The following is a 72,089-nucleotide window of genomic DNA, read 5'->3' as shown; positions in this document are numbered from 1 at the left end:
TTCATTTTTCGTTGACTATTAGTGTTTTAACTATACTGCCATATCTCATAATGTTTTACCTTGTTATATATATATATATATACAGTAGGGCCCTGACCTGATCTCGTCACTACTCGACCGAGGTTAGGCTTGACACTTACTGGGTATCGATGTGGTGTACTCATGCCCTTTCCTGCACATGTTTTTTGTGTGCAGATCCAGGTTCTTCTTCTTAGCCATATTTCCAGTTAGGCAAGTCAATCCAGAGACTTCGAGGTATATCTGCCGCGTCCGCAGACCTAGAGTCCCTCTCTATTCTCCCTTTAGTTATAGACTTTTCCTTGTATTTTCTTTGTTATTAGACTTCTGGAGTTAGAAACATTATGTATTTCTTTAGCTTGTGATTCATAAGATTCCAGGTTTTGGGAGTGCTATGTTCAGTTCGAGAGTGTTCTTATTGTATATGTCGAGCGACATTTTAAGCTCTTTATCATCTTTTCTGTTAATTGTGGGTTTTGTATCTTTAATTCATTTTTCGCAAATGGTTAGGCCTACCTAGTCGTAGAGACTAGGTGCCATCACGACAGTTCACGGAGGGAGAACTTGGGTCCTGACAAGTTGGTATCAGAGCTCTAGGTTCATAGGAGTCATGAATCACAAGCCGATTTATTCGAGTCTTGCGGATCAGTACGGAGATGTTTGTACTTATCTTCGAGAGCCTATGTAAATGTTAGGAAAATTTCACTACATTTGATTCCTTGTCGTGCGAGATTATTGATTTCGAAATTCTAAATCTCTATCTTGTATTCTCTCACAGATGGTGAGGACACGTGCTACCGGAGATGACCAGGCACTCGTGCCCCTTGATAGAGCCGGTAGATGCTGGGGTCGGGGTAGAGGCCGAGGATGCGCACATGATATAGCTAGAGCACCAGCGTAAGCTGCTATAGAGGAGCCACCAGCAGCTCCAGCCGGAGCCTAGGCGCCTGATATGCCTACTACTACTGCTACTCCAACTCTCCAAGAGACCCTTGCACAATTCATGAGCATGTACACCACTGTAGCTCAGGCAGGGTTGATTCCCCTTGCTGCAGCCATATCTCAGGCCGGGGGAGGAGCACAGACTCCGCCACCCGTACTCCAAAGCAGCGGGTTCAAGTTGATCAGATCCAAGAGGTTATACCAGTACCGCCTCTAGCCCCAGATCAGCTTGATGATAGGACAACAACTTTAGAGGAGGAGCAGCGAAAGCTTGAGAGGTTCAAGAAGTACAAGACTCCTACATTTAGTGGTCTAGCATCAGAGAATGATCAGGGATATCTGGAGGAGTGCCACCATATTCTCCGGACCATGGGTGAAGCAGAGTCGAGTGGGGTTTCTTTCACTAACTTCCAGCTTCGAGGGGCAGCCTACCAGTGGTGGCATACTTTTGAGTTGTCCAGTCCGGCTGAGGCAGCTTCCCTAACATGGACCCAGTTTTTTGATGAAGTATGTCCCTCAGAGCCTCAGGGACGCATGACGCGCAGAGTTTGAGCATTTGCGCTAGCGTACTATGACTGTTTCAAAGTATGTTGTCTGTTTTAGTAACTTGGCTAAGCATACACCGACCTTAGTTTCTCCAATTTATGAGAGAGTTTGCCATTTTATTGAGGGGCTCATTCCCAGCATCAGGTCTAGCATGGCCCGGAAGTATGAGATGGATATTGATTATTAGCAGGTGGTCAGCATTGCTAGGAGAGTAGAGGGCATGCTTGCTCGGTATAGAGAGGAGAGAGAGACCAAAAGGTCTCAATAGTCAGGCCATTATTATGGTGCCCATGCCCCGGCTGCAGTTCGTCATGGTAGGGGTTATGTAAGTCGTCCCGTTCATTTAGCTCTTCCAGCAGCTAGTTGTATTCCAGCTCCTCCTAGACCTCAGGAGCCTTATTATGCACCTCCAGGATCTAGTGTGCCTCCTGCACGGGGTGCTTTCAGTGGTCAGTCCAGCAGACCTAGCCTAAGCCAGTCACAATAGCCACACCCTCCCAAAGCTTGTTTTGAGTGTGGCAACACACGCTATGTGGTGAGAGATTGACCTAGACTTAGGAGGGGTGCACCTCCACAGACTTCTCAACCACAGCGTGCTCCACAGAGTTCCCAGGCTATGATTACAACACCAATTGCTACCCTACCTGCTAAGCTAGCTAGAGGTGGAGGTCGGGGAGGTAGAGGTCGCCCTAGAGGGGGAGGCCAGGCTAGATATTATGCCCTTCCTGCCTATACTGAGGCTGTTGCCTCTGATTCTATCATCATAGGTATTGTTCCAGTCTATCATAGATATGTATCGGTTCTATTCGATCCAGCCTCTACTTATTCTTATGTGTCCTCTTATTTTGCCTTCATTTGGGCGTATCTCGGAATTTCTTGAGTTCCCTTGTTTATGTTTCTACTCCTGTAGGAGATTCTCTTATTGTGGATCGCGTTTATCGATCGTGTTTGATTGCTCTTATTGGTTTTGAGACCAGAGCTGATTTATTATTGCTCAGCATGGTGGATCTTGTTGTTATCTTGGGAATGGACTGATTGTCACCCCATTATGCTATTCTTGATTGTCACGCCAAGACCATGACGTTGGCTATGCCAGGTGTACCATGATTATAGTAGAGGGGTACCATAGATTACACTCCTAGTAGAGTTATTCATTTTTTAAAGCTCAGCGAATGGTTGAGAAGGGGGTTGATGTGTATTTAGCTATGTGAGAGATGTCAGTATTGATACCCCTACAGTTGATTTAGTCCCAGTAGTACGAGATTTCTCTGATGTGTTTCCAACTGATCTTTCGGGCATGCCGCCCGACAGAGATATTGATTTTGGCACTGATTTGTTGTCTGACACTCAACCCATTTCTATTCCTCCTTATCATATGTCTCCTCTTGAGTTGAAGGATTTGAAGGATCAGTTACAGGAATTGCTTGATAAGGGCTTTATTCGGCCTAGTGTGTCATCTTGGGGTGCTCCTGTCTTGTTTGTGAAGAAAAAGGATGGTTCTATGTGTATGTACATTGATTATCGCCAGTTGAACAAAGTTACAGTGAAGAACTAGTATCTTTTGCCTCATATTAATGACCTTTTTGATCAGTTACAGGGTGCTCGCGTGTTTTCTAAGATTGACTTCCGTTTAGGTTATCATCAGTTGAAGATTCGGGAGCCAGATATCTCGAAGACTGATTTCAAGACTCTGTATGGTCATTACGAGTTTCTTGTTACATCATTTGGGTTGACAAATGCCCCAGCAGCATTTATGCATTTGATGCACAGTGTATTCTGGCTATATCTTGACTCGTTCGTCATCGTCTTTATTGATGACATTTTGGTATACTCTCAGAGTCGGGTGGATCATGAGCAGCACCTGATGACAGTGCTTCAGACTTAGAGAGAAAATAAATTATATGCGAAGTTCTCAAAATGTGAGTTTTGGTTGGATTCCATGGAATTTTTAGGTCATATGGTATCGAGTGAAGGGATCAAGGTGGATCCGAAGAAAGTGGAAGAAGTGCAGAGTTGGCCTAGACCATCCTCGGCTACAGAGATCCGTAGTTTTCTTGGTTTGGAGGGTTATTACCATCGATTTGTTGATGGATTCTCATCTATTGCAGCATCTATGACCAGACTAACCCAGAAGGGTGCTCCATTCAGGTGGACGGAAGAGTGTGAGGAGAGCTTTCAAAAGCTCAAGAGAGCTTTGACTACAACCCCAATATTGATATTGCCTACAATTTCGGGGTCTTATGCTATCTATTGTAATGCCTCGAGGATTGGCCTTGGAGCGGTATTGATGTAGGATGGTAGTGTGATTGCCTACGCGTCTAGACAACTGAAGGTGCATGAGAAGAATTATCATGTCCATGATCTCGAGTTAGCTGCTATTGTTCACGCGTTGAAGATCTGGCATCATTATTTGTACGGTGTTCCTTGTGAGATCTATACTGATCACCAGAGTTTGTAGCATATGTTCAAGCAGAATGACCTTAATTTGCGTCAGAAGGGGTGGTTAGAGCTGCTGAAGGACTATGATATCACTATCTTGTACCACCCGGGGAAGGCCAACGTGGTGGTGGTCGACGCTTTGAGTTGCCGGGCGAAGGGTTTAGGGAGTTTGGCTTATCTACCAGTAGCAGAGAGGCCCATGGCGATGGATGTTCAGGCCTTAGCCAGCCTTAGCAGCCCAGTCGGGTTCTAGCTTGTGTGGTTTCTCGATCTTCCTTGTTTGATCATATTAGAGAGCGTCAGTATGATGACCCTAACCTACTTATCGTCAAGGACAAGGTTCTTCATGATGATGCTAGAGATGTGATCATTGGTGATGACGGAGTATTAAGGATCCAAGGTCGGATATGTGTACCCAATATTGATGGGCTTCAGGAGTTGATTTTGGATGAGACCCACAGTTTGCAGTATTCCATCCATCCGAGTGCCGCGAAGATGTACCAGGATTTGAGGCAGCACTATTTATGGAGGAGGATGAAGAAAGATATAGTTGGGTCTGTAGTATGATGCCTCAATTGTCAGCAGGTGAAATATGAGCATCAGAGACCGAGTGGCTTACTTCAGCAGATAGTGATTCCGGAGTGGAAGTGGGAGCGGATCACCATGGACTTTGTAGTCCCACGGGCTTTGAGGAAGTTCGATGTCATTTGGGTGATTGTGGATCGGCTGACTAAGTCCTCACACTTCATTCATGTGTGTACTACCTATTCTTTGGAGCGGTTGGCTGAGATTTATATCTGGGAGATTGTTCGCATGCATGGTATTCCAGTTTCCATCATTTCAAATAGAGGTACTCAGTTTACATCACCGTTCTGGAGAGCCTTACAGCATGAGTTGGATACTCGAGTGGATTTGAGCATAGTATTTCACCCCTATATGGACGGAAAGTCCGTGCGCACTATTCAAATTCTTTAGGATATGCTTTGTGCGTATGTGATGGAGTTTGGAGGTTATTGGGATCAGTTCTTACCACTTGTGGAGTTTGCCTACAACAACAGTTACCGGTCCAGCATTTAGATAGCACCATATGAAGCTCTGTATGGTAGGCGGTGTAGATCCTCGGTTGGTTGGTTCGAGCCGGGCGAGGCTAGATTATTGGGCACAGACTTGGTTCAGGACGCTTTAGAGAAGGTTAAAGTGATTCAGGATAGACTTCACACAGCCAAGTCCAAACAGAAGAGTTATGCGGACCGAAAGTTTGTGATGTTTCATTTATAGTTGGAGAGCGGGTCTTGCTTTGGGTTTCACCTATGAAGGGAGTTATGATATTTGGGAAGAAGGGCAAATTGAGCCCAAAGTTTATTGGCCCCTTAGAGGTATTGTGATGTGTTAGGGAGGTTGCTTATGAGCTTGATCCCAGCTTGGTAGGAGTTCATCCGGTATTTCATGTTTCGATGCTCCGGAGGTATCACGCTGATCCGTCGAATGTGTTGGATTTCAGTTTCATCCAGTTGGACAAGGATCTATCTTATGTTGAGGAGCCGGTTGCTATATTGGATAGGCATGTTCGAAAGCTGAGGTCAAAGAGCATTGCATCAGTAAAGGTTCAGTGGCGGGGTCAGCCGGTCGAGGAGGCGACTTGGGAGAACGAGCAGGATATGCCCAGCATTTATCCTCATCTTTTCACCACTTCAGGTATGTCTCTATACTCATTTGAGGACGAATGATTGTTTTAAGAGGGGGAGGATGTAACGACCCAGCCGTCATTTTGAGAATTAACGCCCTGATCCCCTATTAACTGATTTCCCCATATCTTTTTCTGCTATTGTGATTTGTCGGGATGGATCATTTTGAGTTTCGGAGCATTTTGGGGACGCTTAGTCCCTAAATGAGAGTTTAAGTTTGAGAATTTGGACCGTAGTCGGAGCAATGTGAAGACGACTCCGGAATGGAATTTCATCAATTTCGTTAGCTCTGTCGGGTGATTACAGGCTTAGGGGCATGTCCGGATTGTGTTTTGGAGGTCCGTAGCTTATTTAGGCTTGAATTGGTAAAAGTTGAATTTTTGGAGTTTCGGGCTGATAGGGAAATTTTGATATCAAGGTCGGCATCCGATTCCGGAAGTTTGAATAGGTCTATAGTGGTGAATGTGACTTGTGTACAAAATTTGGGGTCAATCGGACGTGGTTTGGTTGGTTTCGACATCAGTTGTAGCATTTTGAAATTTCAAGTTCATTAAGTTTGGATTGGAGGGTGATTCGTGATTTTAGCGTTGTTTGATATTATTTGAGGGCTCGACAAAGTTCGTATGGTGTTTTAGGATTGGTTGGTATGTTTGGTTGAGGTCCCGAGGGCCTCGGGTGTTTTGGATGCTCAACGGGTCATTTTTGGACTTAGAGAAGTGGCAAATTTTCTGGTGTTTTGTTGTAGAAAAATCCTTCATCGCGTTCGAGAGAGGGGTCTCGCATTCGCATAGAGCATCTGGGAGAGGCAGTTAAGTTGTACTTCGCATTCGCAATGATGCTCCCGCATTCGCGAAGGTGTGGAACCTTAAGCCTACGCGTTCGCGACATGGTCCTCGCGTTCACAAGGGTCCACTAGTGGAAGCTACGCGTTCGCAAGAGGACCCTCGCGTTCGCGAAGGAGGAATTTGGGTCAGTGGAATTTTGTTCATCGCATTCACGATGGTAGTCTCGTGTTCGCGGGCAGAATTTAAAGTCCAAATTTAAAGAAGTTCTCAAGAGGACCCTCGCGTTCGCGAGGGTTTGAGTTCGTAACTCAAAAATTGGATTGAGAGCTCGGTAGGAGGCAAAATTTGGAGAGATTTTCGGAGGAAGTTTGTGGGTAATGATTCCTAACTCCTTTTTTGTTATATCCCATTTGTCACGACCCCAAACCCGGACCCGGTCGTGATAGAGCCTCTCTTGAAGACAAGTCCAGCCGACACATTTCCAATTTCCATTTTAAGCAATTAAACATTAAGCATTTAGTCTTAAACATGATATAATTCCAAAAGTAAGCAGTGACAATACAAACAATTTGCTAAATACAACCCAACACAGATCGATACCAAGGTGTCACTGGTCATGAGCATCTATCGATATACTACAAGTCTGAAATGTCTACCAAACTATTATAGAATAACCGAGAAAGGGGAAGAAATGAGATAAAGGGGGAGAAGCACGGGACTGCAGACGCCAAGCAGCTACCTCGTGGACTCCAAAATCTGTCGGGAGCTCTCAACCCTCGCTGGTAGGATCAACAATGCCTGAATCTCCACACGGGGTATAGGGAGTAAAGAGAGTACTCAAACTCAGTGAGTGATAAACATAAATAAAGACTAAAAGCAAGAAATCACGTAAGGCACAGTATAGGCTACATGGGAACAATAAAAGCAAGTAAAAATAGTGAAGCAGTGATAATGTGTAAAGTCATTTTTATTCAGTTTAAACTTCATGAAATTCCTTTTTAACAATTAATCAGGTAAATGGCAGACAAATAAGACATATATGCACATAAAGGATTGCCCCTCGGGCACAATGTCAACAATACCAACCCCTCGGTCTATATCTCACAACATAATGGGTACCCGCGCTCACTAGGGGTGTACAGACTCCTTGTTACAACCCATATTCACGTACGTTAGTTCATGCCATAAGGTATTCATCGTAAATCCATGAAGAGATTATCTTTAAGATGATAAGAAGTTAATCCTATTGGTCTTAAATGATACAAAGGTGTATAAGGGTGGTTAACAAGTATTAGAAGTTAAACGAATCAAGGATGGTGTCAGCTGTATTTTTGGGTAAACCTAGAGGTGCTTAATACACTCAAGAGGTCGTGTTTTAAGGTATTTGAATCATATAATATCCGTATCATAGTTCTTGAATTCAAATGAGTTCTGACACAAAGGTCGACAAAAGCTGTCGCAACTTAGGTTCATAATTTTACATAAACATTAGGTCAAAAGTTACTAAGTTTTTCTCATAATATACAAGGAATTACGGGGTGATCTACCCACCATATTAAATATCTATGAGTCTAGTTTCCAATGCATTAAACCATTTGTCGATATGACATTGGAGTAGAGAGATATAGGCCTTTTTTTTGCTAGACGACATAAGTTGCTAGGTGACAAGTAGGTGTGTCACCTACTTGGTTAAATGATAGCCCAAAAATAGGAAATTTCTGGTTGGCCAAAGAGCCCATGTAAAGTTTTATCTCCTGCAATATAACCCTCATTATATATCACAAATAACCAGACCTAAACCCCTGCAAACTTCCTCCCAAAAATTAAACACAAACCTTAATCGATTTTCCCTCTCTTTCAAGTTCCAATTGGGGGTAAAACCTAGAGTTTGAAGAACCAAGGGAAAAGATAAGTTATCCCACAAGTAAGGTAAGTTTACTGCTCTCTTTCATACATTTTTTCTGCTGTTAATTCATGTTAATTCGTTCTATACATGTAAGAACTCACGGGAAGGTGATCGGAAGTCGTGAGTTCGAGTTATTCACTTGTAGCGGACTGTTTTGTGGACTGTTTTGTGTTTTTGTTGGGTTGCGTGTTTTACTACTGTTTTGTGGAGTTTTGGACCAGGAAGGGTGTGGAGTAACACCATATAGATGTAGGGTTGTGGGCTGGTAGTTCTTCGTAATATTTCCGGGTCGTTTGACACGACTACGGTGGCCGTCGTATGTATGAAGTGATTAGGTTGTGGGTGTACTGCTTTGGGAGGCTCAATATGATTATTATTGATGTTTTTTGGGATGTTTGGTTATTGATTGGAATTTTGTGAATTCATATATATGGGAGGTGCTGTCCGTTTCATCGTAAAATAGGTTGTGGTCGATATATAATAGTTATGATGCTTGAATGATAACGATACAATCGTTTCTCTTGTTGTCGACTAAGGAGTCATGACAATTGCATAGCTTGAGATTGGGGCAGTATATACAAGGTATGTGAGGCTATCCCTTTCCTTCTTTTGCACGACTCTGATTGTACATATTGTAATGAACGAGCTTCCAAATATACTCTACTCTTAGAAGCTAGCAGTACTTACATTGTTTCCCCTCTTATGGAACGATTGATGTTAATGTTGCTTCTCGTATTCTTATGTTATCAATGTTGCTGGTACTTCTTGATTCTTATAAGGTTCATAGTGAAGAGTTAGTCCTAATAACGTGTACAGGGATGCCGACCTTACGTCACTCCGAAAGGTTTAGAACGTGATTCCATGAGTCGAGCATGCATTATATATATTTAATCTATTTTACTCTACCGAGCCACGCTATAGTCGATCGGGTACGACATCTATTGTGCAACCACTGATCAGTTGTGTTTTACCGAGCTCCATATGGCCGAATACGCTACTACCGAGCCTTATGATGGTCGGGTACATTTTTACCGAGCCTATTACGGCCGGGTACGATATGATGATGATGATGCCCACAGAGGCATATGTTTTAAAAGTTTATGTATATATACATATGTATCATGCATTTCATGTCAGTAGCCCTCAGAGGTAAACAGATGTTACAAGTTGTATATTCTCTATCCCTGTTTACATTACTGTTAGTACTTATGGTTCCCTGCCTTACATACTCAGTACTTTATTCGTACTGACATCCTTTTATTTGTGGACGTTGCATGTCGTGCTGCAGGTCCTGATAGACAGGCAGGTGCAGCTCCCCCACCGCAGTAGGCTGTCAAGTTCATCTGTGATTAGCGAGATCCCTTCTCCGGACTTGTCGTGGTCTTGGTATGCATTTTTGTTATAGACATTATGGGTATGTCGGGGCCCTGTTCCAGCTATGTTGCAGCACTTATGTTCCTTTAGAGGCTCATAGATAGGTGTCGACTCAGGTATAGTTTGTCATGCCTTGTCGGCTGAATTTTTGTTGTATAGTCTTTCATGGCAGCGTGGTAGCTCGTACCTTATATATAGTTTCTTGATTGTCTAGTCATCCCATATTATGTATGTTCATGCCATCATATATTATTATTGGTTGTCCATGATCCATGTCTACCATTTATATTGATCTCGTCAGCCCTAAAATATAAAAAAGAAGGTTAGATAAAATGTACATTGGTGCTCGGCAAGTATGGCCGGGTGCTAGTCATGGCCCTCCAGTTTGGGTCGTGACACTCCTGTGGGGTCCCTTATGGCTCAAGCGCAATATCAAGCCATCTCGTGGCATCATCACTAGGCTCTCGACCTTATATCAACAAGCCACCTCGTGGCGTACAAATCTCAGGCCCTCGGCCTCATAATCATAATCAGTGTTTCCTCACAACATAGGCCCTCGACCTTACTCAGTTAGAATCTCACAGTCACTTGGGCAACAGTAAAACATAGTGCTCATTTAAAATATCATTTAAGTGTTAAAGCAGAGTAAACATGGCTGAGTCATGAAAAACAGTAGAATATAGCATGACTGAGTTCAAGTATAAAGTCAAAACAGTGAGGAAATATCAATAAAAATCCCCTAAGGGTTCAAATAGTTGGCACAAATCCCAAATATGGCATTCAACCCAAAACATGATGATAGCAAATAGTTTTCAGTCAAATACGCGGTAAAACAGTCATTCGGGATGGACTAAGTCACAATCCCTAATAGTGCACGACCCCACGCTCGTCATCTAGCGTGTGTGTCACCTCAATATAGCACAACGATGTGCAAATCCGGGCTTTCATGCCCTCAAGACATCATTTACAATCATTACTCACCTCAATCCGGTCAAATCTTTAGCCCACGACGTCTTTGCCCCTCGAATCGGCCTCCACTCGCATCGAATCTATCCAAAATCAGAATCACGACGTCAAAAATGCTAAGGGAACGAAGCCCAAACGAAAATAATCAATTTACAACTTAAATCCCGAAATTACCAAACCCCGACCCCTGGGCCCACGTCTCAGAATTCGATAAAATTCACATCAATAGATTTCTCATCTCCCCACGAGTTCATACTTATCAAAAGTACCAAAATCCGACCACAAATGGCCCCTCAAATCCTCAAGTCTAGGTCTCCAATATCAAGCCCTAGTTTCCCCAATTTTAACCCTTAAATTCCATTAATTATAGCGCTAATCCGTGACATAACACCATAGGAACGAGTTTTAGGTCCAAAATCCTTACCTCAATGAAGTCTCTTTGAAATCTCTCTTCAAAATTTCCCAAAGCTCTAGAAATCGCGTTTAAAAATGGTGAAACCCTCTGAAAATCGCGAAGGAAGAAATATATACATTCTGACCCAGGCATTTTTGCACCTGCGGTCAATCCACCACATCTACGGTACCTCTTTTGCGGTCCAAGAGCCGTTTCTACGATTTTTCACTTATTCTCAATTTTCCGCATCTACGATGCTATCTCCGCACATGCGCCATCGCAGGTGCGGTTACCCAACCGCTTTTGCGGTCACATCCTACCTTACCTTCTTCCACTTATGCGGTCTTCTACCTCGCATCTGCGGCATCGCACCTGCAGTCCCCAATCCGCAGTTGGGGAAATACCAGAAGCAGAAAATCTGCAGTTCACCAAAATTCCAAACTTCTCCGTCAACCATTCGAAATCACCCTGAGGCCCCCAGGACATCAACCAAAAGTACAAACATATCCCATAACCTTATTCAAACTTATACCAATCTTCAAAACACCTCAAACAACATCGAATCAACCAAAACACATCGGATTCAAGCCTAAATTTTCCAAATTCTTCCGAATTATGCTTTTGATCAAAAACCCAACCAAATCACGTCCGAATGACCTGAAATTTTTCACACACATCCCAAATGACACAACGGAAATACTGCAACTCTCGGAATTCCATTCCGACCCCTTTATAAAAATCTCACCTATCAACCGGAAATCGCCAAAAATCCAATTTCACCAATTCAAGCCTAAATACTTCGGACCTCCAAAACTCATTCCGATCACGGTCCTAAGTCCCAAATCACCTCCCAAAGCTAACCGAACTATTGGAACTCACATCCGATCTCTCTAACACATAAGTCAACATCCGATTGACTTTTCCAACTTAAGCTTCCTCAAAAGAGACTAAGTGTCTCAAACCTTACCAAAATCCTTTCCAAACCTGAGCCAACCAACCCGATCACACATAGAATCGGTAGAAAAAGCAATAAGAAGCATAAACAGGGGAAACAGAGCGGTAACTCAAGAGACGACTAGCCAAGTCGTCACATCCTCCCCAACTTAAACAAACCTTCGTCCTCGAACGAGTCAGGAAACATACCTGAAACCTCAAACAGGTGAGGATATCTGCTATGCATCTCTCACTCGGTCTCCCAGGTAGCCTCCTCCATGGGCCGACCTCTTCACTGCACTTTCACTGAAGCTATATCCTTTGACCTCAACTTTCAAACCTGACGCCCCAAAATGGCTACTGGCTCCACATCATAGGTCAAATCATCATCCAACTGAACCGTGCTGAAATCCAGAATATGAGACGGATCCCCAAAATACTTTCAGAGCATAGAAACATGAAATACCGAATGCACACTCGATAATCTGGGTGGAAAAACAAGCTCATAAGCCACCTCCCCAATCCTCCGAAGCACCTCAAAAGGTCCAATGAATCGAGGACTCAATTTACCTTTCTTCCCAAATCTCATGACACCCTTCATCGGCGAAACCTTCAATAGAACCTTCTCACCAACCATGTAGGACACATCCCGAACCTTCCTATCAACATACCTCTTCTGCTTCGACTACGCTATACGAAGCCTCTCCTGAATTACCTTCACCTTTTCTAAAGCATCATGCACCAAGTTTGTCCCCAATAACCTAGCCTCACCCGGCTCGAACCAACCAACTGGAGATCTACACCGCCTCTCATACAAAGCCTTTTATGGAGCCATCTGAATACTCGACTGGTAGTTGTTATTATAAGCAAACTCTGCAAGGGGTAGAAACTGATCTCATGACCCTCCGAAATCAATGACACAAGCGTGCAACATGTCCTCCAATATCTGAATAGTGCGCTCGAACTGCATGTCCGTCTGAGGGTGAAAAGTTGTGCTCAATGCAACCTGAGTACCCAACTCTCGCTTCACAGACCTCCAAAACTGTGAAGTAAACTGAGTGCCCCTATCTGAAATGATGGAAACGGGGAAACCATGCAAACGAACAATCTCCTAGATATACATCTCTGCCAACTACTTTGAAGAATAGGTATTACACACAGGAATGAAGTGCGCGGACTTGGTTAGCCGATCCACAATCATCCAAATAGCATTGAACTTCTTCATAGTACGTGGGAGTCCAACTACAAAGTCTATAGTGATCCGCTCCCACTTCCACTCTGGAATATCCATCCACTGAAGCAAGCCACCCGGTCTCTGATGCTCATATTTCACCTGCTTACAATTGAGACATCGAGCCACAAATCCCACAATGTCTTTCTTCATTCTTTTCTACCAATAATGTTGCCTCAAATACTGATACATCTTCCCGGCACCCGAATGAATGGAATACCGCGAGCTATGGGCCTCCTCCAGAATCAACTCCTGAAGCCCATCTACATTGGGCACACATACCCGACCTTGCATCCTCAACACCTCATCATCACCAATAGTCACATCTCTGGCATCATCATGCTGAACTCTGTCCTTACGGACAAGCAAATGCGGATCATCATATTGGCGCTCTCTAATGCGATCATATGAGGAAGACCGAGAAACTACACAAGCAAATACTCGACTGGGCTCCAAAATATCTGTCACGACCCAAACTGGAGGGCCATGACTAGCCCCCGACCATACTTGCCGAGCACCAACGTACATTCATGGACAACCAACAATAAAATATGATGGCATGAACATACAAAATAGGGGATGACCAGAAAATCAAGAAACTACATATAAGGTACGAGCTACCACGCTACCAAGAAAGACTATACAACCAAAAATTAGCCGACAAGGCATACCAAACTATACATGAGTCGACACCTGTCTATGAGCCTCTAAATGAACATAAGTTCTGCAACATAGCCGGAACAGGGCCCCGATATACCCATAATGTCTATAACAAAAATGCATACCAAGACCACGGCAAGTCCGGAGAAGGGATCTCGCCAATCACTGCTGAACTGGACAACCTACTGTGGTGGGGGAGCTGCACCTGCCTGTCTATCAGGGCCTGCAGCATGACATGCAACGTCCACAAACAAAAGGATGTCAGTACGAATAAAGTACTAAGTATGTAAGGCAGGGAACCATAAATACGAACAGTAATGTAAGCAGGGATAGAAAATATACAACCTGGAACATCTGAGTACCTCTGAGGGCTACTGACATAAAATGCATGATACATATGTATGTATACATAAACTTTTAAAATATACGCCTCTGTGGGCATCATCATCATCATATCGTACCCAGCTGTAATAGGCTCGGTAAAAAATGTACCCGGCCATCATAAGGCTCGGTAGAATCGTACCCAGCCACGTGGAGCTCGGTAAAACCCAACTGATCAGTGGTTGCACAATAGGTGTCGTACCCGGTCGACTATAGCGCGGCTCGGTAGAGTAAAATAGATACATATATATACTGCATACTCGACTTATGGAATCAGAACTAAACCTTTCGTAGTGACGTAAGGTCGGTATCCTCTGTACACGTTATTAGGACTAACTCTTCACTATGAACCTTATAAGAATTAGGAAGTACCAACAACAATGATAACATAAGAATAAGAGAAGCCACATCAACGTTAATCGAACCATAAGAGGGAAAGCAATGTAAGTACTGCTAGCTTCTAAGAGTAGAGTATCTTTGGAAGCTCGTTCATTATATTATGTACAATAGGAGTCGTGCAAAAGAAGGAAAGGGATAGTCTCACATACCTTGTATATACTGCCCCAATTGCAAGCTATGCAATTGTCACCACTCCTTAGTCTACAATAAGAGAAACGATATTATCGTTATCATTTAAGCGTCATAACTATTATGTATCGACCACAACCTATTTTACGTTGAAACGGATAACACCTACCCTATATATATGACTTCACACCATTCAAAACAATCATCAAACAGCCCAAACAACATCAATAATAAACATATTGAGCCTCCCAAAACAGTCCACGTACAACCTAATTACATCATACATACGACGGCCACCGTAGTCGTGTCAAACGACCCGGAAATGATATGAATAACTATCAGCCCACAACCCTACATATATATGGTGTTTCTCCACACCCTTCCACCTCAAAAACTCCACAAAACAGTAGTAAAACACGTAACCCAACAGCAACACAAAACAGTCCACAAAACAGTCTGCTACAAGTGAATAACTCGAATTCACAGCAGAGAAAAATGTATGAAAGATGGCAGTAACTTACCTTACTTGTTGGATAACTCAGCCCTTCCCTTGGTTCTTCAAACTCTAGGTTTTACCTTCAAATAGAACTTGAAAGAGAGGGAAAATCGATTAGGGTTTGTGTGGGATTTTTTGGGGAGGAGTTGCAAGGGTTAACTTTGGTTTTGAGGGTCTGAAATATGGATGAAATAACTGAGTTCATAACCCCTTAAAAGTCCTCTATTGGCCGACTTAGGTCTTTTAATTTTGTCCGATCATTTTGGCAAGTAGGTGATGTACCTACTTGTCATCTACCAATCTGCGCAGGCTTGCGAATATATGAATATCTCTATACTCCGAGATCGTATTAACAAACGGTTTAATGCGTTGGAAATCAGACTCATAGATATTTAACTTGGTGGTTAGATCACCCCGTAATTCCTTGTAAATTAGGAGAAAAGCTTAGAAACATTTGACCTAATATTTAAGTAAAATTATGAATCTAAGTTGCGACAACGTTTGTCGACTTTTATCATAACTCGTTTGACTTCAAGACTTATGATACGGATATTATATGATTCAAATACCTTAATACATGACCTCTTGAGTGTATTAAGAACCTCTAGGTTGACCTGAAAATACGAGTTACAACATTCTTTATTTGTTTAACTTCTAATACTTGTTAATCACCCTTATACACCCTTGTATCACTTAAGACCAATAGGATTAACTTCTTATCATCTCAAAGGTAATTACTTCTTGGATTTATGTTAACTAATATATGGCATGAACTAACGCGTGTGGATATGGGTTGTAACACCCTTCCCCCTTAGGAACATTCGTCCTCGAATGTAAGGGGTTCATGGGGAGTTTAAATCATCGTGGATTCCGTCCAAGTTTTTCCCATAAATAGAGGACAAACTTGCAAGTGGTTAAAAATCAACGTATGGCCTTAGAAGAGTATGCAAAGCATTATGGACATGTACATTATCTGCATATTGCCCTTTTGTATTAAGGAAGAGTATTCTCAAGTTATTGCTTACCTCATAGAGCTATTTCACCTTCCAATGTATCATGTGTTCCACCAGCATCCTTGTTATCTTCATTCTGGAATAGGTACGAGTATTTAGACTTCATCTCTTCTTCTACTTCCCATGTCATTTCTTCCATATTCTTGTTCCTCCACAATACTTTGATGGAAGCTACATCTTTTGTTCTCAGCTTGCAGACTTGTCGATCTAATATAGCCACTGGCACTTCTTCATATGATAGGTCCTTTGTAACTTGTACATATTTGATAGGGACGACTCGAGAAGGTTCTCTAATATATTTCCTCAACATAGATACATGGAATACCGGGTGGAAAAATTCCAATTCGGATGGCAATTCTAACTCATAAGCAACCTGTCCAATCCATCGAAGAATTTATACAGCCCGATATACCTTGGACTCAGCTTACCTTTCTTCCCAAAATGCATAATACCCTTCATTGGTGAGATCCTCACAAAAACCCAATCACCAACCTCAAACTCCAGATCACAATGTCGGTCATCGGAATAAGATTTTTGCCTGCTTTGTGTCATCCTCAATCGCTCCTGTATCACTTTCACCTTCTCAATAGCTTGGTGAATCAAATCTGGCCCATATAATTCTGTTTCACCGACTTCGAACCATCCAACTAGTGATCTACATCTCCTCCCGTATAGTGCCTCGTATGGGGCCATTTTAATACTGGAATGATAGCTATTATTGTAGGCGAATTCTATGAGTGGAAGATGGTCATACCAATTTCCCTTAAAATCTAGAACACATGCTCGTAGCATATCTTCCAGTGTCTGAATGGTACGTTCAGCTTGTCCGTCAGTCTGCGGATGAAATGCAGTGCTGAGATTCACTTGTGTGCCTAAACCCTTTTGAAAAGACCTCCAAAAGTTAGTTGTAAATTGAGCTCCTCGGTTTGATATAATAGATACTGGCACACCATGAAGCCTAACAATCTCCTTGATATACAACTTCGCATAATCTTCAGCCGTGTAAGTTGTCTTAACTGGCAGAAAATGGGCACATTTTGTAAGTCGATCAATTATCACCTAGATGGAGTCAAACTTATGATAAGAGCGAGGAAATCCAATAATAAAGTCCATATTAATCACCTCCCATTTCCAGGTCGGAATCTCTATATTTTGAAGCAATCCATCGGGTTTCTGATGTTCTATCTTTACTTGTTGACAATTGGGACACTAGGCTACAAATTCTGCAATAGACTTCTTCATGTTATCCCACCAATACTTCTCCTTGACATCATGATACATCTTTGTTGAGCCGGGATGGATGGAATATCGGGATTGATGAATCTCATTCATAATCTTCTCTCGCAACCCTGCCACATTAGGCACACACAATCGGCTCTGGTATCTCAGTGCCTCATCTCTTCTGATCTCAAAAGCCATACTTTTACACTGCTGCATGCTCTCTCTTAATCGTACTAAGATAGGATCTTCATATTGCCGTGCTTTTACCTCGGCTACCAAAGATGATTCTGATGTATTCTGTACAGTAACACCTCCTTCATCAGAGTCTAACAATCTGATTCTCATATTGGCTAGCTGATGAAGCTTTTTAGTCAACCCTCATCTACCTGCCTCAAAATGTACTAAGCTTCTTATTGATTTACGGCTGAGAGCGTCTGCCACAACATTGGCTTTACCGGGATGATACAATATCTCGACGTCGTAGTCTTTCAGTAATTCAAGCCACCTACGCTGCCTCAATATGTACTAAGCTTCCCATTGATTTACGGCTGAGAGCGTCTGCCACAACATTGGCATTATCGGGATGATACAATATCTCGACGTCGTAGTCTTTCAGTAATTCAAGCCACCTACGCTGCCTCAAATTCAACTCTTTCTGCTTGAAAATGTATTGTAAACTCTTGTGATCTGTGTAGATGTCAACATGGACGCCGTATAAGTAGTGTCGCCATATTTTCAAAGCATATATTACTGCAGCCAATTCCAAATCATGGGTTGGATAATTCTTTTCATACTTCTTCAATTGTCTTGATACATAAGCAATCACCTTCCCATGCTGCATTAATACGCACCCCAAACCTATACCTGAGGCATCACAATATACCACATAACATTCTGTTCCTTCAGGGAGAGTGAGCACTGGTGCGGATGTCAATCGATTCTTTAGCTCCTGAAAACTACGTTCACAAGTGTCAGACTACTGGAACTTGGTAGCTTTTTATGTTAACTTAGTCAATGGTGATGATATAGAGGAAAACCCTTCTACAAACCGCCTATAATATCCTGCTAGCCCAAGGAAGCTGCGGACTTCTGATGGTGTTGTAGGTCTCAGCCAATTCTTTACTGCATCGATCTTCTGAGTGTCCACACTAATACCCTCGTTAGATATCACATGGCCAAGGAACGCTACTAAGTTCAGCCAAAATTCACATTTGGAGAGCTTAGCATATAACTTACGATCCTGAAGTGTCTGCAATACTATCCGCAAGTGGCCCGCATGTTCCGCCTCCGAACGAGAATATACTAGAATGTCATCAATGAATACAATCACGAACACATCAAGATAGGGCCTAAATACAGTATTCATGAGATCCATAAAAGCTGTTGGGGCATTTGTTAGCCCGAACGACATCACTAAGAACTCAAAGTGCCCGTATCTTGTCCGGAAGGCCATCTTTGGAATATCCTTCTCCTTAACCCTCACCTGATGATACCCTGAATGTAAATCAATCTTGGAGAAATACTTGGCACCCTGGAGTTGGTCAAACAGGTCATCAATTCTTGGAAGTGGATACTTGTTCTTTATAGTAAACTTATTCAACTATCGATAGTCGATACACATTCGTAACGACCCGTCTTTCTTCTGCACGAATAGAACTAGTGCACCCCAAGGTGAAGTGCTAGGCCTAATGAAGCCCTTATCCAGCAAGTCATTCAACTGCACCTTCAACTCTCACAACTCTGCCGGGGCCATTCTGTATGGAGCGATAGAGATCGGTTGAGTGTTAGGAAACACATCAATGCTAAACTCAATCTCCCTTTCAGGAGGAAGGCCTGGGAGTTCATCTGGGAAAACATCTGGGAATTCGTTGACCACGGGGAATGATTGTAAAGTAGGCGGTTTCGCCTCCGCATCCCTAACGCGAACGAAATGATAAATGTAACGTTTTGAGATCATTTTCCTTGCCTTAAGATAGGAAATAAACCTACCTTTCGGTGTAGCAATGTTCCCTTTCCATTCAATGATGGGTTCACCAATAAATTGAAACCTAACCATCTTCGTATGACAGTCAACATTTGCATAGCATGAGGCCAACCAGTCCATTCCCATTATCACATCAAAATCATCCATTTCTAACTCAAATAAATTTGCCGAGGTTTGACGACTACAAATCATCACAGTGCAACCTCTATATACCCTTCTAGCAATCACAGAATCTCTTATCGGAGTAGATACCGCAAGGGGTTTACTTATCAATTCAGGTTCAATGCCAAACTTATTAGCCACAAAGGGTGTAACATATGATAATGTAGATCCCGGATCAATCAGCGCATATACATCATAAGAAAACACAGATATAATACCTGTAACAACATCTGGAGACGACTCGAGATCCTGTCGACCTACTAGAGCATAGGTTCGATTTTGAGCACCACTCGAACTCGGCACTGCACCTCTACCCCTACCACGACCTGTCGACTGCTGAAAACCCCGTGCTGGAGGTCGAACTGATGAGGAAGAACCAGACACAGATCCAGTCGGCTGAGCCATACCATCACCTCCTCTATTAGGACAATCCCGCATCATATGGCCAGGCTGCCCGCACGAATAGCATGCATCAGAACCTCGACGACACAGTCCAAAGTGGGCCTTGCCGCACTGATCACAATGTGGTGTTGGGGGTCTCATCTGACTAGTATCCCTGTGATGTTGCGAGCCAGATGCCCGCGAACTCTGACCTGGACCAGAATAGGATCGATCATATCGAGGCCTCTGAAACTGTGGAGGAGCACTAGCTACAGGTGGCGCCGAACTCCTCGAAAACTGTGGCCTGATGCGGCCTCTGAAGTCATCAGAATACCCTGCAAATCTCGCCCTCTTATGCTGGCCCCTATCCTGCTCCCTAACTGCCCTCTGCTGGCGCTTACGATCCTCTAGGGTCTGGGCATAAGCTTGAATACGGGAAATATCCATGCCCTCCACCAAGGAGGCTGTCGTACACTCATTTATCAGATGTGGTCCCAACCCATTCACGAACATATGCACCCTATCACTCATCTCGGCCACCATATGGGGAGCATACCTTGCCAAAGAATCAAACTGCATATTGTACTCTCGCACACTTATATTACCTTGTCTAACGTTCAAGAACTTATCAGCTCTAGCTCGTCGTATCTCAACTGGCAAGTAGTGACAAAGAAAGGCCTCAGAAAATTCCTTCCACATAGCTGGAGGAGAGTTCGGACCCCTGGGTCTCCCAACTATCATACCAGAGAACCGCTAAATCCCGTAGCCGATAAGAAGCCAACTCTACTGCCTCTGTATCACTAACATGCATAACCCGCAGTGTACGATGAACCTGGTCAATAAAAGTCTGCGGGTCCTCCTTGGGGTTTGATCTGGTAAACACTGGAGGGTCTAAATTAATAAAATCACGAACTCTCGTACTAACTGGTTTATCAGCAACACCTGTATTCTGCATGTGAGCCTGAGCAACTACCAAGCTAGTCAATAACTACAAAGCACTCTGCATATCCTGGTCTGTAGTGCCAGACGGAGGAACTGGTGGTGTTGGGTGCCTCCTAATAACCACTAGAGGAGACGGAGTAGATAAGGTATGAGACGGCATCTCACTCTGAGCCTCACTTTGGCCTGCTCTGGCTTGGGGCACCTAACTGGTACCCTCTCCTGCAGTTGTATCAAGTCGTCTACTAATTGTTTGCTTCCTAGTCGAAGGCATCGTTGAAAGAAAACAAGGTGAATATTAGAGACGAACACTTACGTCTCAACTCTAGGCACGATCTAGATTCAGGAAGAAGGTAACAACCCTAGATGTTATATAGCCTCCAGATTATAAATGTGGCGTGCTACACATCCATAATTAAGACTCTACTAGACACGGCTCATAGACAATCCCTAGGATAGACTTGCTCTGATACCAAGTTTTTCACGACCCAAACTGGAGGGCCATGACTAGCACCCGACCATACTTGCCGAGCACCAACGTACATTCATGGACAACCAACAATAAAATATGATGGCATGAACTTACATAACAGGGGATGACCAGACAATCAAGAAACTACATATAAGGTACGAGCTACCACGCTACCATGAAAGACTATACAACCAAAAACCAGCCGACAAGGCATACCAAACTATACATGAGTCGACACCTATCTATGAGCCTCTAAATGAACATAAGTTCTACAACATAGCCGGAACAGGGCCCCCATATACCCATAATATCTATAACAAAAATACATACCAAGACCATGGCAAGTCCGGAGAAGGGATCTCGCCAATCACTGCTAAACTGGACAACCTACTGTGGTGGGGGAGCTGCACCTGCCTGTCTATCAGGGCATGTAGCACGACATGCAGCGTCCACAAACAAAAGGACGTCAGTACGAATAAAGTACAAAGAATGTAAGGCAGGGAACCATAAATACGAACAGTAATGTAAGCAGGGATAGAGAATATACAACCTGGAACATCTGAGTACCTCTGAGGGCTACTGACATGAAATGCATGATACATATGTATGTATACATAAACTTTTAAAACATACGCCTCTGTGGGAATCATCATTATAATATCGTACCCAGCTGTAATAGGCTCGGTAAAAAATGTACCCGGCCATCATAAGGCTCGGTAGAATCGTACCCGGCCACGTGGATCTCGGTAAAACCCAACTGATCAGTGGTTGCACAATAGGTGTCATACCCGAACGACTATAGCGCGACTCGATAGAGTAAAATAGATACATATATATACTACATGCTCGACTCATGGAATCACGTTCTAAACCTTTTGGAGTGACGTAAGGTAGGTATCCTCTGTACACGTTATTAGGACTAACTCTTCACTATGAACCTTATAAGAATTAGGAAGTACCAACAACAATGATAATATAAGAATAAGAGAAGCAACGTCAACGTTAATCGTTCCATAAGAGGGAAAGCAATGTAAGTACTGCTAGCTTCTAAGAGTAGAGTATCTTTGGAAGCTCGTTCATTACATTATGAACAATCAGAGTCGTGCAAAAGAAGGTAAGGGATAGACTCACATACCTTGTATATACTTCCCCAATCACAAGTTATGCAATTGTCACAACTCCTTAGTCTACAATAAGAGAAACGATACTATCGTTATCATTTAAGCGTCATAACTATTATGTATCGACCACAACCTATTTTATGTTGAAACGGACAACACCTTCCCTATATATATGACTTCACACCATTCAAAACAATCACCAAACAGCCCAAACAACATCAATAATAAACATATTGAGCCTCCCAAAATAGTCCACGCACAACCTAATTACATCATACATACAACGACCACTGTAGTCGTGTCAAACGACCCGGAAATGTTATGAATAACTATTAGCCCACAACCCTACATATATATGGTATTTCTCCACACCCTTCCACCTCAAAAACCCCACAAAACAGTAGTAAAACACGCAACCCAACAGCAACACAAAATAGTCCACAAAACAGTCCACTACAAGTGAATAACTCGAACTCACGACTTCCGATTACCCTCCCGTCAGTTATTACATGTATAGAACGAATTACCATGAATTCACAGTAGATAAAAATGTATGAAAGATGGCAGTAACTTACCTTACTTGTTGGATAACTCATCCCTTCCCTTGGTTCTTCAAACTCTAGGTTTTACATTCAAATAGAACTTGAAAGAGAGGGAAAATCGATTAAGGTTTGTGTGGGATTTTTGGGGAGGAGTTGCAGGGGTTAACTTTGGTTTTGAGGGTCTAAAATATGGATGAAATAACTGAGTTCATAACCCCTTAAAAGTCCTCTCTTGGCCGACTTAGGTCTTTTAGTTTTGTCCTATCATTTTGGCAAGTAGGTGATGCACCTACTTGTCATCTACCAATCTGCGTAGGCTTGCGAAAATATGAATATCTCTATACTCCGAGATCGTATTGACAAACAGTTTAATGTGTTGGAAACTAGACTCATAGATATTTAATTTGGTGGATAGATCACCCCCCAATTCCTTTTAAATTAGGAGAAAAGCTTAGAAACATTTGACCTAATGTTTAAGTAAAATTATGAACCTAAGTTGCGACAACGTTTGTCGACTTTTGTTTCATAACTCGTTTGACTTCAAGACTTATGATACAGATATTATATGATTCAAATACCTTAATACATGAGCTCTTGAGTGTATTAAGAACCTCTAGGTTTACTTGAAAATACGAGTTACAACATCCTTGATTCGTTTAACTTCTAATACTTGTTAATCACCCTTATACACCCTTGTATCACTTAAGGCCAATAGGATTAACTTCTTATCATATCAAAGGTAATTCCTTCTTGGATTTATGTTAACTAATATATGGCATGAACTAACACGTGTGGATATGGGTTGTAACAATATCCAACCTCACAAACCGATTGGCCAAGGCCTGAACATCAACTACAAGAGGTCTCTCCCCAACTGGAATATATGCCAAACTCCCCATACTCACCGCCTTTCGGTTCAAAGCATTGGTCACCACATTGGCCTTCCCCGGATGGTACAATATAGTGATATCATAATCCTTTAGCAACTCCAACCACCTCCGCTGCCTCAAATTAAGATCCTTCTACTTGAACAAGTGCTGGAGACTACGATGATCAGTAAATACCTCACAAGACACACCATATAAGTAGTGCCTCCAAATCTTCAACGAGTGAACTATGGCAATCAACTCTAAATAATGAACGGGGTAGTTCTTCTCATGGGGCTTCAACTGACGAGAAGCACAAACGATAACTCTACCTTCCTACATCAATACACAACCAATACCAACTCTCGAAACATCATAATACACGGTAAATGAACCTGAAGTTGATGGCAAAACTAACACTGGAGTCGTGGTCAAGGTTGTCTTGAGCTTCTGAAAGCTCTCCTCACACTCATCCGACCATACAAATGAAGCACCCTTCTGAGTCAACTTGGTCAAGGGCGATGCAATGGATGAAAATCCCTAAACAAACCGGCGATAATAACCCGCAAAACCAAGAAAGCTGTGAATTTATGTGGCTGAGGACGGTCTGGGCCAACTCTGAACCGCATCTATCTTCTTTGGATCCACCTGAATACCCTCGCTGGAAACCACGTGCCCCAAAAAAGCCACTGAACTGAGCCAAAACTCACACTTGGAGAATTTTGCATAAAACTTCTCCACCCTCAATCTCTGCAACACAACTCTCAAATGCTCCGCGTGCTCCTCCTGACTACGTGAATACACCAGAATATCATCAATGAAGACTATGACAAATGAGTCAAGATAAGGATGGAACACGTTATTCATCAAATGCATGAACGTTGTTGGGGCATTGGTCAGCCTAAAAGACATCACCAAGAACTCATAATGGCCATATCAGGTCCTGAAAGTTGTCTTAAGAATATCTGAGTCCCTGATCTTCAACTGGTGATAACCCGAACGGAGATCAATCTTGGAGAACACTCTCGCTCCCTAAAGCTGGTCAAATAAATCATCAATGCGAGGCAAAGGATACTTATTCTTAACTGTCACCTTGTTCAATTGCCTATAATTAATGCACATTCTCATAGTGCCATCCTTCTTCTTCATAAACAGAACCGGCGCACCCCAAGGTGACACACTAGGCCGAATGAACCCCTTATCAAGGAGTTCCTGAAGTTGCTCCTTTAACTCCTTCAACTCCACTGGTGCCATATGATATCGCGGAATAGAAATGGGCTGAGTGCCCGGCACCAGGTCAATACCAAAGTCAATATCCCTGTCTAGCGGTATGCCCGACAGGTTTGCAGGAAACACATCAGGAAAATTCCTCACAATTGGAATAGAATCAATACTGGGAGTCTCAACACCGACATCCCTCACAAAAGCTAGATACGAAAGACAACCCTTCCCAACCATACACTGGGCCTTCAAGAATGAGATCACTCTATTGGGAACATAATCAGTCAAACCTCACCACTCAATTTGTGGCACAACCAATGTGACTATCTTGGCATGACAGTCCAAAATAGAATGACACGGAGATAGCCAATCCATGCCCAAAATGACATTGAAATCCACCATACACAATAATAAAATATCCACTCAGGTCTCCAGATCCCCAATAGTCACCACACACGACCGGTACACACGGTCTACAACAACACTATCGCCCACCAGGTAGATACATGAACAATTGAAGCAAGAAACTCATGGGGCGTACCCAAATAACGAGCAAAGTATGATGACACATAAGAAAAGGTGGAACTGGGATCAAATAATATAGAGGCATCTCTGTGGCAGACTAAAACAATACCTGTGACAACAGCATCGGAAGCAATAGTATCGGGTCTAGCTGGAAGTGCATAGAAATGGGCCTGACCGCCACCTGATCGACCTCCCCTTCTAGGGAGATCCCTAGCTGACTGACCTCTACCCCTAGCTGGCTGGGCGGGTGGTGATGACGTAACTAGCGCTGAAGCTGATGACTGACCCCTCTGCTGAGATGAACCCGCAAGATGGTGAGGACACTGCCTCCATATATGACCCATCTCTCCACACTCATAGCGACTCTCGGGTGCTGGAGAAGGGGACTGAAGGGAACCCCTAGCACCGGAGTAACTAGTAGATGCACCTGGCATAGAAAAGCCCTGAACTGAGGGAGCACGGGATGAACTATGAGCTGGAAGGGCACTAAGTGATGACTGGCCTTGATGAGAACTGTGAGAACCATGACCCGATGACACCCCACAATAACCTGGGCGAGCTGGCTGAACATGCCTGAATGGACAACTTTTGTCGTGCTGAAACTGACCTCTCGAAGAAGCACCACTATAGCTACCAGATCCTAGAGACCTCTTGGCCTCCCTCTCCTCTCGCTCCTGGCAACGAATAGACTCAATCTCACGGGAAATATCCATAACCTCCTCGAAAGTATCACCAGTCACCATCTCCTTGGTCATGAGAATACGAAGCTGATAAGTGAACAAACCTCCTAATCCTTTCTCTATTTGTCGGAACCAATCAAATAACATGACGAGCTAACTCGGAGAACCTCATCTCATACTGCATCACAGTCATCTCTCCCTGACGCAACCACTCAAACTCCCTACGCAGCTCCTCTCTGCAAGACTACGGCACATATTTCTCCAGAAAGAGAACGGAGAACTGCTGCAAGGTAAGGGGTGTTGAACCAACAGGACTAATCCTATCAAAAGTCTCATACCAAGTGAAGACAGCTCCCGAAAACTAATAAGTAGTGAAAGCGACCCCGCTGGTCTCCAGAATACCCGCTGTATGAAGCATCCTCTGACATTTATCTAAGAAACCCTGGGCATCCTCGCCCTCTACACCACTGAAGGTCAGAGGCTGAACTCTACCAAACCTCTCCAACCTACGCTGCTCGTCCTCTAGCATGGCAGGAACTACATAGTCCTAAGCAGCTATAACCGGCTGGGTTGGATGTGCCCCTGGTGTCTGAAGTCCCTGCACAACTTGCTTAGGTGTGCGAGCAGTGGGAGTCTAATTGCCTCCTCCGGCCAGAGAAGTAGTTGCAGTTATAGTGACTGAAACCGCCTGAGCTAGGCCAGTGCAAACTAATAGAATCTGAGCCAAGGCCTCTTATTGACCCGGAATCATAATGGGCACAGTTGGTGCCTGATTGGAGCGTCCACAACTGGGACCTGATCCTAAACTGGGGCAGCTAGTGGGTCTGTAGGCGCTGCCCTAGCTGCTGTGCGGGCCACACCTCTGCCCCTACCGCGACCACGAACATGTCATCGGCCTCTAGTGGCCACAGCTGGTGGTACTGGTGGTCGTCCATCTTGACCGGTAGCGCGTGTCCTCACCATCTGTGAGAGAATAGAATGATAGAAATTTAGTACTCGGATCAACAAATTCGCACGAGAAGAATCTCAAGAATATGAAATTTTCCTAAAGGTTCTGCAGCCTCTCGAGGATAAATACAGACGTCTTCGTACCGATCCGCGAGACTCTACTAAACCTGCTCATGACTCGTGAGACCTATGTAACCTAGGCTTTGATACCAACTTGTCACGACCCAAAACCCGACCCCGGTCGTGATGACACCTCTCGTGAAGACAAGACCAGCTGACACATTTCCAATTTCCATTTTAAGCAATTAAACATTAAGCATTTAGTCTTAAACATGATATAAATCCAAAAGTAAGCAGTGACAATACAAATAATATGCGGAATACAACCTAACACAACCCGATACCGAGGTGTCACTAGTCATGAGCATCTATCGATATACTACAAGTCTGAAATGTCTACCAAGCTATTACAGAATAACCAAGAAAGGGGAAGAAATGAGATAAAGGGGGAGAAGCATGGGACTGCGGACGCCAAGCAGCTACCTCATGGACTCCAAAATCTACCGGGAGCTCTCAACCCTTGCTGGCAGGATCAGCAACGCTTGAATCTGCACATGGGGTGTAGGGAGTAAAGTGAGTACTTTAACTCAGTGAATAATAATCATAAATAAAGACTGAAAACAAGAAATCACGTAAGGCATAGTATAGGCTACCCGGGAACAGTAAAAGCCAGTAAAAACAGTGAAGCAGTGATAATGTGTAAAGTCATTTTTATTCAGTTTAAACTTCATGAAACGCCTTTTTAACAACTAAACAGGTAAATGGAAGACAAATAAGCACATAAAGGATTGACCCTCGGGCACAATGTCAACAATACCAACCCCTCGGGCTATATCTCACAACATAATGGGTACCCACGCTCACTGGGGGTGTAAAGACTCCTGGAGGGGCCCCTTACGGCCCAAGCGCAATATCAAGCCATCTCGTGGCATCATCACTAGGCTCTCGACCTTATATCAACAAGCCACCTCATGGCGTACAAATCTCAAACTCTCGGCCTCATAATCATAATCAGTGTTTCCTCACAACATAGGCCCTCGACCTTACTCAGTCAGAATCTAACAGCCACTCGGGCAACAATAAAACATAGAGCTCAGCCCAAAATATCATTTAAAATATCATTTAAGTGATAAATCAGAGTAAACATGGCTGAGTCATGAAAAACAGTTAATATAGCATGACTGAGTTCAAGTATAAAGTCAAAACAGTGAGAAAATATCAATAAAAATCCCCTAAGGGTTCAAATAGTTGGCACGAAGCCCAAATATGGCATTCAGCCCAAAACATGATGATAGCAAATAGTTTTCAGTCAAATACGCGGTAAAACAATCATTTGGGATGGACTAAGTCACAATCCCCAATAGTGCACGACCCCACGCTCGTCATCTAGTGTGTGCGCCACCTCAATATAGCACAAAGATGTGCAAATCCAGGGTTTCATACTCTCAGTACATCATTTACAATCATTACTCATCTCAATCCGGGCAAATCTCTAGCCCGCGACGCCTTTGCCCCTAGAATCGGCCTCCACTCACATCGAATCTATCCAAAATCAGAATAACGACGTCAAATATGCTAAGGAAATGAAGCCCAAACGAAAACAATCAATTTACAACTTATTCCCGAAATTACCAAAACCCGACCCCGGGCCTACGTCTTGGAATTCGATAAAATTCACAACAATATATTCCTCATCTCCCCACGAGTTCATACATATCAAAAGTACCAAAATCCGACCACAAATGGCCCCTCAAATCCTCAAGTCTAGGTCTCCAATACCATGCCCTAGTTTCCCCAATTCTAACCCTTAAATTCCATTAGTTATAGCTCTAATCCGTGACATAATACCATAGGAACAAGTTTTAGGTCCAAAATCCTTATCTCAATGAAGTCTCCTTGAATTCTCTCTTCAAAATTGCCCAAAGCTCCAGAAATCACGTTTAAAAATGGTTAAACCCTCTTAAAATCGCGAAGGAAGAGATATATACATTCTGACCCAGGCATTTTTGCACCTACGGTCAATCCACCGCATATGCGGTACCGCTTTTGCGGTCCAAGAGCCGCTTCTGCAGTTTTTCACTTATTCTCAACTTTCCACATCTGCGATGATATCTCTGCACCTGCGCCATCGCAGGTGCGGTTACCCAAATGTTTTTGCGGTCACAGCCTACCTCACCTTCTTCCACTTCTGCGGCCTTCTACCTCGCATCTGCGGCATCGCACATGCGGTCCCCAATCCGCAAGTACGGATATACCAGAAGTAGAAAATCTCCAGCTCACCAAAATTCCAAACTTCTCTGTAAACCATCCGAAATCACCCCGAGGCCCCAGGAACCTCAACCAAAAGTACAAACATATCCCATAACCTTATTCAAACTTATACCAATCTTCAAAATACCTCAAACAACATTGAATCAATCAAAACACATCAGATTCAGACCTAAGTTTTCCAAATTCTTCCGAATTACGCTTTTGATCAAAAACCCAACTAAATCACGTCCGAATGACCTGAAATTTCGCACACACATCCCAAATGACACAACAAAAATACTGCAACTCTCGGAATTCTATTCCGACCCCTATATCAAAATCTCACCTATCAACCAGAAATCGCCAAAAATCCAATTTCGCCAATTCAAGCCTAAATCTACTCCATACCTCCAGAACTCATTCCGATCACGCTCCTAAGTCCCAAATCACCTCCCGAAGCTAACCGAACCATCGAAACTCACATCCGATCCCTCTAACACATAAGTCAACATCCGATTGACTATTCCAACTTAAGCTTTCTCAAAAGAGACTAAGTGTCTCAAACCTTACCAAAATCCTTTCCGAACCCGAATCAACCAACCCGATCACACATAGAACCGATAGACAAAGCAATAAGAAGCAGAAATGAGGGAAATAGAGCGATAACTCATGATACGACTAGCCGGGTCATCACACCATTAATCTAAGCTTAATTTCATCATTTAATTTCGGATTTGGGATGAAAATTGGGAAAATTTGAGAAAAGTTCTTAGGCCGAATTTTAGGATTTTGATCGAGATTTTGGTATCGGATTTGAGTAAATTTGGTATGGTTAGACTCTGAGTGAATAGATGTTCATAATCTTTGACTTTTAACCAATTCCGAGACGTTGGCCCGGAGAGAATTTTTGGGCGTTTTTCTATTTTCTTGCCTTAGCATTGAGTTAATTAGTTAAATTAGTTGCTTGTAGTTTTATTTACGTTATGTAATTGAGTTGATTAGATTGGGGCCACTCGGAGTTGGATACTTGTGCCAAGAACATGATATCGGATTGATTTTGACTTGGTTCGAGGTAAATGACTTGTCTAACCTTGTGTTAGGGAACTTCCCTTAGGATTTTGGTACTATTATTATATGAAAGATGTGTACGTGAGGTGACGAGTGCGTACATGAGCTAATTGTTGAAAAACATGTTTTCATTAAGTAAATATCTATATTTCTCTTTTAAATTGAACAATACTAGTATATGTAGCCTCCTATTTAGCGTAGGAAAGCATACTTACGTGCCTTAACTGCCTTATCTGCTTTAACTGCCTAACTAGACTCTATGCAGCATGTTAGGGTAGTAATTACTTGTCTCTTTGATGCGAACTTGAATAGAACTGTATAATTTTTGTTGAGACTGTTGAGTGTACTGATTGGGTTGAGTATTTACTTTGGGACTACGGAACGGTATTTCGAGAGATCCCTCCCCCCTTTGCATGTTTATTTTGGGACTACGGAACAGTATTCCGGGAGATCCCCTTGCACATTTATATTTGGGACTACGAGACGGTATCCTGGGAGATCCCTTGTACTGGATATTTACTTTGGGACTACGAAATGATATTTTGGGAGATCCCCTTGCACATTTACCATTTGGACTACGGGACGGTATCCCGGGGGATCCTCTATACATTTACGTTTGGGACTATGGGATATTATCCAAGGAGATCCCCTGTTGCTATCTTTGTGTACTGAGTTATTTTTTTCTGTAAATTCATTTTTCGTTGGCTGTTAGTATTTTAACTATACTGCCATATCTCATACTATTTTACCTTGTTATATATGTATAACCAGTAGAGCCCTAACCTGATCTCGTCACTACTCGATCGAGGTTAGGCTTGGCACTTATTGGGTATCGATGTGGTGTCCTCATGCGCTTTCCTGCACATGTTTTTCGTGTGCAGATCTAGGTTCTTCTTCTCAGCCATATTTCCAATGAGGCAAGTCGATCCAGACACTTCGAGGTATATCTGCCGCGTCCGCAGACCTAGAAGTCCCTCTCTATTCTCCCTTCAGTTATAGACTTTTCCCGGTATTTTTTTTGTTATTAGACTTCTGGAATTAGAAACATTATGTATTTCGTTAGCTTGTGATTCATGAGATTCCGGATTTTGGGAGTGCTACGTTTAGTTTGAGTGTGTTCTCATTGTATATGTCGAGCGGCATTTTAAACTTTTTATCGTCTTATCTGTTAATTGTTGGTTTTGTATCTTTAATTCATTTTCCGCAAATGGTTAGGCTTACCTAGTCGTAGAGACTAGGTGCCGTCACGACAGTTCATGGAGGGAGAACTTGGGTCGTGATATCATTCTATATACTCGGTTAGAGTTCGTGACTCTGTATTACCAGTCTTGGGAGGTTGTATGATTATTTTTGCTTTTGGTTTCAGTATTTATATTAAACTCTATTTCAAATTATCATTGTAAAAAAAACTAGCTTGAATTGTTATAGTAAACGGCTTACCTAGTCTTAGAAACTAAGTTCCATCACAACGTCTATGGTGGAATTTTGAGTCGTGGCAACAAAATAAAAAAGGTGCCATTACTTTTTGGCTCCTGCATTTTTTACCTTACCAGCAAACTCATGGGTTTAGACAGCATTAAAACTGATCCAGTTTGACTAAGTTATGTGATATGGTGTTTGTTATGCATCTTAGAGCTTTAATTTTTTTTCATGCTTTCCAATCATAGGCATGAAGTATGTTTTTCTTTGAACGCTTAGACAAGAGTAGGTTCTCTATCGTTCCAAGCTCCCTGTTGGATGTGCATCTTTTCTCTTCTTTGTTTTCACAAATGAAGGCTTTAGAATATTTGATCACAGTATGAAATCTTAATTACCTGCTAGGCATATCTCGAAATTTTTCAGATGTTGGACAAGAAGATGGATATTAGTACATATATGATGAATTTTCTGGTGTGGACACATACTCTTGCTTACCTTCAGGAATGTCGTCTGAATTCCCCAGTGCTTGTGAGGAAGTGTTTAGTCCAGGTAACGTTTGGATTGAAAGAAGACAAATATAATATCAATAAGTACGAGATGATTTGGTGTTAAAAGGTTATTTTCCTTCCTTCTGCTTGGGTAAAAATAAATTTATGCTTGGGAAAGTCATATTTTTTGTGATTCATGTTTTCATGCTATACAAATTTGTGATATCATAACTGCTTATGGCAGAACCTATAATTTATATCAACTATCAAAAGCTGGCTAGGAAGGAAGATTGTAGGAAAACATAAGGCCGTCTGAAATATTATACTTGCTCATGACAATTTGGAAGGGAAAGAACAATCGATGTTTTGAAGATATTGCATCTGAAGCGGGGCCATGTAATATATTTCAGCAGTGGTTTCTAATGTTTCATGCAAGAATATGGCATGTGTTTCGCATAAAAATATAAATATTATGTGCTTGAATCTTTTTATTTCAAATAATTCCTTACTATAAATACCATTTGACTCCAATTGTTCCTATCAAAGATTACAAAGCAATTTCTTTATGCTATTCAAAATAAATCTATTCATCCATATTTGCTCCAAAGATAATTGAATTTACGAAATGGCTTTTATTTTATGTGTTTGTAGATAGGAATAGATAATACCAATGCAATCTAGCTCGAATTAATACAGTCCAACTCGAATTGTTGGGCCGGTGCTCCGAACGGCCATCAAACAACTGCAATTTCATCAGTGCGATTCAGCAACTCCATTATAGCCAGATGTAAATTGGTCCGCTCTTTTTCGAGAGCAACCAAAGCAGTAACACTTGCTTTTAGGACTTTAAGACTTGTAAAATTAGGATCACCTAACACATAAAAATATAGAGATAATATAGAATCCAAAAAATTTGTGTAAATTTATCACAAACAAATATACAGAGATATACATGTACTTAAAGAAATCTAAAATCTTTCAATTCTCATATAGGAGAAACTAAGTGGGTTTATCATGAAAATTCATGAAATCAAAATTTTGTTAAATAATTTGTGAAAACCCAGAATTGCAATGTAGAAAAAAAAAGAAATGTATTTCATATGCCAAACAATGTAAGAGATGGACTAACGTTTTTTCTCATCTGTTTTTGGTAATTAAGAACAAAAAAATATATGTGTAATGGAAGGATAACGCTAAAAGAGAAGAGGACAACAACTTTGGCTCTTGATTAGCGAAGAGGAAGGTAAAAAGAATAGTTGCTTCTCCAACTTTAATCATGTTAGCAAGTAAAATAAATATATTATGTACACGTGGCTTCCATCTAATAATTTATAGAGATGTAGGAAATTCAAACAATTGTATATGTAACTAGTTACTCCCTTGGTTTCATAAGGATGGTTACTTTTTGTTACTTCCCACATATGATAAATTATGAAAAGACTTTACATAGAAGCTAAGCACAGTACTACTAGTTCCCAAGAGAAAGAAGCTAGCGAACGAAAAAAGCTATGAACAGACTTTGCATTGAAAGAAATAATACAATTAAAAAAAATATTAAATCTAGCATTAATATTATATTTACTGTGAGTAATAAATAATGAAAAGACAATGGATAAAGGCTAAGTACGGTACTAGTAGAACCCAACAAAGAAGCTATCAAACCAAAAAAATATGAACTAACTTTACATTGAAAGAAACAATACAATAAAAAAATATTAGATCTAGCATTAATATTTTAAGTTAATAAACAATGAAAAGACATGCATAAAGAGAAATAGTGAAAAGACTATACATAAAAAATGAAGCATGATTGTACTAGTACCTAAGAGAAAGAATGTATTGAACGAAAAAAAACTACTGATTCGAAAAGACTTTGCATTGAAAGAAACTATAAAATTAAAAAGAACTACATCTAGCATTAACGTTGTTAGCTACTATAATAAAATGATAATACATTGATCAAGTAATGGTTCCAACTGAAATGGAGCTTAACGCCTCATAAATTGTAAAAAAAACGTTAACGGTCCCGTCTCGAAACACATCTACTAGACATGTTCACTTTGTTGAAAAGACTAAACAAAGATTATCTATTTTCAAGTGGAGAAGACAATGCATATACTATGGAGTATATAAAGCTAAAACCCTGTTGCAAAATCTTCTAATTTGTCTTAATTGACAGGGGGCTACGAGGATATTTGGAAGCTTATAAGCTTATCAAACTGGCTATTAACCATGTCTTCGTTCAATCTACTTACTTCAATTTTGAACCAAAATAAGTTAAAAGGGTTGAATTACGTTGACTGAAAAATGAATCTTGATATTGTCCTAACTGCTGAATGGTGCAAATTCGTAATAACGGAGGAGTGCCTAGAAAAATCTGATAAAGATGCTATAGATGATTAGGTTAAGGCCTATAAAAAATAGGTTAAGGCTGATGAGATGATGCGGTATTACATCCTTGCCTCTATGGCGAATGTTTTGCGACATCTGTATAAGTCTATGGATTCTGCTTATGACATGCTTGAAAGTTTCAAAGAGATGTTCGGAGAGCAAAATCGTGCGGCTAAGCAGACAGCCATCAAAGCCATTTTGAGTACCAAGATGGATGAAGGATCATCAGTTAGGGATCATGTTCTGAACATAATCCCTCTTTTGAATGAACTGGAGGTCCTTGGAGCTGTGATTGATAAGAAATCTCAAATTTACTGCAAACCATGTCTGACAGTTTTTAATAACTTTGCTTGAACTATAATATGAACAAAATAAATTTGTCATTAGCGAAATTGTTGAACAAGCTGCAAGCAGCAAGCAAGCTCCAGTTGTGACACTGAATGTTGAGAAAGCTTCAATTTCTAAGCCGAAAGGCGATAAGAAAAACAAGAAGGCTCATAAGGTTTGGCACCTAGAGGTGCGACTGCTAGTGTGAAAAGGCCTAAAGGAAAGTGCTATCACTGCAACCAACCTAGGCATCACAAAATGCAATGCCCTGCCAATTTGAAAAAGTTGACTAAGAAAGGTAATTCAAATTTTAATGCATTTGAAACTTGTTTAGCGGTTGTCTCTACCATGTTTTGGGGGTATAGATTCAGGAGAAACTAATCATATCTGCACTACTTTGCAGGTGTTTCAGAAAATGTGACGGCTAAGTGAGAATGAAGTTTGCATTTTTCAAGCCAACGACGAGCCAACACCAGCTTTAGGATTAGGAGATATTAGAGTTTCATTTTGTACTGATAGAGTTTTAGTTTTAAAGGATGTTCTCTATGTACCTTCTACTAGAAGGAATTTTATTTCGGTTTTAAAAATAATGGATGTTGGTTATAATTTTTATTTTGCTAATAACTCTGTTGTTATTAAGTTTAATAAATATTTTATCTACACTGTTGCTAGAGTACATGCCCTTTTTATACTTAATATATCTCCTCGTGTGGTACAACCAACAAAAATAATATTAATCTTCCACATAGAAGAAAACATATTTCTAAATTGAGTCAAATTTATTTGTGGTACTTATGTCTAGGTCTTATAAATCTAAATATGATTTCGAGGTTGGTTTCAGATGGACCTTTGAGTTCATTGAAAGTGGATGCACTACCAACATGCAAATCCTGTTTAGAAGGAAAAATGACCAAGAGACATTCTCCTCAAAAGGAAATAGAGCTAGTGATAAGTTGGAATTATTTTATTCTGATTTGCGTGGTCCTATGAATATACAAGCAAAGATGGTTTTGAGTACTTTGTGACTTTAATAAATGATTACTCAAAATATGGATACATTTATCTGTTGCTCCATAAATCTGAATGCGTTGAGAAATTCAAAGAATTTAAGACGGAAACAAGAAACAACATGATAAACATATCAAATCATTACGATCTGATCGCGGTGGTGAATACCTTTCTGCATAATTCATTAAATACTTATCAGATTGTGGAAATATATCTCAATTTTCTACCCCAAGAATACCACAACAAAATGGTATGGCAGTAAAAATAAATGAGACGCTAATGGAAATAGTTAAATTAATGTTAAGTTATTCCGATTTGCCTTTTTTTCTGCAGATATGCTTTAGAAACAACAAATTATATTCTGAATTTTGTTCCTTCCAAGTCGGTACCTTCAACTCCAGTAGAATTGTACACTGGGCGCAAGCCCAATTTGCGGCGCATTCGGGTTTGGAATTGTCCGACAACGTGCTGAAAGGGAAAGCGGATAAATTAGAATCGAGGATAGAAGTGTGCATTTTTATTTGATATCCAAAGAGAATGAAAGGCAATTTATTTAATGTCCCAAAGAAAATGTCATGATCTAAAAGTCATCTAGTCGTGATGGAACCTAATCCAATCTGCTAGGTATGCCAAAATACATAAATTACAACTAAACTAAGAAATCAACATTGTATAAAATATAAACTAAAAGCCAATTCATTACAACTATCCCAAGAATTGGTGGTACAAGTCATGAGCACCATGATTTAGTTTACAAAATCGATAGGAAGAATAAATACAATAACGGATTGAAGTTTACATAGACAGAACTTAAATTCTGAGCTACATTGAACAAGAGGCAGCATAAATCTAGAATGCGGGCACGTATTCAATATACGGCTTTGTCTTCCACAACTACGTAGCTCCAAGATCTGCATACAAAAGGTGCAGAAGTGTAGCATGAGTACAACCTACCCTATTTACTCTGTAAATATCTTAACTAACCTTGATAAAGTAGTGGCGAGATTTTTAGTTAAAAGATACCTACTTATATTTGTACATATGCAGGTAATAAGTAGAAAGAGGAAATATGAGAAAAGATACACACATAATCACGTAATGAATGACACAAGAATACAAATGATAGAGAGCCCAAAAATATCATCACTTCTCAGTCTCACAACACGATAGAATATTCTTCTCTGTTGTGGTGCACAAATATATATATATATATATATATATGCGACCTGCACCTGATCTCATATCTCATATCAATATTATTGCGGCGTGCAACCCGATCCCCCATATATATATATTAATCACTGTTGTTGCGTGCAACCCAATCCACAATATTAATAATATCAGTATATATATTAATCACTGTTGCGACGTGTAACTCGATCTACAATAGCAATAATATTATATGAAACCACAACAATAACCAAACGCGGAAAAAATTCACAATGTAACACTAAGAAAATGAACATGCAATATCCGACTAGGTAATACAACTCAACAGAGTAGAATGAGCAGTCCAATATCAAAAACTAGTCCACCATATATAATGACAAGGCTTCCACAAGGTATATCACACAACCAATCCACAAGTCACCGAATCCGGTTAAGCAAAGGAGAGTAATACATGAAACAAGCAATGATATTTATCAAGAAAGAACATGGATCAAATGAGGGCATTCAATATATGAAATCATATAGCAAGTAGAAGCACGTAGATAGTAAAGGTATTTAATCAATGAAGGCGTATGCTAAGTGGAGACATATAGCAGGTTAAAACATGTAGTGAGTGAAAATATGTAGTGAGTGAAAACATGTAGCAAACTAAGGAATTTAACAAGTAAATTACATGACAATCAGAGGCATGTAACAAGTATGGGCTAATACAAGCAAAGACATGAATTCGAAGAAGACGTGTAATAGAAGTAAATTAAGTGAAAGCGCATGTGTAACAGTAACAGACAAGATAAAAACATAGCTATAACAGTACGATCCAAAGGGAAAACACATAAATAACTATATAAGGAACTCAAACGGAAGGCATCATATGAAACAACAAACACTAATAGAAACCAAAATAAAGGACTTGTAATGCTTAATGAATGAGTAATCATAACAAAAATTCAAATTCCTTTCATTTCTACATAGTAATAATCAACAAAACAATCTCTTTACAAACCGCACGAAAATACTCATCATGCCAACGTCATATCAACCGCATGGGAATACTCATCGTGCCAAATATATCAACCGCCCGAAAATACTCATCGTGTCAAACATTACCCTAAAACTCCAATCATCATCTCTTATTACGAATAAATAAGCTCAAGTAACATGTCAATAACAGGTATAGATGTAGATTCCTGATTCTACGATCAAGTTAAGTATGCAAACGGTTTTAGAGAACGTCGCATTAAATTATTTTTAAGATGTCATATGTTCTAACATGATTTCTAACGCAGATAATTGAGTCTACTAGTCCTAGAGTCAAATGAAGCATAGGTTAACGGATTATCAAGTTCAATAAAAGCACAAAGGAGCATATAATTTTCCCTCCCGAGCATGGAAACCCTTGCACATGCATAACCACTCGTCACCTCGTATATGCACTACCTCCGCATGTAGCAAACAATATCAATAGTAGAAAAAATCTCCCCAGTAAAGTTAGGCAAAACACTTGCCTTAAACAAGCCAAATCGATACACTAGAAGCGCCATCATGCAAAAATCAACCCCCGAACAGCTCGAAACTAGCCAAGCAACTCAAAATCATCAAATAATACCATAGGATGCAAACCCAAACGATAAAGGTAAAATCTTTAATCAAATACTCAAAGTCAACCAAAAAGTTAACCCGGACCCGCATCCCGAAATCCAGCAAAACTCACAAATTCCGATAACCCGTTCAAATACGAGTCCATCCATACTAATTTTATTGTCACGGCCCAAAATCCCTCCTTAGGAGTCTTGATGGCACCTAGTCCCTAGGACTAGGTAAGCCTAGCACATGGTGAGTTATTATCAGATTTAAACCAATTAATCATTTAACATGAAACATTAATTTCCATACATAACTAACAACCATCCGTAGATACGACATCCCAAAATTGTTAGTACGAAGTCATAAGCCTTTCTAAGAGTAACGAAGAATATCAAATACATCACTGTTTGGAATAGAAATCAATAGTAACAAAGAAAAACTTCAGAAGGTGACTCCGAGGTATGCGAACGTCTAGCAGGTATATATTGAAGTCTCCGAAATAGTTAGTCCAAACACCGGTGCCCGTCACGAGCGGAAGTATTGGATATGCACAAAAATATGTAGAAGCGTAGCATGAGTACACCACAACAGTACCCAATAAGTATCAAGGCTAACCTCGGTAGAATAGTGATGAAGCCAGGTCAAAACACCTACTAGACATAGAAATCTGTGCAAGACATATCATAAAGCTAACAATGGAAGGAACATAAATATAAGGCTATCAGTGGAATAATTTGTAATTTACAACCAACAATGAAATGACGGAACAAATATGGCAGCAAGAAGTGAACGAGTAATAAAGCAGCAACATAATCAGAACACAAAAATGTAATATGAATAACTCAAATAAGGAAGACAAATGACAATTTAAATAATCGAATCGTTCCCAACACATGACTTATAACAAGAATTACTCTGAAGTATCACACTTCATAATCACATATGGCAGCAAGAGACGAATTTTGCTAATCGATCACAAAATATATGACAAAATAAAGGTTAAAGTAGTCATAAATCGTGAAGGACTAAAACGGATAAATTCAATCACAAATTTTGTGACAAACTCATTCCGTCACAAATTAGATTTTATATTTAGAAATATATAATAATTAAATAATATTGGCAATGATTTTGATAATATTTAATAATACAATTATTTATAATAATTACATAGGTAATAATTTAATTGGAAAATATTATTGTAAAGGTTGCCCTCTCACTCTTTTATATTAGTCACTTAGGCTACTTAGCCTACATATTTTATTTTCTTCCGATGTTGCACATTTCATTTGGCAAACTTTGATACGGCATAATCCCTCACAGTTCCGCCACGAAATCCAATAATTTTTATGAATAGTTGCCTTGTTAAACATTTTGTGACTGAATTCTTATTTTCGTTACAATTTTGTGAAAGATTCATATGGCCACCACAATTTTTGTGACGGAATCATCCGTCCTAAACTTTATTTTTCATAAAAGAAATTAGCTAGAGAATAGTTTGTGAAGGATTAATACGTTTGTCACAAATTTCTGACGAAATTATGATGGATACCCTAATTTTTGTCATAAATTTGTGACCGAATTTGGACATACTGTTATTTTCTTCAAAAATTTGTAAGAGAATTATAACAGATCATCATCGTCACAAATTTCGTTCACATTAATGAATTTTTGTCATAAAACTGCCACAAATTCATCACAAAAAAGATGTTTCCGCCATAAATATTCTGTCACAAATTTGAATTCTTCTTGTAGTGCATACTTGATGACAAATATTTTTAACTGAGGAAAAATATAATTTTCTTTCCTAATTTCTATTTGACTATAAGCATGCGTGTAAAATGTAGTTAAAGGGTAAAGATTAATTACAAGGAAAAAAGTACCAGAGTGGAGTTAAGGCTTTTGGTCATGTGATGAACGGTGCTTATAAGAAATGGTTCGAAGCAGCCCATAAGAGATGAACGAACTGCCGACAAAACATCTAGATGCTTAACAAAATAGGAAACACTACAATGTTGTCAATAATTACAACATAGTAACTCTGTAATTCTGATGTTTTAAAACGATAGAGTAGTAATTAGGGGAATACAAAGAAAATCGACAAACCGCACCAACTCGATAATTCGAGTCAAATCAAGAAAAAAAAACCCGACTATGGTTTGATTTGATTTGGTTTGGTGTTGGAAAAACCCCCGATCATAATTGATTTGGTTTGGTTTTAACTAAAGAAAGTCAAACCGAAACCAAACCAACCCGACATTACATATATAGAAAATTTAGATATATTTAATATATAAATATACTTATTGTGATGTAATTTATAAATATTTCTTAAAAAATTTCATAATTTTATCTATTAAGGTATTATTTCAAGGTTGGACTTAGACTTTTGAATGTTCCGATAAGTTTTATAGCCATTAATATTAGTGAATTAAATAAGGAATTTTTACCTCTTATAGCAAAGGTTAACACCTTATTTATTTTAAATAAATACCATTTAAAAAAATTATATTTTATAGATACCTTTTAAGGTTTATAGCAAAATATTTAATTTTGGTTTCCTCCTAGCCCTAAGCCACTAAATACGCTAATCAGTTACATTTTTTTCTTTCTCTCTCTACTTTGATACATCCCCATTCTCTTCCCTCATCCCATTAAAATTTCCGATCTCTTCCTCCTTCCACCGATTTTCTTTCTATCCCTTCCCACTTTCCCGTCCCTTTACACCAGCGTGATGATCCTTCTGCCGCCGTTCTTGGTTGGTTTTCCGGTCGCCGAAAAACCTCTTTATAACCCTCTTTAAAGGATTCTACAACTACCCTTTCTTTAACTTCCTCTTCTTCTCATCTTCCGGCGACATCCAATTTTTTTCTTTCTTTTTGCTTTGTCTTCTTCTGGAATTGAACTGCAGTAGAGGAGTTGGAATATGAGGCAACGACGCTAGACACAGAGCTGGAGAGTTGCAACTTTGAATTGCTGGTTGCGGTGGAAACTGGGCTGCCACTCGACGTCAAGTCCAACGAGGAGATGGCGGCGGTCGTGGAAAGAGGATTCGGTTTCGGAGATCCACTGAGTGACGATTTCTTTCTTTCTCGATGAAGAAGAACATTTCTTTTCATATATATATATTTCAATGTAATTTCAACGTATTACGCTGTACTTTCATGATTTTCATTGTATTCATTGTCTTTTTTTTTCATTGTAATTCAATGTATCTCGCTGTATTCTATATATTTTATTGTATTCTCTGTCTTTTTTTTATTGTATTTCAATGTACCCCGTTGTATTCTATGTATTTCTTCGTATTCACTGTCTCGCTATATGCCATGAATGTATTCATAAGTTTTTTTTAATTAATATAATTTATGCATTCAGATGTATTATATAATTTCTCTAAAGATTGATATGTTTTGAGGTATTTTTTTGGTTGAGAATCTTTTTTATAACTGAAAATACAAATTTTGTGCGTTATAATTGAGTTTGTTGAGTTATATTAGGAGTCTATTATGTTAATTGATTCACTTTCCGTTTTAAAAACAGTGTAATCCCCTATTTCACGCCGTGAATACAGTCGAATACAATAATATGTCTAGTTCTAATCCCATGTTTCACTCCATGTATACAGTCGAATACACTCGAATACAACAACTGATCAGCTGGACTTCCCTGATTCACACCTATTTTTGCTACTGTATTCATGAATACAATAGCTTAAATACATCAAATGCATCGTATAACAACATAAAAGGTATCTATAATCCGTAATATAGCAAATGGTATCTATAGATGGCTAATTACTACTAAAAAAATAGTGCTTTATGAAAATTTCTCATTAAATAATGCTAACAAAAGCCCAAACCAAAAGCAAATCAATAGTAATGCTAACAAAAGACATTCAAATCAATACTATGAACGAGAATGTGTTGAATATCTATTTTTTGTTTTGCAATAATTTAGATAAAAATACATAACCTATTTTTATTTTTTCTTTAGCGTTTAGTCATGTAACTAATATTCTCTTTTTAGTCTACTTATTTTAGCATGTCTTAATACTTTTACATTATGTTTATTTTTATTATGGCTTTTAATTAGCAATATTTATATTACATAATTTTATTGTCTTTATTGTTGAATATTTTAGGATAATGCCATGACACATTTCATATTTTGTATTGTTTTCTTGGAAAATACTTTATATAGTTGTATCTTACTAGGATTAAAGAAATATTTTGAGCACAAGTTATATGTTTTGTTCTACGAAGATTTTATCAGGAAAAAAACCGAAAAATCCGAAAACCCGAGAAAAACCGAGATTGAAAAACCCGAATTTTATTGGTTTGATTTGGTCTTTTAATTTAATGACCCGACACAATTGGTTTGGTTTGGTAATTATAAAATCCGAACCAACTCGACTTATGTACACCCCTAGTAGTAATGGTACTTTAAATTCATGCAATACGATGATGTTGAGCTAAAAGGACCAAAGTAATTGCACCGCGTATACTTAGTTCCCCCACACACTACTAAATCCAACTTTTATTAAGTGCAAAGTTGATATTTAGAGCTCATTTTTTGTGTTCAACGCATGCCCAACTACTTCTAAAATATAGTATCAAACAAAGAGTTATACGTATTAACCATATATTGATTACGTATCAGCTATATAATTTCTTCTTTAATCAAGCCAATGAAAGTTGTAATTAACTCCCACAATCATTAATCAAATGGATTTTATTTTAAACTCAAATTTGTTTTACCAAATTATAACCCCTTTCATGATTTGTCTGTTCAATGTTTATTTAAGTTTAGTTTAAAGCTAATGAAGTGACTCCACAAAACTAAGGTTTGCTTCTTTTGCAATAGCTTCATCAAGAATGCCTAAGGATTTGAGTGCAGAATAGAAAGCAGGTTCTTCATTTGTAAGTTCAGTGATTCCCTTTTAATCCTTTCCTTTCTGAAGTCGTCCCTTAATTCCTTGATCTTCCAGATAGCTTAACAAATTAATTAGGGTACACAAGAGCAAAACTGTGCTGTTGCATGCTAATAATGTAGAATTCTCTAGAAAAGTTAGTATTATACTAAGTACTAATTATCATTCGTCTCTCCCCCTACCAAATGCTAACGCCCATTCATCTCCTGCTCGCTGCCGTCCTAATTGCTTGGGAGCAAGAGGGAAATTTGACCAACCACCACTTCAGTCTTGTAATAAAATGTAGTACCTCCCCTAATTCGGCTTTAATATATCTTCTTAATTATTTTTTGGTGCATGCGAGATTCTTGTAAGTTATCATTTACATATCCATTACGGCGAATCATGCATAAGCACGCGATCTGAATAGAGTAGTAACAAAATGATGGTTGACTTTAATTTTATAAAGCGAGATGTCTGATAGCAGAAATATAGTACGTAGTAGATTGTAGCTTTGCAATGTTAAAGAAACATATAATGGTTTGACCTGGTGTTTTAAATTTAATATTCTCCCGTTACCATTTTATATGCATCATTAAGAACATGACTTATTCTTACTAACATGACTAGTTGAGATCCCACTAGCCACTTATCTTTTACTAGGAGATATAAATATGAAATTAATGCACTAATTGGAATTCTTACCACATTTTATTTAATTGTTAATACCTTAGCTTGCATTTAGTAATAAAGAATTAACCCAAATAATTGTCCATCTAATCTCTTAAACTAAAAATATCCGACAGATGTATAATATATATAATTCATATATTATATTTATAATGGTGTATAATCAATATACAATTTATGTATACCGGATAGAAAAAGTAAACATTAAATCTGAGAGGCTATTTGTGTAACATTCCCATTATTAATTCATGCGATAAAACTTCCTTTATTTCATAAATTTTATGTACATTTAATACCAAACGAAAACGAGGCGGAGAGGGTATAATGCATTTCCGTCATACATGAAGATGATGAATGCAAAGCACGTCCGCCTGCTATTCGGTCGTGTCATTTAAAGCACGCTCAGTGTTACGCAACGCCTTCTTGATGTTCTTTGGAAGGGCAACGTAAGGCTAAGCAACCGATGTCAGTGCGGTTGCTGTCCGCCAATGAGGTCCTCGCCGCACGCTAGACTAGATTGTCAGTGCCGTGCGGGAAAACCAATGTCGTGAGCAAATTGCGGAAGCTGAGAGAGAATTGGGTTTTGAATGATGATGATGATTTTATTGATGAATGAAAATGCTGATTACAATGATGCGGTGTCGAGGGGGAGAGACACCAGAAAATGCTTGCTTGAAAATGTTTGATTGTTTGGTCCCCCTTAATAATGCTTAAAAAAAATAAACCAACATTACAAGACTAGTCCTAATAAAGCTGTAGAAGCACACTGAAATGAAAATGATGTAAACTAGCCTATGATTACAATGAAAAGGACTTAGATTATTACAAGGAAAAACTAAGTCCGATGGCAGCATCTTTGTCTTGCGGGTCAGGGTCTGCGCGCGCGTTGCTGTGGGCGCGCGCGGCACTTGATGTGCTGGCCTAAGGCTGGGCACTGGTGCTTGGCATCAGGGTCTGTGCGCGAGGCGCTGCTGGAATGGGCCTGCAGCTGGGCGCTGGCGAGGCATCAGGATCTGCGCGCGCGGCATTGTCAGGGCGCGCGGCGCTGTTGTCATTGGCCAGCCCTTGGGCGCTGGCGAGAGGCATCGGTGGGGCGACAGAGGCACATGCGCGCTTGTCACTTGGCGCAGCCAAGACCACGGGGCCGACCATGGCGCTAGGCATTGTGAGGCTTGCTAGGCCGCCATGGGGCGCGGCCAAGGGGTCATGGGGCATGTCTGGAAAGCAGCCCATGACATTCTCCCCCACCTGAGTTGGCGCCGTCCTCGGAGCCTTATGATGATGATGATGATGATGATGATTCTGATGGTTGTTGGATGGGAGGTCTGCGCCCCTCTGTTCTGTGAGCTTGCTGTTGTAGCGAAGCAATGATTGCATGCGGCTGACATGGAAGACTGGATGGATCTTCCACCAGGATGGAATTTTCACCTGGTATGTGGACTTCCCAATGCGTTTTTCAATGGGCAGGGGCCCGATGTATTTTTGTTGCAGCCGAGGGTCATGGGTCCTTTCTGCAAACAAGTACCGCTTTGGGATGCATAGCATTACTTTGTCCCCTGGTTGATGTTGGGCAAAGCAAAGATTTTGTTCGGTGAACCTTTTTGCCCGCTCTTGGGCCCTGATGAGATAGCTCCGCACTATCTCCATGTTGCGCTCCCATTCGCTCGAGAAGTTGGCAGCTCGAGGAGATTTCGGCATGGTTGATGCATTCACCGTTTGCGGGAGAAGCGGTTGCTGTCCGGTAACAATTTCAAAAGGGCTCTTGTTTGTATGATGGCTCTTTTGAGAATTGAAACACAGTTGAGCAGCATCCAGGAGCTTCACCCAATGCTTCTGTGATCCGGTTGCGAAGTTGCGGAGATATTCCTCCAGCATGTCATCGAACCGGTCTGTCTGGCCATCCGATGGTGGATGGATGTCTGTGTTGTGACTCAATGTTGACCCAAAGCACCTGAAGAGATGGGTCCAGAAGTTGCTAGTAAAGCGTGAGTCGCGCCTACTAACAATGTTTTTGGGCAGGCCCCAATGTTTGACAATGTGCGAGAAGAAGAGTCGAGCTGTATCTTCTGCTGAGATGTTTTGCGGGGCTGCTATGAAAGTTGCATAGTCTGAGAATTGATCTATGACAACCATGATGGATGCAAGATTGCCGACTTGGGGCAATCCCGTGATGAATCTGAGGGAAACACTTTCCCATGGTCTCTGAGGGACATGTAATGGCTGCGAGGGTCCCGGCTGTGATGAGTGATCCGACTTGTCCTTGTGGCATGGCTGACAAGTCTCCACACGATGATGAGCGTCACCAGTCTTTTGAGGCCGATGACATGATGACTGATTGTTGCTGCGAAGGGTAGCCTGAACCTGAGGTTCATGTCTGTTGACTACCTTCTCCAACTGCATGGCCGAGATGTTTTCAGCGGCCATCTTTATGGGAAAGCATGGTATGGTGCAGGGCTTGGCCCCTTTTTCTCCCATCATCAGGAGCATGTTGGCATATGGTACCGGTATGGTGTTGGTTTATCTCATGAACTCCAAACCCACTATGATGTCGAAGTCATCTATGATTGCGATGCGCAGGTCGATGCTTCCTTTATATGGGCCAAGTTTCACTGGGACATTTGTAGTTGTTCCACCCAATGTCTGAGGTGGTGAGTTGATAGCCTTGACGCGGCCTTTGCTCTTTTGTACAACAAGACCTAGGCGCTCTACTTGAATTGATGACAAGTAGTTGTGGGTGGCACTCGTGTCTATCAAGGCGTGAAGGGGCTTGCCGTTCACTTTCAATTTGACGAATATTAGGGTACTCGCTTGTTTAGGAGGCCTCTCGTCCATCTTTTCCTTCCCTTTCTTGGTGATTGGGACTGATGTTTTCTTAGGAGGACATGCACTGGTCCCCGCTAAGGCATGTGGGATAGAGCCAACAATTGCATTGAAGGTGCCTACCTGGTCGTCATCTGATGTGTCTGATGCGTCTAACTCATCCTCGACTGTCTGATGAGCATTGACCTTGATGTTTGGGCATTCATTGTTCCAATGTGCCCCGCCGCAATGACGGCATTCTGAGGGAGGCTTTCTCCCCTGATTGTTGTTGATGGATGCAGCACTGTTGCTGTTGGAGGGAGGAGTCTTAGTTTTGGATGCACTCCGATCTCCCCCACTTTTGCTTGGGCCACCATTGCTGGGATGGTGCCCGTTGAATCCCCCTCGGACAGACGGCTGGGGCCTGTCGTTCTGAGTTCCCAAATGATAATCGCCAAGGCATTCTGCAGCTTGAATGGCCTTGGGCAGGGTGTCTACCCGTTGTCGCTGTAGTTCCATACGGGCATGAGGTTTCAAACCTTCTATGAATGCGAAGAGTTTGTCTTTGTCCCCCATGTCGCGTATGTTTAGCATGAGTGCGGAGAATTCGCGCACGTACTCCCTCACTGATCTGGTGTGGCGGAGGTCCCGTAGCTTTCTCCTTGCATTGTATTCCACATTTTCGGGAAAGAACTGCAGGCGTATGGCTACCTTCAATTCGTCCCATGTCTGAAGAGTATCTTCACCGGCCTTGATGGCTTCGTATTTGACCCGCCACCAAAGTTTGGCATCGCCCTGAAGATACATGGCAGCAGTCGCTACCTTTTTGGATTCCTCCAAATGGCCCACGGCATCGAAGTATTGTTCGATGTCGAAGATGAAGTTTTCCACTTCTTTAGCATCCCGGGATCCGTCGTATGGCTTTGGCTCCGGTATCTTAAGCTTTTGTGGAATGGGGGTGAGGTTTGCTGCACCCCTGATGTGATGGTCGCCTTCTCGAAGTAGGCTCTGTAAGGCAGCATTGACAACGTTGAGCTTGTCAGTCAAGTCGTTTATGGTTTGCTGCATGGCAGTTAGTCTGTCTGCCTCATGTTGCTGATGGGCTAAATCGTCGGCACGCTCCTGTTGGAGGTCCTCAAATTTGCCATGAATATTGGCAGTTTCAATGGCTGCCGTTTGTCGGTCGTCGTCAGAGTCACGACTGATATTTGCAATGTCATTTTCGGCCTGCCGCATTCGGCGGTCCAGGTCGTCCAACCTTTGCACTAGGTTGTTGTTTTGATCAGGCACCGTATCCACGATGGGTCGTAATCGGTCAACCGTCTCTTCTAGGGATGCTAGACGCTCCCCATGATTCACCATGGTCAGAAATGGTGATGATGGCAAATGTGTTCCCTCGTCCGATGTCGAGCCTAGGCTCTAATACCAACTGTTACGCAACGCCTTCCTGATGTTCTTTGGAAGGGCAACGTAAGGCTAAGCAACCGATGTCAGTGCGGTTGCTGTCCGCCAATGAGGTCCCCGCCGCACGCTAGACTAGATTGTCAGTGCCGTGCGGGAAAACCAATGTCGTGGGCAATTGCGGAAGCTTGAGAGAGAGAATTGAGTTTTGAATGATGATGATGATTTTATTGCTGAATGAAAATGATGATTACAATGATGCGGTGTCGAGGGGGAGAGACACCAGAAAATGCTTGCTTGAAAATGTTTGATTGTTTGGTCCCCCTTAATAATGCTTAAAAAAAATAAACCAACATTACAAGACTAGTCCTAATAAAGCTGTAGAAGCACACTGAAATGAAAATGATGTAAACTAGCCTATGATTACAATGAAAAGGACTTAGATTATTACAAGGAAAAACTAAGTCCGATGGCAGCATCTTTGTCTTGCGGGTCTGCGCGCGCGTTGCTGTGGGCGCGCGCGACACTTGATGTGCTGGCCTGAGGCTGGGCACTGGTGCTTGGCATCAGGGTCTGTGCGCGAGGCGCTGCTGGAATGGGCCTGCAGCTGGGCGCTGGCGAGGCATCAGGATCTGCGCGCGCGGCATTGTCAGGGCGCGCGGCGCTGTTGTCATTGGCCAGCCCTTGGGCGCTGGCGAGAGGCATCGGTGGGGCGACAGAGGCACATGCGCGCTTGTCACTTGGCGCAGCCAAGACCACGGGGCCGACCATGGCGCTAGGCATTGTGAGGCTTGCTAGGCCGCCATGGGGCGCGGCCAAGGGGTCATGGGGCATGTCTGGAAAGCAGCCCATGACATTAGGCTTGGAATTAGGAAAGCACGGGAAGGTAGCCCCATGCAATTTTATATTTGTATTACGGCTTCTCTTTTTTATCCAAAAAAAAAAAAGAAAAAAAATTATTTAACAAGAGATGAGAAGAAAGACAAATGAAAACTAAAGAGATTGTACGTAGAAGTTCATGCCTTCATCTTTTTTTCCTACAGTTATCCACCACTACATGACACAAAAGAGGGAATTTGATCAAAATTCTCTCTCTAGGCGTGACAAACATAAGTGGGTTGCGTTATCATGATGTATCAACCACACCATTTCCCATTCTTCCATTTCTCAACACTATAACTTTTCTACACAAGTCAAAGCTCACATCCAATCCGATGCATGCAATTGCATTACCCCATGCATCAATATTGATCACATGATTTTTTTACTTAAAAATTTCAACTAAACTCTAAGAAATAATACATTAAAAAGACAAGTAAAAATAAGGATTCCCTACTTAACTTCCACCATATACTTTGCTAAATATCTTCCACACTTAAACCACCATGACACTACCACCAACCATAGTCGTTGCCGCCACACATAGCATACCAAAGGCGGATGGAGCTTATAATTTATGGGTTCACATGAATTTAATATTTTTAGATGAACATAGATATCTATGAACAAAAATTTATTGAAATTTCAATAAATATAATATTATGAACCCATAATTTTAAAATACAACGAGTTCACTGCTAAAAACTTTAAGTTCAAATCCTGAAATCTGCCTCATCATCATACAATTCACCTATTTCCTGGTGGACGTAAAAGTTTGAAACACCACAGTTCCAGCAGCAGGAAATTCATCAACCGTGCAACTCCGGCGTTTCATCCCAAGTGGCTCTACGGCTTTAACAATTCTGCTCCAAATCTCACTGCTGTTCGTACACGTGATCGACACGGACATCGTCCCCGGTCGGAAAACCTGAACCACCTTCTTCAAAACCTTAACAATATCATCACGATCATCGTAAATGGACCCCACACACTCATAACTCGCGTAACTAAAACCATCTTCTGGCGTTACATGAATTGTAGAGTAACGATCTCCGTCAATACCATTCATGGAATATCCACAAGGATCAAATGCAAAGTCACAAATCAATGCATTTGAGTTAATATCTCCGATTCCGGTTATCTCCGTCATCTGTTTTCCGGTAGTATCCGGATGTTTAAAGAATTTCCGGGCAAGTACCCGGTCAAGATCCGTCATACAAATTTCCACTGTGTACAAATCGTTCGAAATAGGAAGTGAGTAAAACTTGTCACAACTAGCTGAAAATACATGCCAAGAATGTGAAGTGAATTTTGAAGGCATAACAGAGGCTTTTCTGTAGCAAAGATGATTAGGTAATTGGTCTTGTAAGTAAATAATTTCTTCTTTGAAATTTGTATGAGGGTAAGGTTGTGCTTTTGGGAAAATGTAATTTCCTCTAGTGTACCTACACTCAGTTATAATAAGTCCAATTTCGCATGCATAGTGGATAAATGGACGGATAGATTTTAACAACTCGGTGGTCCCACATGTTTTGATGATTATTTTTGTGGGGTATACGAAAAGGCTTGATTCTGATAGTACGTAGGAATCAAAATATTGGTTACCAGCAGCTGATACTACGGTGCACTGCACAGCATGTAATACTTCCTCTATTGAATCAAAGTCAACGTGCCGGAGACCACCCATTCCGATCACCGGGTCATCGCCGGAGAAGTGTAGCTCCAGCCTCTTCTCAAATCCTTCAAAACCAGAAGCAGCCATTTGATGAAACTATATATGATAACAGATAATTATAAATCACTTAAACTTGAATATTTCTGAAAATATGGACAAGGTTAATTATAAAGTGTGATATTTTTTTCTTGAGTGGGAGAGTGTTGGTGCCTAAACCGAAACAGGGAAGTGAGTATATATAGTGGAAGAAAATGAGAGAGGAGTGGGGTGGGGAGGAAGGGGGGGTGATGAGATGGAGATGGGGGCATGCGGATAAGGCAACCAAGAATAATGAGCGTAAGCAAAATGAATACAAGATGATGGTTATTTTTTGCATGAGACATTTTTTTTGTACAACAATATGAATCCCAGGTCCATAGCCACGCGCATTTTGTTTTTGTTTTTTAGTCCTATGGTCTACTTCTATATGAGTAAGTCTAAGGACGGACAGTCAATTGGTACATTTTATTGTAAAATATATATTATTTTTTTTGGTGAAATAAAAATTTTATTTAATCACCAGCACAAATCTTTACAAGTAAATCCCTCCTATTTTCCACTCCCCTCCTCCTATTTTCCACTCCCCTTACTGATCATACTCCAGCTTTCACTATCTTTTTCCATTCAAGAACTATTACAATTGAGCTATTCTATTTACAGTAACTGTTCTATGCACAATTTTTGCCTTACCGTTATTGCTCTTCGACCTAGGATGTCGTGAATCTTTTCTCTGCATTCCTCCTTTATAGAGTTAACTACCATGTGAGGTCTAGGGACTTTTTGATTCCACATAGCATCATTCCTCACTCCCCATATACGATACACCAGTGCCACCAAGATTGCAACAGTAAATCTTCTACTTGCTTTTCCACTGACTCTTCTAGTCATTCTTCTCCATATTCCATTGAATTCCCACTGCTGCACTCCCATTTTCAGCCATACCAATACTTCTTTAATGCATGCTTTAGAAAATGAACATTCAAAATATAGATGATCTATTGTTTTCACTCCCCCCCCCCCCCCATATGACACAGTTAGTTTCTTGGCAAATTCTCAACCTAGCCAGCCTCTCCCTTGTTAAGAGTGTTCTATGCATAGCTAACCAACTAATGAAGCTATGCTTTAGGGTGTTGAATTTGCTCCAAACCCATCTACTACTCTCCCATTTTTCTCCATTTATAGCCACTGATGATTGTGTACTATCTGCTAAATAACCACTCTGGACATATCCCTCTGCAAATATGTCTTGCATGGAGCCTATTTTCCTCAAGTACCAACAACATTCTTGAGGAGGCTGATACTCCCACCAAGAGGCACCTTTTAAGCAAATATGGTTCGCCCATTTTACCCATAAATTGTCTGCTTTTTAACTATATTCCATACATATTTTGCAATCGCTGCTTGATTCCATAGATCACAGTCAATGATCCCTAAACCCCCTTCTTTTTTAGGTCTGCATACTAGCTACCAAAGGTAGCTTGCTTGAGTTAGCTTTTCTATCCCACAAGAAGTTCTGGCATATTGCTGTTATACTCTTCAATATCTTCTTAGGCAGAATGAATATGGATGACCAATAGGAGTGAATGTGTATTAACACTGAGTTTACTAGTAGTACTCTCCCAGCATATGATAGGTTTCTTGTTCCCCAGCTTTATATTCTAGAACACATCTTATCGACTAACATTTCACAATCCACTATTGAAATTTTCTTTGCTGAAATTTTGTAGCCAGTCAAGTCACATATAGTTCTTCCACACTTTGTTTATCCATATTAGCACTATAGATGTTGAAGTTATTTGCATTGGTATTCAGCCCTGATGCATTTGAGAAACTAGCCAGCCCCCTTAACATCATTATTACAGATTGCACTTCTCCTTGACAGAACAAAAGGACATCATCTGCAAAGCACAGATGATTCAATTGTAACCCTTTACATTTTGTGTGGAAGGCAAACCCCTGGAGTGTGGTAACATGCTTCATGATCCTTGTGAAGTATTCCATACAGATGACAAAGATTAGTGGAGAATAAGGTCCCCTTGTCTTAGCCTCCTCTTTCCCTCAATGTTTCCATACATCCCCCCATTGATTTCTATATAGTATCTAGTTGTTGTAACACATGTCATTATCCATTTGATGTACTTGCCAGGGAAATTTAGAGCATGCATCATTTCCTGCACAAAATCTCATTATACAGTATCATATTCCTTCCTCAGATCAATTTTGATAAGGCAGCTTTTAGTAGTAGCTTTCCTGTTGTATAATCTCACCAAATCTTGGCATATAATCACATTTTGCACAATATATCTCCCAGCCACAAAAGCACTTTGATTGGCTGAAATTATGTCTAGTAATACTGTCTTTAACCTCATACAAAGCATCTTAGAGATCACTTTGTGTAAGGTATTACAACAAGCAATAGGTCTATAATCCCCCACCTGCTCCGCATGACTAATTTTTGGAACTAGAGTAATTGTTGTGGCATTAAGGCATTTTGGCATTCTTTAAGTCTGAAAGAACTCCAACACCCTAGAAACCACATCCATATTTACAATTTTCCAGCAGTCTTTAAAAAATTGACTATCATAGTTGTCAGGCTCTGGGGCTTTATCTCCTGGAATTGCCCAAACTACTGCTTTCACATCCTTTTCCTGAAACCCTTGTTCTAGCGCTCCCGATTGATTGTTGGCCCTTCTCTAACCAGTTCACTACACACATGTTTCCTCTTTCCTACTCTTTCCCCAAGTAGGTTTTTATAGAATTCTATAAATGTTGTTGCTATCTCCTCTGGATCTTCTTTTGTTTCCCATGTGAATCAATAACTGAAAATATCCCGTTCTAATTCCTTCTCTCCCTTATTGCACTATGAAAGAATTTTGTATTTTGATCACCTTGAGTTAACCATTGAACTCTGCTTTTCTGCCTTAGGAATTGGTTCCTAGCTTCTCCACATATTCTGTAGTCCTTAGCTAGCTGTTTTTCTTTCTCAATTCGAGCTTTGTTTCTAAGGTCTCCTTGTAACATTAGTTTGCATTGCTTTAATTCCTCCATTGCTTGATCAGCCTTCCTTTCAATGTCTGAAAATCTTTCCTTGTTCAGTTTAAGTAATACTGCCTTAAGTTTGTTCATTTTTCCCTACCACTTGAAATAACATGTCCCTAGCTATCTCATCTTCTCAGCTCTTCTTTACTTTTTCCTTAAAGTCAGGTGCCAATGTCCACATATTGTAGTATTTAAACTGTCTTATGCTTTTGTATTTGCCATTTTTTCAGTTTATTATGGCTGGGCAATGATCATACAACCCCTCATTCATGTAGTGCACCTCTGAACTTGATAGTGTAGTTATCCATTCTGTGTTCACTACCACTTTATCTATTATGCTATATACCCTTTCCTCCCCTTCTTGTTTGTTGTTCCATGTAAAATATGCCCTTGAGGATCTCAATTCCTTCAGTACACATTAAGCAACACATTCTCTCTAGTCTTTGATTTCAAACAATGTTACAAGTCTCCCAATTCTATCCTCTTTATGAAGGACACAGTTAAAATCTCCCATAATTGCCCAAGGTCCAACTACATACCCATTTATTTTCCTCACCTCCTGCCATAATGGTCTTCTGATAGCTGGATCATTGAATCCATATACAAACGTAATATTGTATTTCATTTCAGTCCCCTTATGAATTACAGCATAGTGAATTATTTGTGCAGACACATACTCTATCTGAACCTCCATGATTGTTGGCTTCCAAACCACCCATATTCTGCCCTCTGGATGAGCTCCCAAGTTATGTGTAAATGTCCACCCTCTACATAGATTAAGAGAAGCTTTGTGAGCACTACTTCTCTTAATCTTAGTTTCTAGAAGACCAAACAGACTAACCTTACACTGGTACAGAAACAGATTCACATTTCTCTGTTTCGTCAACCTATTAAGTCCTCTGGTGTTCCAGAACCCTATGCTATCCATTAGCTGGGAGGAGTTCCCACCCTTCCCCTGTTTAGGGTCACCCTTCACATTTTGTTGCTTCTGATTTGTAGTATTTTTCCCCTGCTCTATCATCTTCATGTTACTAGCCTCCCCCAATGCCCCAAATGAATTCACTAAATTTAGTGTAGAACTACGACCTCCCTTGACTCTTTGTGGACTATTTATTCTCACACTATTCCCCTTTTGTACAGATGCACCAGGAGCCAATCCCTGTTGTCCTGTATTTTCATTTACCCTGCCTCCTTTATTATTTTGTCCCATTATTTATTGTTTCCCTTCGTTCACATTAGCTGCCCTGCTTTGGTTTGGCTCCTTCCATTAATGTTTTCCTTTTGCTTTTCTGCTTGGATGTATCTCCTGCATTCCTGCTTTTCATGTCCATAATTGTTACATTCCTAGCATAGTTGTAGGTTTCCATTGATAGTACACTTTTTGCTTTATGATTTTGCCAACTTCATTCTCAAACATTACACTCTGTGGGTAAGGCCAGTCTAGTGCAACCTCCATGTTGTAGCAAATGTCATCCTCTCCTTCCATGTTGTAACTCTATCAGCCTTTAAAGGATTACCAACTAGCCCTGCTATTTTTGTAAGTGCATTCTTACCCCAATACTTAATGTCAAGTCCAGGTAGTCTAATCCATATCGGCACTTTATTGAAAGTTTCCTTCCTTGTATCTATATCAGGAGACCAAGGCTTTACAATAACTAGCTTTTATCAAACATCTGGACTCCATCTTCCACCGCCTTCACCCTACTTTCTGTTTGTGTAAATCGTACCAGAAATATACCTCTGTTGACCTACGCTACTTTGTCAATTCCCATTTTCCCCCAAATTCTGCGAAAATATCCATTCATAACTGCCGGTGTGGGATTAGACCCCAATACATAGCAAATGACAGCATTGTTCCAATATTCCACTTCCTCCTTGATATCCTCCAACATAATTTTGACATTTTACTTCATTGTTTCCTGTTATTTCAAATCCAGACCTTCCATTACAGGGCTATTGGTCATAATTTGACTCCATAACTTCATTTTAGATTCTAGGTATTGTTCTACCCCAGAATTTCCTCACATTCTAACTCATTCACCTCCATGTCAGTCCATGATTGTTTTCCTGACGAATTGTGTTCCTTATCATTCCCTAGCAGCGTCTTCTCCGGTGTTTCCTGTGTAGCATTAGATGTCAAACTTTTATGCAGATCTAACGACATTATTCCTTGTAAAACGTTGATGTTACGAGTTTTCTTTGCATCTGTCGAATTCGGAACTCCAATTAGAACAGAAGAAGTATGTTGCATGCACTCCTGGCTCTGTTGCCTTCCTCCTTCGGTTTTCGATTTCTTCGTCATTTCAGCAGTCGCTGATAGAGAATTTCATTCTAGAGAGAGAAAGTTTATAATTCCTTTCAAATCCTGGATTTAATTTCGCCAACTTTGACACTTCCTCTTTTTATTGTAAAATTGTATAGATTGTTCAAATTGTTTGTGTGTAGGTGTGTGTATATATATTAATTTTTTTTTTTTATATATTTGAATTTTCTAAGTGAAAATTTTGGATCCTATGTGATTAGGTCCATTTCCATAGCTCAAATACAAACACAAATTTCCTTCTCTAACTTAGAAAATGGTTTCAATAGTTTTTTTTTTTTTGAAAAGATAAATAGACGTACTCATTTTATTTTATTTTTGGGAAGATTTACTTTGAGAAGTGACGAAAAAAATTACTTTGAGAAATAGTGAAAGTTTTTTCCTTTTAAAAAATGAAAAATCTTAATAATTTTTCATTAATCAAAAATGAAAGTAATGGTTTTTCAGAAAACAAACAGCTGCTTTCCGAAAAAATAATCATGTCGCTTCTTCAAACAAAGAGGTCCACTGTAATTATAATTAGAAAGGTATCCTGCCCATATGTCTTCACTATATCTACTTTTACATCATATACATTTGGATGACTTTAAGTTTTATATGAATACTAGTAGTATAAAACAATGTTTACATAATTAGATTATTTATTTAATTAAATCAATTAATATATTTCCTATAATAAGTATTGTTTGGTACATTGAAAAAACTACTTCTAGTAAATAACCTATTATATCAAGCTTGCCGAGGAAATTCAATTCCCTATTTGTTCTTGCTTTGTTAATTTCTACTTCAAGGTTTGGAGTGAAGTCCTCTAATCCTAATTAAAGCAATTGTTTACTCTTTGAATAATAACTTCCATGTAAAAAAAAAAAAAACTTCTTTCATTAAAAACTCTACAACACAAGCAAGCAACGGCTTCTTATATTTAAAGCTCGATCTACTACTTATTTTAGCTCTTTTACAGAATAGGGAAGACACAGTTCCTTCGTCAAAATACTGAAATTCAAAAATAGCCAGATTTACAAGTGGTCGTTCAAAAATAGCCTAGTTTCAAAAGAAATCGAAATTTAGCCACTTTTTAAATAAAGATAAATTTGAACGAAAACACTATTCAAAATCCGGAATAATACTCCAGCATAATATACTGGAGTATAATATACCGGTCCAGCATAATATACTGGAGCATAATATACCGGTCCAGCATAATATACTGGAGTTTGGAGCACTGCTGCTCCAGTCTCCAGTATGTTATACTGGAGCCAACAAAGTATACCCGTCCAGCATAATATGCTGGAAGTTCATACACAGGTGCACCGAACTCTAGTATATTATGCTGGATTGGTCTCTGTTGTAGTAAAATATTGATTATTTTTCATTGACTTGGTAAACACTGGCTATTTTTGAATGACCAGTGTGAAAACTGGCTAGACCGTGCTATTTTTCCTCAAAATACCGTAACTATGAGCCCGTTTGGCTTAGCTGATTTAGGGTAGCTTATAAACATTATGTGTTGAAAAGCACTTTTAAGTGCTGAAGCTGATTTAAAAAATAAGTAGTTACACGTTTGGATAAAAGTGCTGAAATTAATAATAAGCAGCTGAAGAACTGGGCATACGAAGAGTTTTGTTTTAAAAAGAAGTATTTTAGGGATAGAAAGTAAATATTTTGGTCAAACCTAAAGTGCTTATAAGCTGAAATTTGATAAGTTGGGGGAGACCAACTTATGACTTTTGACTTATAAGCACTTTTATTTTACCAAACACATAAATAAATCAAAAAGTGCTTATCCGGCTTATAAGCATAACCAAACACCCTCTATATATTGTTCTTCACTCGTGTATTACCTCGATAGATGAAAATACTAGTATAGCATAGTCAACTTTTCTTTTTAAAAATAAAAAAGTCGTACGTCCATATTTTATTCAAAAGTTAGAGGAGATTTGGTTACATCAAACATATGCAAGTAATAAATATATATGGATCGTTGAAAATTCGAGAGACCAACGTACACTCGTAAATCACGTGGTGGCTCAGAAGAAGAGGGACACAATGATAAACAAGCTGCTTGAATGCATGACAACAATTATTGGAGTATGTTATGCCAAGGCATGCAAGCCTTATGTAATCTACATCTTCCCTTTCGATTGTATAGCACCAAGCCAACGCACTAGAAAACAAAAAAGGAGGACAAGTTCAATAGAGGTACATAATTTATTTTAATGTAGTAGTAATATTTTTGGAAAGGAAAGAAGTTTTAAGATTCCTAAACTTGTTATTTTAAATATGGTATAATATTTGTATAATTATAAATTAAAATTTGTCACTAAAAGTAAAATAAAAAAATATAAGTTAAATTATTTTCATAGTTAAATGGGTATTTTTGTTAGAACGAATTAAAAGACAATGATGCCAAATGAGTTATAGAGATTTTTATTTTTTATTTTAAAGAAAGCATTGGAGTTTTTCATAAGAAGAAATGATTTAGAACAATCTTATCGTGGCTGCCAAACCGATACTGTGACCACATTCGGCCTCTCTCTGCTGCATGCGCACCAACAACCCCTCTACTCTACAACTCTCCTCTAGACGTATACCCATCACCTCACACATATACAAATTTTATATATATACACTTTCACTTTTATCCATTAATAGTAGAATACACCTTACCCCTCTACCAATTTTATATATTGTGTACCGATAAAATCAGGGATAAAGTTACCTCCGATTTTCCGGTAAAAAAACGAGAGGACACCGCGATCCGATATGACCTCGGGTAAAGCCGAGGGCTCCCACATATCAGAGCCCGGGGAGGATACACGATGCACCAAGAACCGGACACGGCCTAATATGGGAAAAATCGAGTTCGAGCAAAATAAAGAACCGAGACTAGAGGAAAGACCGTTGGAAAGGACAAACAAGGGATCGAAATATCTGTCCTTAACCAAATATTACGGCGCAAATCTCGCCCGGTATCAATGGCCTATCATAGTTTACCAGAAGAAAAAGATTTTTACCTTATTTAGACTTGTACTGAGATTGAAACTCTCCTACTATATAAAGGAAAGAACTTTTTAATTTTAAGGACCACTGTTGGCACGCATATCAAAGCAATAAAGTCAATTTTTATTCTTTAATTACGGTTCAAAGTGTTCTTCAACTGCTTATTTATTTAGTGGTAACCGAGCCCGTTTCGACGGCTTAATTGGGACCAATTTGCGGTGTTCATCATAAAGCCATGCTTAATCATCCATCGCATTTGGTTTGATCGCTTTGTTTTCCTTCAATTCAATTTGTTATTCTTAGATCATTCGTATTAAATTAAATCACGTATCTTTTAAACCGCGTATAAATTCAATTGTTACTCATTTTAAGGGTAAACAGTTTGGCGCCCACCATGGGGCTAAGGATAATAGTAGTGATTTAATACGAATCTTCATAATACACCCTATTTTACACTTACTCTTGCAATTTGATTACGGGTCTGTTTAGAATGTCAAATTCTCAGTCTGCTCACTTGAACGTTGACGCTGAGTCAGGCCACCATGGTGAAAACAATAACGTGGTACCAAGTAATGACGTACCCCCTATTGATCCTAATTGTGTCCCAATCGCTGACCCAGTCGACGCCAACTTATAAGTTGTCATCAATATCAACCTGCCAACTGATCCCAAAAATAGCATTCGTGGATCATCTCTACCTTCAGCTCGAGAAGCGCCTGAAGGAAAAGGTGATGGAGTAAGGTTACGATTGATATTTGAAATTCTCCAAGCTCATCAAGTGGAAATAGCACAACTATAGAGTCAAAATCATGCACAGAACACGGCCTAACCCGAGCGGGTTAGGGAAAACGTTTGGAGATACGAACGGATTGTTACAGAACCAGATGAGTTCGGCCCGCAGAGACTTCCCAGGTGATGAAAATTCTCGAAGCACTAATGACACGGGTGGAGTTTGGCGAAAAGAAGATAGAGGCAAATGACAAAAAGGTGGAAACTTACAATTCAAGGGTAAATCAAATTCAGGGAGCGCCTCAAATATTGAAAGGACCAGATTCTAAAAAGTTCATTCAGAAACCTTCCCCTCCCCCCCACCCCCGAGCGTGGCACCGAAGCCAATTCCAAAGAGTTTTCGAATGCCCGATATTCCAAGTATAAAGGGACCACAGATCCAAACGAGCATGTAACCTCCTACGGGTGCGCAATAAAAGGCAATTGCCTAGAGGACGACGAGATCGAATCAGTGTTACTGAAGAAATTTAGGGAGACCTTGTCCAAAAGAGCAATGATATAGTACTATAACTTACCTCCAAATTATATTTATTCATTTTCTATGCTTGCATATGCCTTCGTTAAAGCCCATGCCAGTGTTGTCAAGGTCGAGACGAGGAAATCAGACCTCTTCAAAGTCAAGCAAAGGGACAATGGGAAGCTTAGGGAGTTCATGTCGAGGTTCCAAATGGAACGGATGGACCTACCTGTAACACTCCGTAAATCTGAATTAGTTGTAGATGCATTAAATGAGTATTAATGTGACCTTTTAGACATGTGAAATCCTATCGGGATGAGTATAGGTGGAAACAATTGTTTTGGAATCAAGACCGAGAGCAAGGTGCATAAATTTGATAGAATCGACTATGTTTATGGGAGGTCCATCTTACAACCATATATAGTGCAAGACCGTAAATATTTACAGCCTTAGATAGTGCAAGACCATAAAAACTCACAGCCATAAACAGTGCAAGGCACTATCCAGAGCATTAACCTTAGCGCCCCTAACGGTGCAAGGCCATGTAGTTTTGGCGGCTCTAATGGCGCCTTGCACTGTTATTTTGGCGCCTCTGATGATGCCCCGCACCGATGATGTTTATCCGAGCTACTTTTATTTCCTTCTCAATTTTGGGACATGTACACTTATTTAAATGCCCTACCTCGTCCCCTACACCCCAAACCACAAAAACTTACTCTAGAAAGGGAATCTCTCAAGAACCTAACTTTCTAAGGTCCTCCATCATCCAAGGTAAGCTCTAACAACGATTCTAAGCTAATTTCAATTCTCCAACACCTTATTAACATAGGTAAATCCTTCAAATCATTAGATATTCGACCGGGACACCCTTGTTGAGAAAAGAAACCCTATAACTCGAATTCAAGAGGATTGAACTTCAAAAAGGTAATGTTTCTTCTCCCTAATCATTTATAAGTATGAATTGATGAATCGATGAATTTTGGGAGAATAGTAGATGGGTTTGATAAAGGGAATCAAATGAGCTATGCTTGCGTTGTTGAGTTAAGATTGTTATAATCATTTGCGTGATGAGAAATGGTGTTAGTTACATCTATTTGGGATTGTAGAATCACCTAGAAGTAGTAGAATGAGAATTGGATGACGAAAACACCATTAATGAGGGCTATGAGGCTTTACGCCCAAAAGGTGTTTGATAAATTTCTTAATTTACCAAAACATGAGCCTTAGAGTTAATAATTGTTACTCTTGACATATGTTGCCATAGATTATCATGAAAGAGATGATGAACATTGTGATACTCTTAAAAAGGGCCAGAGTTAAGGTATGTGATGCTAACTCTCTTTACATTTGGGAATGTTTATGATTCTCCCAGTGTCCTATATTTATAACTATTATGAGTTCCCTCATAAAGTAATTATGCTTTAGTTCCATGAATAGTTGTAGAACTTCTATTCTTTAGATGACATAGTTTCATAATCGTTCAATATCCTATGAGTTTCAGTTATGACAAATCAATTTATTATGAATACATGTCTCATTCTAGTTCTATTCAGCATTCCAGTATCATGTAACTCAGTATGGTTCAGTATTTTTTTTAAACAAATCCACTAAGCATTATGCCTATGTAAAGTAAAATACAACAATGGAGGGGAACATAAACCTTACCTCCCAATAAAGGTTGTACACTTGATCATTACAAATTGATAGTCAAGTGTATCTAAACAACTATGTGAGGTTAGACCTATGTAAAGATTCCAATTATCTATATGACTGTGATAGACAGCTGGATATACAAAAACATGGTTTAGTGTACCTAGATCAACTATACAAAGGAGCACAAGTGATCCTAAATCTACTAAGCAAATAAGTGTGCTACATCTGAGATAGGTGAAACCTCGAGTGGAGGATAACAAAAAATGTGAGACTGAAGGAAGTGTTATCTTCAACTTTGCTTTGATATTGAGATCAAAGAAAGCCAAATTAAAGATAGGAATCAAAAGGACCCAATGAGCTGGGCCAATAAGCAGTTGTTGTCTATTATTTCTGATAGAGGAGAGTGAGCAGTAGGGTACATCTAATATACAGATGTTCTCTAAGAAGGCATGTGGAGTTTATGGCATCTGACTGCTGGAAATGTTGGAGCCAATAGTGGTTTGTTGTTGCTGAGAACATGTGAACAAAGAGAGCATGAAAGCTAGGTTTGTGCCCCTAGCAAAGTCCTGCTGATGGTCTGCAACTTGTATCCAAAATTGAAAATGTTGTGTTGAAATTTTGGGTACTAGAAGCTTGACAAATATTTCTGGGGTATGCAATGCTGAGTTAGATTGATGCTCTTGCTGGTGTTTTTGTGACTATCATTATGCATTTTCTGCTGAGTCCTGTGAGCTATGTATGACTGTATTTGTGCCAAGGTGACATTGGTTCTTTGGCATGCCCAAGAAATTTGATGCACTACCAAGAGATTGAACATCAGAGATGTTGATACCATACCTTGCAAGTTCATCAACAATTCAGATATGGCCATTATACCTGCAAAAGAAAACAAACCAGCTAGATAAAAAATTTCTCCCGGGTTCTTGTGTGTTTTGGGAGTTGTGATGTGAGGAGAATTTTGTGTGATGTAGGAGTGTTGTGGATGTATAAAGAGTAAGGTTACTATGTTTCTTTCTGAGAATGTATGTCCTCATGAAGGGTGTACCATGTGTGAGTGTTGCATTTGGTATATGAGTGTTGTAGCTATTGTGATTTGTGGTGTAGCTATTGTGTGTGCTTTGGAAGGGGGTGGTTGGTGTTGTGGAGAATTGATCAGAAGGTTCATAATCATCTTCTGGGGTGTTTGGCACCTCCAAAAAAAATAAGTAAGACCCAGGTAGATCCTTGAGAGTTGGTGTCTTTAGTGGTTAGAGTGTTGGCAGTGTGAAATGATGCCACCCCGATGCTGGAGCTTGCAACCTGAGTGCCCAAGTTCTTGTGTGTTCTGGGTCCCAAAAGGCGGTGAGAGTTGGTGTTGTTGCATCCAGCTATTATTGCCAGGTTCTTGTGTATACTAGAGTAGTGAATGAGGTGTTTAGGGTATTAGTGGGCTTGCTTTTCAGCATGATAGAATGTGGGAGGTGTTGTGGTAGGGAGATAAATTTTATGTGTGTGTGGGTTAGTGTATGTCATCTTGCTTGAATGGACTTCTGTGAGTGTGATTGGGGTGTTATTGGTAGTGATTGGAAGGTGGTGAATTCCAGTTAAAGTAAGAGGAAATGTCCATCTACATTGAGGGATATCTAATATAATGAGCATCAAGGATGCTAATACCACCCATTGGATTCCACCAATGATATAGACATTTCTACTATTCCTGCAAAAAAAAAGAGAAAAAGATTAGCTAAAAATTCTTGTACTATCATGATGGTTCTTTTATTATGGTGATGGCAGTGTGCTGAAAGCTCTGATTTCCTTTGGACAGTTAGGTCAGCTCCTAGATGTTTGTGGTGATCATCCATAGCCATTGGATGAAGTGAGGTTGGTGGTGATGCTTGATGGAAGTTGTATGGTGGCTGTATTCTTGTACCTGAAGGATGGGGTGTCCATTCGATCTAATATAATCTGGCCTCTGATATGGGAGGGGAGGTCCATAATATTGTTGAAATAGGTAAGCTGTGGGAGATCATGGCTAAGTTTGGACAAAAAGTTAGCAGGGCAATTTGCTTCCTTGAATGTGTCTGTGCATCTGATTTCCTTGCACTATTGGAAAAGTTATTACAGCTGCTGGATTTGTATCTGAATATTCCATGGAGGATTGGATGTGTTGTTGACCCAATGTACCAAAAGAGCTAAATAAACCTCTAGGTGGATCCTAGTGAAACCATTCTCAATACACTAGTTGAGTCCAATGGTAGCAGCAGTGGTTTCTGCTAGGTTGTTAGTGCCAGTGCCCAGGGGGAGGCTATGGCATGGATGAATTGGCCATGGTGATCCCTGACAATGACACCAGCTCCAATTCTTCTCAGATTTATAAGGGCATTGCCATCACAGTTCATTTTCACAAATTGAATCTCAGATTTAGCCCATGCCACTTGAGTGATGGTAGTGACATGTTTCACATTCTCAACCAGGGTATAGATGTCATTCCAGTTGGGAGGCCATTTGATCTGAGGATAGCTAGACTTGAGAAGAAGAAGAAAGTCTGCTTCATGACTGTCTTGGGAGGAGAGACTGCTGAAAGCAGGTGAATATGATGGGATTGAAGTACATGTTTGATTAGAGTAACTCTGCCCACATAGGCAAGTAACTTGCCCTGCCAACCTCTAATCATGTTGACCACCTTAGAAATTAAGCCATTGAAGTACATAATCCTCTCCCTGCCAATATATAGGGGGCACCCAAGGTATGTGATGGGGGATTCTTTCCTAGTGAAGCATGTTATCTGTTGAATTTTGCTCACATTATAGTGAAACACACAACCTGGAACCACGAAATGGCTCTTGTTTTTGTTGATCTGCTGCCCAGAGGTGATTTCATAATCACTTAAGATCTTCATGATTTTTAGAAATGAGGACCTGCATCCTAAAGTAAAAATGATAATATCATCTGCAAGGCTGAGATGGTTGACCTGGAGACCTCTCTTTTGCATGTAGAAACCATTGAAAATTTGATCATGGGTGAGGTTGTTGAGCATTCTTGACCGGAGTTCAGCACCAATAATGAAAAGGGCAGTGGATAGGGGATCCCCCTGCTTCAGTCCTTTAGTAGACTTAAAAAATCCATGCCTGGTACCATTAACAATAACTGAATACCAATTGTTGGGCATTGTCCTCCAAATCATGTCGATGATAACCTCACAGAACCCTATTCTTCTCAACATAATGCAAGTGAAAGCCCAAGAGACTCTATCATAAGCTTTGGCTATATCAAGCTTGATCACAACATTGGCACTAGTATTTGGCTTTTGATTCCCTAAACAATTTCTTGTGCAAGCATAATATTCTCAAAAATGCTCCTTCCTTTAACAAATCCAGATTGATTAGGAGATGTGATCTTGGGAAGGACGGGGGCTAATCTGGTGCAAATAAGTTTGGAAATGACCTTATTGATGAAGTTACTAAGGTTGATTGGTCTAAATTCTGTTAAGGAGTTTGGAAATTCAACCTTTAGGCAGGAGAACCAAACAAGCATTGGTCATGTACTTTGGCATAACACTGCCTCTGAATTAGGCCAGTACAACATTGAAAAGGTCCTGATTGATTATCTCCTAGCATGTTTGGAAAAATTTTCCATTCATTCCATCTGGACCTGTTGCACTGTTAGGATTCATTGAGAAGACCACCTTTTTGAGTTCCTGTAAGGTAGGATATTGATAAGTTCAGCATTATCTTCAGGGGTGATCATGCTGGGAATATAGTTGAGAAGATCTTCTCTTATCCCCCCCCCCCCAGTTTTAGAAAAGATCTCTTCAAAATATTCACATGCAGCTTCACCAATAGCCTCATCCCCTTGAATCCAATCCCCTTCCTCAGTTTTGTTTTTATGAATGTACAACTTTCTTCTTCCTCATCTGATTAAGCTGTGAAAGTATCTGGAGTTAGCATCACCATCTTTGAACCAGTGAAGTTGTGTTTTCTGCCTTAGAACAGCTTTTTCAAACTTCAGATATTTAGTATATTGGGCTTGAATCTCATGAAGAGAAGTTCTATCAGAAAGATCATTGGTTGATAACTGTTTCTCTTCAGCTTCCCTAACATTTTGTTCAAACTCCTTGGATAGTTAAAAGATGTCACCATATTGTTCTCTTAACCAGACACTCAATGCCCTAGAGGTAATTTTCAATTTCTGGTGGAAAATCCACATAGCACTGCCAACAATATGTGTGGACCAAACCTAGTGAACTAGGGTTTGAATGACTCATTTTCAGTCCAGCAATTGAGAAATTTGAAGTATTTCTGATTGTATTCTTGCCTCACATGAAGTTTCAAAAGGAAGGGAGAGTGGTCAGAACCAGTAGCTACTAGATGGGTAATGGTGGTGGCAGGAAAGGATCTCAGCCAATTATCATTAACCATACCCCTATCCAGTCTTTTCCAAACTATTGAACAGGGGCCTCTACCATTTGACCATGTGTATCTTGGACCATAGAAACTAAGGTCAACAAGCCCACAATCTTCAATCATGTTGAGAAAGTCAATGTTGTTCTTCATTTGATATGGGAGCCCACCAATCTTCTCTTCAACTAAGGCTATACATTGAAATCACCAATGACATACCAAGGGATAGAACAACTGGTGGACTTCAATCTCAAAGTTTGCCATAGAGGAGTTCTCATAGAAGGTTTACATTTAGCACAGATAACAGTGACATAAAAGGGATCAACAGCCTTCACATGTTTAAGTTCAATGGTCATTTGTTGTTCATCATGGTCCAACACAGTACCACTGAATTCCTGATCCCAAAAAACCCAAATCTTGTTATTAACATTGGCAGCTGCTTTATACATGGAGAGTTGGAGACTGAAGTAGTTGAGGTGATTGGGTTGAATTGCACTGAATTGGAGGAAAGGTTCAAGGACAACAATGAAAGAAAGTTGGTGAAGTTTTTTCAGAATTTTAAGCCTTTCAATAGCTCCTGAGGTTCTGATGCCTCTTCATTACAAATGATTGTACTAATCATCAGGAAATGGGAAAGTGTTTGGATTTTTGGGTTGTACTAGGGCCAGCAACAACCCTACTTCTGGTGATTCTTGGTGAAGGTCCCATCTGTCTTGTTGACAAACCTTGACTGGCTATCATGTGGTCTTTGTCAGTATCTCCATTAATGGTACTAGTGAGAAGATCACAATGTTGGTCTTCGTTCAGGTCCACACTTTCATCTTCTGACTGGATTGGCCTATACTCATCAAGATCCATTATCATGTATTGCAGTATGATTCTCATTTCATGATTCTAAATTCCTGAATATTGAACACCTGTATTTGGGCCAGAGGTTGCAGTTTATGCTTTATGCATTTTTGGGCCTGAGGTCGTAGTTATGTATACGTATACTTGGGCCCGAGACTGTAGTTTGTGCACATATATATAATAGGACTGAAGCTGCATTTTATTTATTCAGATAATCAGGTGGTTCATCATTCAGAAGAGGGAGTATTCATATCCTTACTTCCTATATTTAGTCCAGTTATCAGTTATCAATTCAGTTGCAGTTTCAGTATGTATAGTTGTTTTACATACCAGTGCAATTCAAATGTACTAACGTCCCTTTTTGCCCGAGCCTACATCTCACGATGTAGGTAATGATTTATAGGTTAACGATTCTACTTGCTAGGACATCTCGTATCAGCTATTACTGAGCCCAAGTGTTTCGGGGAATTATCCCTCTTTTTTCAATATTTATAGTATTTCAGTTAGCAAGATATGTTAGGGACCTTGTCTCGGTAAACATTTAGCATTTCAACGTTCTTAGAGGTTTCATAGACTATTGTCCAGTCAGTTAGATGTTAGTAGGCTTTTATGTGTTAGCCTTGTCGGGCTACTCGTTTATACTTACAAACTTTTCAGTATTTTTCACATTTATGATATTTCAGTGAGACTCTGTATCAAATCAGCATGTTGCAAGTTTATATTTAGCTTACAGCTATACCACATATTGACCCAACTATCCAGTTGGTTCTCTCGGTCATATGCAGCCAGACACTGAGTGTCGTGTTACGCCTAGGCTATAGTTCAGGGCATGACAAAGCTTGGTATCAGAGCCTAGGTTCAAGAGTCTTAGTGAGTCTATGAAGACGTGTCCAGTGGGGTCACTTTTATGTGTGTGCGCGCCACACATGTAAATAGTTGACCACCAAGACATCTAGGATTGTTTCATTTCTTTCATACTCTAGATTGTGCAATTGAGATATGCTTTTAGGAATCCTTCTAATTCATGCAAATTACGTATTTCAGAAAATGCATGCAAAAAGAAAGTACACCATGAGGGCCTCAACTACTAGCCAGGGGTCTACGACTAATGTTGCTTAGGAGGAAGACACTCCGGCCTAAGGAGTTGCATCGGGTTTAGTTCCTAATGCTTCATATATAGATGTCAAGGGAGTTATCCAGTTGCTCATCCAAATTGTTGCTACTCAGGCTCAAAGGCAGAGGACAAGTGTTGTTGATGAGACGGATATTTCTAGGTCCATGGACTTCCTCAATATGAAACCTCTAGTTTTCATAGGGTCCAAAAAGGATGAGGATCCGCAAAACTTCATTGATGATGTTCCGAAGATATTTCGATAATGCATGCTACATACACTGAGGTAGAAGTGCTTGCTATGTACCAGCTGAAGGATATTTCTAATACTTGGTATGAAATATGGGAAGAGTCCCGAGGGGAGGATGCGGCTCTTGCGACTTGGAAGGAGTTTTCAAATGCGTTTCTTGAGCATTTTCTACCTATTGAGGTCTTTGAAGCTAAGTCTTTAGAGTTTGAAAGACTCAAACAGAATGAGTACTACCTCAAGTTCATCTCTATGGCCAAATATGCTCCAAAAATCGTACGTGATATGAGGGCCAGAGTTAGATGGTTTGTGCTGGGGCTTTCAGATGGCTTTTTTGTTGATGATAACATATCTGCTCAGAACAATGACATGACCATTGCTAAGATGGTTGCCTTTGTTCAGGGGAACAAAGACAAGCTGAAGGAAGAAGAGTAGCTACAGAGAGAGAAAGACAGGGAATTCTGCAAGAGAGCTAAGTCTGCAGGAAATTTCAGCCATGGAGGATTTCATCAGTTCTTCAGGAAACCAAAATCAAGACCTGCTCCGTCTTCAACTATTGCACCACTTCAGAGGTCCAAGTTTAACAAGAAAAACCAGAATTTCATAGTAGCAGACTCACAGTCACAAGCTAGTATGGGCTACAGAGTCCTTGGTTACCCTATTTGCAACATGTGTGGTAAAAGGCACCCAGGTTTATGTCGTTTAGACACAAATGGTTGCTTTGTGTGTGGTCAGCAAGCCACTTCTTAAGGGATTTTCCATCAACAAGGTAGCATAATGGAGGTAATATAGCTCAATCCCGTAATTTAGCAGCCCCTCATAACACTCAAGCCCAAAAAAGCATGATTAAATTCTGAAATTGCACTGGCAAGAAGTGAGCTGTCTTGGTAAGTCAGTCTACAATTACCCAAATCAAATCATGCTTTCAAAACGAGCGAGGTAAACCTGTTATGAAGTCCATGTTTATCATCTCCCATTTCCAGACGGGTATTTCTATATTCTAAGCCCAAGCCTCTGGTGTTCGGCTTTCACCTGCTGATAATTTGGACACTTAGCCACAAAATCTACTATGTTCTTTTTCATGTCGTTCCACCAATAAATCTACTTAAGATCATGATACATCTTTGTGGAACTTGGGTGAATAGAATACCTAAAATTGTGGGCTTCTAACATAATCCACTCTCTGAGCCCATCTACGTCTGGAACACATAGTCTGCCTCTGAACCTCAAAGTACCATCATCTCCCCCTTGTTCAAAAGTCGTAGTCTTGTGTTTGTGAATCCCCTCCTTCAACTGCAATAAGTAGGGATCACTGAACTATTTTTCCTTCACTTTGGCTACTAAGGAGATTCAGCCCTATTCTGAAGAACAACAACACCATCTTCGGAGTCCAAAAGTCGAACTTCTAGACTTGTTAACCGGTGGACTTCCTTCGTCATAGTTCTCTTGTCTACTTCAACATGAGCTAAGCTTCCCATAGAACGCCGATTGAGAGCATCGGCTACAACATTTGCTTTTCCCGGATGATAGAGGATATCAACATTATAATCCTTGAGCAATTCGAGCCACCATCTCTGACAAAGATTCAATTTTCTTTGCTTGAATATGCACTGCAGACTCTTGTGATTTTTGAAAATATCAACATGCACTCCATACAAAAAATGGCACTGGATCTTTAGCGCAAATACCACAATAGCTAACTCAAGATCATGGGTCAAATAATTCTTCTTGTAAGTCCTCGGCTGTCTTGATGCATAGGCTGTGACTCTACCGTGATGCATTAACACGCATCCAAGACCAACCCCTGAAGCATCACAATCAACGAACCCTTCGGTTCCTTTTAGTAGTGTCAACACTAAAGCTAAAATCTACCTCTTCTTCAACTCCTCAAAACTTTTCTTGCAAGCTTCTGACCACTAAAACTTGACCTTCTTTTGAGGCAGTCTAGTCAAAGGGGATGTGATAGAGAAAAATCCCTCTATGAAACGCCTGTAATAACCTGCTATACCTAAGAAACTTCTTATATCGGATACTGAGATGGGTCTAGGCCAATTCTTCACTGCCTCTATTTTCTAAAAATTCAACTTCGCAACTTCGGCTGAGATGACCTGGCCCAAAAACACTACTGATTTCAACTAGAATTCACACTTAGAAAATTTCACATATAACTTGTGATCCTGCAATATCTGCAACACAATTCTTAGGTGTTCTACATGGTCCATCTCACTACGGGAATAAATCAAGGTATCATAAATAAACACAATAATAAACAAATAAATATAAGGCTTGAAGACTTTGTTCATAAATTCTATGAAAGCTGCCGATGCATTCGTTAAACCAAATGTCATAACCAAAAATTCTAAATGCCCATAACGGGTCCTGAAAGCTATTTTATGAATATCAACTTCCTTAACCTTCAACTGATGGTGCTCTGATCTGAGGTCAATCTTGGAATAACACTAGGCACCCTGAAGTTGATCAATCATCTATTCTGGGAAGAGGGTACTTGTTCTTGATGGTGACTTTATTCAACTGACGATAGTCATTGCACATGCACAAAGACCCATCCTTCTTTCAAGCAAACAAGACCGGTGTACCCCAAGGTAAGATACTTGGCCTTATAAATTCGTTATATGGAAGATCTTTCAACTAGTCTTTTAGCTTTCAACTCTACTAGAGCCATTCTATAAGGTGGAATACATATCGGCTTAGTGTCAGTGAGTAAATCA

General features: G+C 40.2%; 1 protein-coding gene across 1 annotated transcript; it reads right to left on the bottom strand.

Moving 5' to 3' along the window:
* Window positions 1-50,364: 50,364 nt before the first annotated feature.
* LOC104230852 (S-adenosylmethionine decarboxylase proenzyme 4-like) lies at window positions 50,365-51,695 on the bottom strand. Its single transcript, XM_009783748.2, has one exon. The coding sequence runs from the start codon at window positions 51,562-51,564 to the stop codon at window positions 50,554-50,556; it is 1,011 nt and encodes a 336-aa protein (XP_009782050.1). The 5' UTR covers window positions 51,565-51,695; the 3' UTR covers window positions 50,365-50,553.
* Window positions 51,696-72,089: the final 20,394 nt, after the last annotated feature.

Source organism: Nicotiana sylvestris, chromosome 6 (genome assembly GCF_000393655.2).
Source record: "Nicotiana sylvestris chromosome 6, ASM39365v2, whole genome shotgun sequence".
NCBI lineage: Eukaryota > Viridiplantae > Streptophyta > Magnoliopsida > Solanales > Solanaceae > Nicotiana > Nicotiana sylvestris.
The sequence above is the reverse complement of the archived record's forward strand: the minus strand, read 5'-3'. Positions and strand labels throughout refer to the sequence as shown.

Excerpts from the sequence above, each read along its gene's own strand:
- LOC104230852 (XM_009783748.2), bottom strand. The coding sequence starts at position 51,564 with ATGGCTGCTTCTGGTTTTGAAGGATTTGAGAAGAGGCTGGAGCTACAC.